This window comes from Bufo bufo, chromosome 2 (genome assembly GCF_905171765.1).
Source record: "Bufo bufo chromosome 2, aBufBuf1.1, whole genome shotgun sequence".
In the NCBI taxonomy this organism is placed as follows: domain Eukaryota; kingdom Metazoa; phylum Chordata; class Amphibia; order Anura; family Bufonidae; genus Bufo; species Bufo bufo.
The window spans coordinates 85687851-85759939 of NC_053390.1; positions in this window are offsets into that span (position 1 = coordinate 85687851).

Below are 72089 nucleotides of genomic sequence, written 5' to 3' on the forward strand. Positions count from 1 at the left end.
TCCTGGTGGAATAGTATACACAAGAATGACAGACAGACATACAGAGAAAGTAAAAGAGATAGATGAGAAGCCAGGAAAGTATATATGTGCCCTTGTAGAAAGTCAGGCTGACCATGTGACAAAGACTGCTCTCCACATCCTCCAAAATGGCCGACTATGGTTGCAACTTACTGTCCTTAGTTAGAGGAAGAACAGATCTAGATCACAATAGGGCAAATGATGTCCAGAATAATACAATAATTTTAGCTTGGTGCCAGTGGTTCACATATGTAGCAGACAAGCCAATCCACTGCTTTGTGGTTCAGGAGGTATTTTACCCAAAGGTTCAACTTTCTTGAAGCAAGCAAACACCATTCCCTGTTGGCAAAATCAGAGCCTCGTGGAGGTATATTTGGCCACATGTGCGGCCAAATCACCTAGCCTTTGAGGCTAGTCATGCATTATGCAGCACCCATGATTTAGAAGAGATTTTGGCAACTCGTGGTGGAAATGGCCAGCAGAAGTTACCTCAGGAGAAGCGGGAGGCGTTGTTGCTGACTGGAGGCCTAAACTAGGTGGGAACTCCATTTTGCTCTGGCCATGCTGAAAGTACTCAGCCAATTTAATTCCCCAAGTGCTTGTTCTTCACTTTGTTCTCTACTATGCTAAATAGCACGACTGTAGACAGTCTTTTTAAGAGAGGATGTGTGGTATACTTTATTCTCTCCTTGGCTTGGCATCAGTTATGTGTACATTTGCAGTTGTGGTGATCAGATGATATGACCCAATCTTCGGTTTTCCTGATCTTCCCTTGAAATGAGAAAAACATGTGTGAGACCACCAACGTGTTACTTAATATTCAGTTCTTACCAGGGGTCTCACATGATGGAATATAGATGAAACTTTTGAAAAAGGTTTGCAAAACAAACATAGTAATGAAGTAAACATCATCCAAATATACAATGGAACCTCTGAAAATAAACCCTGCGCCTGAATGAATGCATTTAGGTTATTTCTTTTTTGCATGTGGTATTTTCTACTTTACAGTTTGAATTGACTTGGCAGGAAAAGGCATCTCTTATGTGGACCTTCAATGACATTTACATTTCTCTTCACTTACCAGCCTAACTGTATATACCTTAAAGGGTTTTTACCCCATTACAACAACCTACCACCTATCCACAGGATAGGGGATAAGTGTCTGATCAGTGCAGGGGTCCAACCCCTGGGGTCTCCACTGTTTACCAGAACAGGAGCCGGTCTTTCCTGTAAGAATGGAGCCGCAGTCACACATGCATGTCTGCTGCTCCTTTAACTCTATGGGACTGCCAGAGACAGCCAAGTACAAGCGCTCAGTTATCTCCATAGCCACATAGAGTTGAATGGAGCAAAAGCACACATGCATGTCCACCATGCCATTCAAGTGGGGGAACTCTGATCTTTGATCAATGGGGGGGACCCCCAAGATTTTTCCTCTATTCTATGGATAGGGGATATATTGTTGAAATGGGGAAATCCCTTTAAGTGGTCCTTTGGATCTATGTTTTATAGAGACTCTAAATTAATAGACTAGTGGTGTGGGAACTTAGTTGTTATCACTGTTATCTTGGAGCAATGAGGTCCTGGGTTTGAATCCGGACCAAGAGTTTCATCCACACAGTTTGCATGTTCTCCTCTGTGTTTGCAGGGGTACTTCGCCTTCCTCTCACAGTCCAAAAACATACTGATAGCTTACTTGGCTTTCCTTCGAGTTGGTTCCAATGTTTGTCTAAATAGGGAAAGTAGATTGTGAGACCCACTGAGGGTGAAGACTGATTGATGACAATCTATGTACAACTATATAAGCAACGAGAAATAGTAAACAGGTTGAGGCTTATGCTATTTCAATGAATAAGAGCCGAAACTCCTTTAAAGTGTAAAATGCCCCCTTTAGTCGTTTCTTACAGTAGTACTGGCCCCTGAATGGTTAATGAAATTAAATAACACTCGTGCACCAGCATAATAGAGCACACATGCTCTGCCCAGCAGCAGGTGCGATTAAATGGCGCCATTGTGCATGCTACGCTGAGAACAAGAGCACAGGGATCGAGGAAGCATCGTCATTCCCCTGCCTCGGTGCTCTGATATTCAGTCCTGCAGGAGTGATGAGAGTGCCGGTAGTTGAATTGTGAAGCAGGGTGCGGATGGCTCACTCCTCCACCATTGCGCTCAACTCAAGGATAAAGAGACAGTCGAGAGCGGAGCATGCCACAACCTTCGCGGAACTGCGGGAAAGCAATCACACTCCGGGACTGTCCTGCTGGATTTGGGAACATTGGGAGGTATGATTGTTACCTGTAGTCCTATGTAACACCAGAAATAACACAGTGATAATTCTCTGAGTGCAGATAATGTAGTAGATGTTACCTGCAGTCCTATGTAACACCACAGATAACACAGTGGTAACTCTTACAGTACAGATAATGTAGTTAGAGATGAGCGAATTTCATATTTTGTCAATTCGTTCACACTTCGTTTGGTGGTAAAAGGTGAATTGCGTTATGGATTCCGTTACCACGGACCATAACGCAATTCTATGATGGAATGCATAACGGAATGCCTTTAGAGGCATTCCGTTGTAATAGAAGTCTATGGGCTGCAAAACTGATCCGTTCCATTTCCATTATGCAGGAGAGGACTCCCCTCTTAAAGCATTCCGTTATGCATTCAGTCATAGAATTGCGTTATGGTCCGTGGTAACGGAATCCATAACGCAATTCACTTTTTACCACCAAACGAAGTGTGAACGAATTTCATAAGCGGGAATTCGCTCATCTCTAAAAGTACTATATGTGCTCTGCAGTCCTATGTAACACCACTGATAAGACAGTGGTAAGTCTCTGAGTACAGATGATGTAGTAGATGTTACCTGCAGTCCTGTGTAATATCACAGATAACACAGTGATAACTCTGTGAGTACAGATAATGTAGTAGATGTCATCTGCAGTCCTATGTAACACCACTGATAACACAGTGATAACTTTGAATACATCTAATTTAGTAGATGTCACCTGCAGTCCTATGTAACACCACTGATAACACAGTGATAACTCTGAATACATCTAATTTAGTAGATGTCACCTGCAGTCCTATGTAACACCACTGATAACACAGTGATAACTCTGAATACATCTAATTTAGTAGATGTCACCTGCAGTCCTATGTAACACCACTGATAACACAGTGATAACTCTGAATACATCTAATTTAGTAGATGTCACCTGCAGTGCTGTGTAACACGACTGATAACACAGTGATAACTCTTTGAGTCCAGATAATGTAGATGTTATCTGCAGTCCTATGTAACACCAAAGATAACACAGTGATAGCTCTGTGAGTACAGATAATGTTGTAAATGTCACCTGCAGTCCTATGAAACACCACAGATAACACAGTGACAACTGCAGTCCTATGTGCAGGCCTCAAAGCTGGCATCTTCTCCTCTTTCTTGACGCACTGCTGCTGCAACCTTCTCCTTTTCCGGTAGCAGCAGTGCGGCAAGAAGGAGGAGGGGTCACCAGCTTTGAGCCCAGCACAGAACGTGCTGACATCAGAACGTTATAAGCATTATTCCAAGGCTGAGCCTACAGTGGTGAGCGGGCCTACAGAGGCCTGAGTGAGGACACTGTAGAAGCTGCACGCCCACAGATTGGAGGGTACACTGCAAATAAGCCTGCTTTATATTTTTGGATGCAACAAGATGTTTCTTGCGTCTAATGGTTTTACCATATACTGTGGAATTGTTCTATTCTGGAGATCTGGACTCCATTTACTTTTTGTACATTTTGATCTAGTTACTGTCTCAGGGACATAGAGGTTTTCTGTGCACCCAACGTATTAGCCTGTGCGGACATGAACCACAATAATCTGATCAATTTATTCTGCATATGCAACGCCCTTATACCATGCGTCTGGGGTATCCCTTGGCCCTTAAGAGGTTTTTACGATATAAGTTGTCGTGATGCCAGTTGCAGTTAAGCATTGAGGACATGGAGTGTAGATGGTAGTGTTGATACCCAGGTGTAGGACTGCCAGAGTGGTGTACAGTGGCCTACAATCTCTCTGAAGGTGTTGTATGAACATGTCACGGTGCCCCTACATAGATATCCTTGGATCCCAGACGTGGTCAGGCAAAACAGTGCAAAAAGGGTTGACTAACTTGGATGATAAAGGGATAATTGAGTCCAGACTTGTAGTAACATTGAACACAGCTTTACTTGGCATAAACTTTCATCAAGGAACAATCTTCCAACTTTATCTTGGTCATCAGCAGGTCTTGGCATGAGCTCCTGGCAGGCAAACACTTCTGCCACAATTTCAGCTCTGTATACTATAGCTTTCTCAGCTCGGCTATGTTGGCTGGCTTAAATAGGAAGCTTTTCCACTTCTGCTGGAACTTAGCTTAGCTGTAGTCTGTCTCTTACTTTTAATCCTAGGAACTTCTTCCTGGCTTTAAGATTACTTAGCTTGGCAATGCAAGCCCAGGAGGGGACATGCAATCATATAGAACTCACAGGCAGGGCCTGTGGGCTCAGCAGAGCAGACGGTGCTCTGCTGGCCGACACACAGCCTTTCCCTTCCAGGGGCTGCTCTCAACTCACCACTCACTAACTAACTCCTCCCTCTTTAGAGAGGGGAATAGAATGAAAGAAGGGTTCCATTATATCTAGCACAGCTCTGCCAGGTTGCTGCCATCTGCTGGTGAACCTGGCACATTACACTTGAACAATCATTTGGAAGGAATTATGAATACACACATTGCAGGAAATGGCAATATACACTGCGTGCAGAATTATTAGGCAAATGAGTATTTTGACCACATCATCCTCTTTATGCATGTTGTCTTACTCCAAGCTGTATAGGCTCGAAAGCCTACTACCAATTAAGCATATTAGGTGATGTGCATCTCTGTAATGAGAAGGGGTGTGGTCTAATGACATCAACACCCTATATTAGGGGTGCATAATTATTAGGCAACTTCCTTTCCTTTGGCAAAATGGGTCAAAAGAAGGACTTGACAGGCTCAGAAAAGTCAAAAATAGTGAGATATCTTGCAGAGGGATGCAGCACTCTTAAAATTGCAAAGCTTCTGAAGCGTGATCATCGAACAATCAAGCGTTTCATTCAAAATAGTCAACAGGGTCGCAAGAAGCGTGTGGAAAAACCAAGGCGCAAAATAACTGCCCATGAACTGAGAAAAGTCAAGCGTGCAGCTGCCAAGATGCCACTTGCCACCAGTTTGGCCATATTTCAGAGCTGCAACATCACTGGAGTGCCCAAAAGCACAAGGTGTGCAATACTCAGAGTCATGACCAAGGTAAGAAAGGCTGAAAGACGACCACCACTGAACAAGACACACAAGCTGAAACGTCAAGACTGAGCCAAGAAATATCTCAAGACTGATTTTTCTAAGGTTTTATGGACTGATGAAATGAGAGTGAGTCTTGATGGGCCAGATGGATGGGCCCGTGGCTGGATTGGTAAAGGGCAGAGAGCTCCAGTCCGACTCAGATGCCAGCAAGGTGGAGGTGGAGTACTGGTTTGGGCTGGTATCATCAAAGATGAGCTTGTGGGGCCTTTTCGGGTTGAGGATGGAGTCAAGCTCAACTCCCAGTCCTACTGCCAGTTTCTGGAAGACACCTTCTTCAAGCAGTGGTACAGGAAGAAGTCTGCATCCTTCAAGAAAAACATGATTTTCATGCAGGACAATGCTACATCACACGCGTCCAAGTACTCCACAGCGTGGCTGGCAAGAAAGGGTATAAAAGAAGAAAATCTAATGACATGGCCTCCTTGTTCACCTGATCTGAACCCCATTGAGAACCTGTGGTCCATCATCAAATGTGAGATTTACAAGGAGGGAAAACAGTACACCTCTCTGAACAGTGTCTGGGAGGCTGTGGTTGCTGCTGCACGCAATGTTGATGGTGAACAGATCAAAACACTGACAGAATCCATGGATGGCAGGCTTTTGAGTGTCCTTGCAAAGAAAGGTGGCTATATTGGTCACTGATTTGTTTTTGTTTTGTTTTTGAATGTCAGAAATGTATATTTGTGAATGTTGAGATGTTATATTGGTTTCACTGGTAAAAATAAATAATTGAAATGGGTATATATTTGTTTTTTGTTAAGTTGCCTAATAATTATGCACAGTAATAGTCACCTGCACACACAGATATCCCCCTAAAATAGCTAAAACTAAAAACAAACTAAAAACTACTTCCAAAAATATTCAGCTTTGATATTAATGAGTTTTTTTGAGTTCATTGAGAACATGGTTGTTGTTCAATAATAAAATTAATCCTCAAAAATACAACTTGCCTAATAATTCTGCACTCCCTGTATATATATATGCAGGATGACACATGATGCACCAATAAAGATAGTGGGGCCCAAAAAGAGGTGGTAATGCCACTCTGGGGTATTACACATACACATTTGTAAAGTGTAACTGTTGTTTCATTAATCTTGTAATGCCGCACAACATATGCTTTTCATTCCCTGCCATATCACTGTTTTACATGTAGTTTGTCCCTGATGCCTCCCTGTAGTCTGGGTCTGACCAATCCCTCCCCTTTGCTGTTGTAGCTCATTCCTTTTTATTTGGTCACAGTATTCAAACATATTATTCGGCTCTCACAAAGAATTACTTCTTCACCTGCTAGTTTTGTGCAAACTTAATAAGAATTTTTGCCTGAAAATAAACCCCTATTGGATTCTCCATTCATGCCCTCTTCAACTGAGCTGACACTGACAAGGCTTCTTAGTGTGAGTACTGGTCAACTACAGACATACCTATAGAGACTGTCCCAAAGCCCCACACATGCAGCCAAGTTGAAGCCATTGAAGTTTTGACCCACAATCACTCAAACGCCGTGCCCCTCCAGCTTTGATCGGCTTTGCTCTGCTCTCCTCAGAGAGTGTGCAGTGTATGGATCCATAAACAGCACAACCAGCTCTCTAATTAGAAACAAGCAAAGCCAATCCAGGACAAAGGAGCACAATGCTCAGCAAAGCGGGGAGAGCCAGGTGCTTATGAATGTCGGGACTCTTGAGTACCATGCCCTCAGATATGACAGCTGGAGAACACTTGATGAAAGGATAGGTAACCTGTAAGCCTAAATCTGCCCACATACATTAGATAGATGTTAGTCGAACCCACTGATTTTGGCAGGACCATCTAATGTGTATGGGGACCTCCTGACTCCCTCAATGGCAGATTTCAGGGTAGATAATAACTGAACAGTTGGGTCCTTCATTTCTCAGGACAAAAAGCTGCTCCAGAAATTTTTGGCAGCAACTTCCACTCCCACCCCCTGTTGAGGACACATGCACATTCAACTGATCCAAGTGGCATGTGTATATGATATGCCTTAGTGTTTTTTGTCGTGACGCCAGTTTCATTCAATTAACAAGGGACAGAGTCCCCTTAAGTAGATGGTGTTGGTGGTACCCAGGTGTAGGCAGGCCAGAGTGGTGTAAGGGTAGCCTACAATGTCCATTTAGATGTGGCTGTGCACGAGTTACGGTGCTCTTACCTGGATATCCCAGAACCCCAGGCGTTGTCATCCGAAGCAGAGCAAGCGATAGTTGATAAAGGGGATGATGAAATAAAGGGAGTCCAGACTTGTGTTGGAGTTGATAACAGCTTTACTTTAATAAACTTTCATCAGAAAACAATCTTCCAACTTTGTCTTGGTTACCAGCAGGCTTTGGCATAAATTCTGTCAGGCAAACACACTCGGCTCTGCTAAATCTGTTGCTCTCTGGCTCTGCTGTGCTAACAGGATTAAATATGAAACTATTCCTTTCTGGTGTCCTTTACTTTCTGTAGTCTGGCTCTGTCTTTATCTTTATCGAAGGAACTTTACTCCTGGCTTGTAAAGGCTTGCAGCTTTGGCCTCCATGTCCAGCAGAGCTTAGGGGTGCTCTGCTGGCTTGCACACAGCCTTCCCATTAAAGGGGGTAAGGTAGACCTTCCCCTAGCAGGGGGTACTCTAAAACTGACTCCTAACTAGCTGAACTCCTCCCTTGAGGGAGCAAGCTAGATTGGAAAGAAGGTTCAATTCTAGACAAGGTAGCTCTTGGAGAAAAAGAGACAAAAGGAGACAGGAGGCCGCGCCTCGTGTGTGTGTCTGTATTACAGTCTAAATGCACTTTATACAAGATGCACTTACCATGTGTTGTTGTGTGGAGCCACAACAACTTTATAGAGCTTTTGCCGGTATTCTCCCGTCCAGCATGCGGGTTCCTGTACTGCTGCCAAGGTTCCTTTTCTCTGCCCCAGTTGTGGCAAGAGAGGTAAAATATTAGAGATAAAAGGAAAATTTTCTGAACCTTTTTTCGGCGCTGAACACAGGAGGCGTAGATGCTTCTTTAAAAGAAAAGTTGTTTTTTTATTATTTATGTCAACGAGTTTCAAGGGCGTACAGCCCTCTTCATCAGGACAATAAAAAGTATACATATACTTTTTATTGTCCTGATGAAGAGGGCTGTACGCCCTTGAAACGCGTTGACATAAATAATAAAAAAACAACTTTTCTTTTAAAGAAGCATCTACGCCTCCTGTGTTCAGCGCCGAAAAAAGGTTCAGAAAATTTTCCTTTTATCTCTAAGACAAGGTAGCTCTGCCATTACTGCCGCCATCTGCTGGGGAATCAGGCATATCATACTTGAACATAACATTTACATGGAAAACATCATGTACATTATACAGGACCTTTAAATTAATACATTTGATGACATTATATTAACCATAGCAGACAGTGGGGAGGTGTGGAAGGTGGTAATGCACCTCTGGGGCGTTACAGATATGCCATAAATGTCCCATAGGAGCAGGTCCCACGTCTGCGACCCGATCCTTTCTCAAGGGAGCCCTGAAGTAAATAGAGAGCACACTCAGCATGTCTGACATCTCCATTCACTGCTATGGGACTTCCAAAAATAGCTGATCAAGCCAGTTACAGGGACATAAAGTAAGGCTGTTGAGCCTCACTGCAGTGCTGATCTGGGTCTGCTAACACCCAGCAGCTCCTGCAGTTTCCAGACCCCAGCAATCACATGGGACCAGAGCAGGACGCGGCATTGCCACTGCCTGATTATTGAGCACTGTGTATACAGCGATGGGGATGAATGGACAGTAAAGAACCATCTCTGCCTTGACAGCTGTCAGTGACAATGGTTTCCCCACTCTTACAGTTGCACATCCAATTGCAGCTGCTAACTCTGCAAAGATATTAAGAAACATCCTTGCAAAGTTAAATGTGGACCACCACTACGTTTATAGTCTATGGAAGGTCCGCAACTGGTTAAATGAAAGTATGGTTAAACAATATTTTTACCACCCATAAAGTCATATAGCATGCATAATGCAGTAACATGATATTATAAAATGTTTTATTGACAGAGCAGAGCCAGATACAATTAGGAGATGACTCCATGGAAGCCAGATGCAGTTAATCATACACAGCAAATCAAGACCGGCTCATGTCAAGTGAAAGACAAAGCAGAAATGTAAATACTTCGCAGCACTGTGTGAGTGTGAATTATACAATGGCCCAAGTCCATCCACATTATTCATCTTTTTCTCAGAACCTCTCCAGGTCCTGCTCAAAATGAAATATTTCAGTTGTTTCTCACTGCGACAACCAGTGGGTTGGATTTTTTTTCATGTAGTGAAAGGAAAATTGGAGAAATAAGGACTACTTCCAATCAGCAGCATTGTCTCTAACACAGCAAATTCTTTCTTTTTTCTTCACCAGTAGACTGTAAAAAATCTGAATACTGACTACAGAGCTATCAAGGGGGGGGTGGGGGGGGGGGGGGGGCATGGTGTATAATTAGTGAAAATTCACCATTAGCGTATAAGTTGTGAGAACGGCATAAAAACACCTGTGCAACAGAATATTATAAAAAATATTTGCTGTGGTCTTTTCAAATGTTGGGAGATATGACATACTGTATACAAAGCAGCCTCAGGGGCAGTCTGAGCCAGGGTGGGGGATGCCACCCTCTTGAATGAGTCTTATATCGGTCCTTTTAGCCAAATTGCAATAAAAATAATGTATTTTTTTAGTCCATGTTCCTCTTTGGTATCGCCCCTGCTGCCTATTCTTTCAGTCCAGCTAATCCTGCATTCAGAGGTGGACTAACATGCTCAGTAGGTTCCCTGCTCCCTACAGTTCCCCTCAGTGCTGGTGTAGTGATCTTATAATAAAGTAGGAGAAGTTGTCACCTTTCATGTATTCATCTTTACGAGTGGCGTGCCTGGCGGGGGGGGGGGTGTCGCGGTCCGCCCCGGGTGCCAGCCCTCAGAGGGGCACGAGAGCACATAGTTCCCTGCCCCGCCGCCGATCACTGCCATAGGCTTCAGGCCTAGTAGGCCTGAGGCCTATGCGGTAGTGAAATCCCAGCGCAGGCGTGCATGATGAAGTGATCGCGCGTGCATGTGCCTGGACTCCGCATCACAGTAAAGTGTGCGCGCCTTCCTCTGCGAGCAAGCGCCTGGACATAGTTTTTAACTTTTTCTTTATTTTTTTGTTTTTTTTATTTCATGTGCCAACTTTGAGGGACACAGGAGGACATGTGGGGGGAAAATATTATGGTGGAATACTGTGTGCGGGCAAATTACTATAGGGCGCAATGTGGGGGAAACTACTGTGTGGGGCAAATTACTATATGGGGGCAGTGTGGGGGAAACTACTGTGTGGGGGCAGTGTGGGGGAAACTACTGTGTGGGGGAAACTACTGTGGGGGGCAGTGTGGGGGACACTACTGTGTGGGGGAAACTACTGTGTAGGGGCAGTGTGGGGGAAATTACTGTGGGGGGCAGTGTGGGGAAAACTACTGTGTGGGGGAAATTACTGTGGGGGGCAGTGTGGGGGACACTACTGTATGGGGGCAGTGTGGGGGAAATTACTGTATGGGGGAAATTACTGTGTGGGGGAAATTACTGTATGGGGGCAGTGTGGGGGAAACTACTGTGTGGGGGAAATTACTGTGGGGGGCAGTGTGGGGGACACTACTGTATGGGGGCAGTGTGGGGGAAATGACTGTATGGGGGAAATTACTGTGTGGGGGAAATTACTGTATGGGGCAGTGTGGGGGAAATTACTGTATGGGGCAGTGTGGGAGAAATTACTGTGTGGGGGCAGTGTGGGGGGAATTATTGTGGGGAGGCAGTGTGGGGGGGGATTACTGTGGGGGGCAGTGTGTGGGAAATTAATGTGGGGGGCAGTGTGGAGGAAACTACTCTATGGGGGCAGTGTGGGGGAGATTACTGTGTGGGGGAAATTACTATATGGGGCAGTGCGGGATAAATTACTGTGTGGGGGCAGTGTGGGGGAAACTACTGTGTGGGGACAGTGTGGGGTAAACTACTGTGTGGGGGGCAGTGTGGGGGAAACTACTGTGTGGGGGCAGTGTGGGGGAAATTACTGTGGGGGGCAGTGTGGGGACACTACTGTGTGGTGGCAGTGTGTGGGAAATTACTGTATGGGGAAATTACTGTGTGGGGCAGTGTGGGGGACAGTGCTGTGTGTGGGAAATTACTGTATGGGGAATTACTGTATGGGGCAGTGTGGGGGAAATTACTGTATGGGGCAGTGTGAGGGAAATTACTGTCGGGGCAGTGTGTGGGAAACTACTGTATGGGGGCAGTGTGGGGGAAATTACTGTGTGGGGGAAGTGTGGGAGAAATTACTGTGTGGGGGCAGTGTGGGGGAAATTACTGTGTGGGGGAAGTGTGGGAGAAATTACTGTGTGGGGGCAGTGTGGGGGAAATTACTGTGGGGGCAGTGTTGGGGAATTTACTGTGGAGGCAGTGTGGGGAAAACTACTGTATAGGGTCAGTGTGGAGGAGATTACTGTGTTGGGGAATTTACTGTGTGGGGGCAGTGGGGGAGAAATTACTGTGTGGGGGCAGTGTGGGGGAAATTACTGTGTGGGGATAGTGTGGGGGAAATTACTGTGTGGGGACAGTGTGGGGGAAATTACTGTGTGGGGGCAGTGTGGGGGACCCTACTGTGTGGGGGCAATGTGGGAGAAATTACTGTATGGGGAAATTACTGTGTGTGTGGAAATTACTGTGTGGGGGCAGTGTGAGGGAAACTGCTGTGTGGGGGAAATTACTGTATGGGGCAGTGTGGGGAAAATTACTGTATGGGGCAGTGTGGAGGAAATTGCTGTTGGGGCAGTGTGGGGAAAATTACTGTGCGGGCAGTGTGGGGGAAACTACTGTATGGGGGCGGTGTGGGGGAAATTACTGTGTGGGGCAAATTACTATATGGGGCAGTGTGGGGGAAATAACTGTGCGGGGGCAAATTACTATGGGGATTACTATGTGGGTGCAGTGTGGGGAAAATTACTATGTGGGGGCAGAGTGGGGTGCGTTGTTATTGGGGAGGCACTGTAGGGGCAATTTATTTCTGGGGACACTATACAGGGATTATTACCTGGAGCACAATTTAGGGTGTTGTTATTACTGGGGGCACTCTAGGGGACATTATAGCTGCTGTGGACACTATAGGGACATTTGGGGTAATTTATTAAACTGGTGTAAAGTAGAACTGGCTTAGTTGCCCATAGCAGCCAATCAGATTCCACCTTTCATATTTTACAGCTCTTTTGGAAATCCAGTTCTACTTTTCACCAGTTTGATAAATGACCCCAATTATGTCTACTGGGGTCACTATTTTTTCAGCAGTATAGTACCTGGGGCATTGGGGAGCACAACGGGCACAGTATTGGGGGTGGCAGCAGGATGACACTGTGGGGACACCAGGATTGGGGAGGGGGGGTTGATGGAAAAACTGAGAAATCTAACATGTCTGTGTTACAAACTCTATAGAGACGAGATGCAGCTGAAAGAATATTTCATGGCGGTCTAACGAAGAAGAGGAAAGAGAAGGTCTACATGACAGGAGATGTCCCTGGATGTAAGAGGTATGTGATCAAGTATTGGGGGAAGGGGGATGCCAGAAAAAGGACCTGCCCCAGGTGCCAAACACCATAGGCACGCCACTGATCTCTGTTACTATATTTGTAGGCTTGTATTGCTATATCGCTGTCTAGACAGTGGAGAAGGGAATTGGGGGGCATTACATAACAAATGTAGATCTGGAGCTACTGTATATGTTAGAGACTATTTTCTATGTGTAAGACCCCAGAGTTGTGTTACTGCTCGCCTCTACTTTTTTCTAAGAAGCCTGTATATTGTCATCTGATGTAATTTATATTATGTCTTCACAAATATGCATTGTTCTTGTAATTTTCCAGGTTCACCAGCAGGTGGCAGCGACGCATTGGCCAGGTACAAGTGCTAGTTTAGTGAATCTAGGCTGGAATGGATTATTCCAGCTTAGCTCCCCCTCTATGAGCGAAGTGGGCTGTTTCTACATCATGCAGCATGGGTGGAGAAGGAAGTTAGAGTCAGTGTAGCCTCCCCCCTTCTAGGGGAAGGCTGTGTGATAGCGTTCAGGAGTTCCCCTGCATAGGGAAGACAGCAAGGATCTTGTCTCGGCTGAGACTTGATCATATTCCCAGTCTGAGCACTTTCAGCCTCAGCTGGATAAAAAGAAGCAAAAACTGCAGACAACCTCCAGAGTTCCAGGAAGAAAGGATCCCCTGAGAATCTATCTGTGAGTTAAATCCAGAGACAAGTGCCAGTTTAGTGAATCTAGGCTGGAATGGATTATTCCAGCTTAGCTCCCCCTCTGTGAGCGAAGTGGGCTGTTCCTACATCCTGCAGCATGGGTGGAGAAGAAAGTTAGAGTCAGTGTAGCCTCCCCCCTGCTAGGGGAAGACTGTGTGATAGCGTTAAGGAGTTCCCCTGCAGAAACTGTAGACAACCTCCAGAGTTCCAGGAAGAAAGCATCCTGTGAATCTATCTGTGAGTAAAGTCCAGAGACCTAGGAGAAGCCATTCCTCCTCAGCTAGTCTGTCCCCATACAGCAGAAGTTATAGAAAAGTGCAGAAGATTAATTCCTGCCACAATTTCAGAGCTACCAAGCATACAACTTATCCTGTAAGCTCCAGATTTAAAGCAGAAGCATTCATTTCCAATCATTGCTAAAACCTGCTGGGACCAGAGACCAAAGCTGTATACTGCTTGGATACAAGTTATCTTCAGTAAAGAAATGTTTGAACTTCATCTAAAGGTCTGGACATCATTTACTCTGCAAAATTCCTCTATTACTCCTACTAACACTACACTCAAATTTATTGCAAGTGAGCCAGGAGCCAGTAGTCCAGCCGTGGCCAGGTAGGAGACACCGTTGACACAATTACCACTACCCTATAGAGACATTATAGGCTATTACACCACTCTGGCATTCCTAATCTGGGACGTGCGTTATAACACCTTGGAAGGCCCCCGGGGTAGTATCCTGCGCACGCTGCAATTGGTGACACGACAAATACAGAACTTTAAATACCTGTATCCTGGCCCACTGCATATGCAGGGGAGGAAAGAGTTAACAAGGGCTTATTGCAACACATCCTGGGAGATGCAAGTGTTAGATGAGCTGCTGCCCACTCACAGAAAGGAAAGAAAGTCCTCTAGACATGTGGGTTAACAGAATAAGGTGAAAATTACCCTGCTGCGTTTTTTTTTTTTTTTCATTGATACAGTTAACATAATGGTGTGCATTGCTCAGGATAGTTTTATTTTTTAATATGGCCTTTAAGTTGGGACAGATGGAGCCTATTGACCAAACCAAAGGTGGTAACATTATTCCTCAATAAGTATGTTTTCTGCTATTTTATATGATTTACAAACCAAAAGGTCAAAGTGTTTTTTTTGTTTTTTTTTATAAATCTCCACATAGTACTTTACCTGACTGCAAAATGTGTATATAAAGCATTCTGTTTGCAAGAGCCAAGACATAAGGAACAGATGAGAAATTCAAAGTAATTATTAGGGGGGTTTTTTGGTACAGCTTCATGTGCTAGAATTCAAAGAATCTGTTTTTTAAAGCCATGGCAGGCTTAGCTGCTCATCAAGGCTGAGAATACAAAGGTATACAAAAATGTCTTTGAGTAAGCAGAAAATCATATCCATCACAAAGTAGGCACAAGAAGGTCTGGAGAGGGCCAAACAGGGTGTTTATGGGCTGATAAAGCAGAATGTTATCACTGCAAGCTCTCAGAATCTCTAACTCACTTGAACCTGAAGCATCGCTAACACAAGCGGAGGCGGACTGACAACTCATGGGGCCAGCCGGGCAATAGGAGATTATGGGGCCCCTGTTTCCCCACCCACCCTCAAGCCACACCCACACACAGCCCCACCCACATATCACGCCGCCCACATCACCTACACTTAGTACAGAATTTCTCTTCACTATGTTCAAAATAAATGTTTAAATTATTAATAATAAAAATAAATAAAAATCACGCCCTCCACCACAGCACAAGTGTATCAGCACATAGCTCCACAGCAATACAACTCAAAGTAATGTGCGATGTGCAAGTACATCACAGATCACCTCAGCAATAACATTTATAGAAAAGTGCAGTGTGTGAGTATCGCAAGCTCTAGTCTACAGCAATATAAGTCATAGGAATGTGCAGTGTGTGAGTATATCATAGCCAACCCACTGCTGTCCCATAGGGAAGCATTGAGAGGCTATTGCGCATGCGTGGCTTCATAGAGATGCTTTGAATTAATGCATTTCTATGAGGAGTGTTTAGCGTGAGTAGGAAGCACCTCTAGTGGCCGTCTGATGAGTTGCCGCTAGAGGTGTTCCTTGGCAGTAATATAAATACTACAAAGAAAAAATGTGGGGGATTCAATCAGCACAACCCTATATGTAGGTGCACATTGCTATGGCGAAATACATATACAAAGAAAAAGACAATGGCACTCTGCAACCAGCACTCTGCCCTGCCTCTATGCTGGATGAGGCATTGGTGTACATTTTGGCCAAAGCGTAATAAGCCACTCACCACGTCAAGGTCGCCTCTGGAGTGGTCCCTAACACTAGTTCCTACCTGTTTGTGGGCCATGACAGCCACACAAAGTCCAGGGAATTTCTAAATACTGGCTTTTTTTCTGAAAAGGCAGTGTTTACTTTAAAAAGCTTGCAGAGACATGCTATAGACACCAGAACTAATGCGTTTAGGTGTTGTGGTTGTGGTGACTATAGTGTCCCTTAATATATATTAAAAAAAAAGAATCAGCACACATATATCAAATAAAATGGCTGTATCATTATTCGAAAAATTAAAAAAGCACAACTTCTGACACAAACACAGTACAGATTATTAAATCACCTATTGTGACACAACAAAAAGGAGTGCATGACACACCAATGTGAAAAAATGCGAATCAATTTTATTAATATATCCATAAAAGACGTACATGATGCATAATATATATAGGTAAATGAGCAGGGACTACCACAATCCTACATCACCCTACTGTCTGCCCAAACTGATGGATAGCAATGCTTTAATCTCTATGCATAGTGCAAATAAGTGGCCAAATATCCGAATCGATGTAATGCCACATAAACAAGAGATCTATTTGGGTTATGTTCGTGCCTCAAATAACTAATGAGCAATACTACCTAGGTCACAGACTACAAGTCAAAAATGCCAGGTAGTGCATGAAAAGATGAGGCTACATACCAGCAGGACTGGGACAGACACCAGGGCAATGGCGCTCCTCGACGCGCGTTTCGCGTGTTGTTCGCTTACTCAGGAGCAGTTTGACCTTCTCATTCAAAGAGTTTTCTTTATTTTCATGACTATGAAGGCATCAAAACTATGAATTAACACATGTGGAATTATATACATAACAAACAAGTGTGAAACAACTGAAAATATGTCATATTCTAGGTTCTTCAAAGTAGCCACCTTTTGCTTTGATTACTGCTTTGCACACTCTTGGCATTCTCTTGATGAGCTTCAAGAGGTAGTCCCCTGAAATGGTCTTCCAACAGTCTTGAAGGAGTTCCCAGAGATGCTTAGCACTTGTTGGCCCTTTTGCCTTCACTCTGCGGTCCAGCTCACCCCAAACCATCTTGATTGGGTTCAGGTCCGGTGACTGTGGAGGCCAGGTCATCTGGCGCAGCACCCCATCACTCTCCTTCATGGTCAAATAGCCCTTACTTTCAAAGTTTTCCCAATTTTTCAGCTGAGTGACTGACCTTCATTTCTTAAAGTAATGATTAGGGATGAGCGAACCCGAACTGTATAGTTCGGGTTCGTACCGAATTTTGGGGTGTCCGTGACACGGACCCGAACCCGAACATTTTCGTAAAAGTCCGGGTTCGGGTTCGGTGTTCGGCGCTTTCTTGGCGCTTTTTGAAAGGCTGCAAAGCAGCCAATAAACAAGCGTTATACTACTTGCCCCAAGAGGCCATCACAGCCTTGCCTACTATTGGCATGGCTGTGATTGGCCAGTGCAGCATGTGACCCAGCTTCTATATAAGCTTGGGTCACGTAGCGCTGCACGTCACTCTGCTGATTCAAGCATAGGGAGAGGTTGCAGCTGCGACGTTAGGGCGAGATTAGGCAGATTAACTCCTCCAAAAGACTTCATTCTGTGATAGATCTGCAGCTGTGGATCATTGAAGTGCTAATATCGACTTGCTCACTTTTTTTAGGCTGCCCAGAGCGTTTTTAGATCACTTTTTTCTGGGGTGATCGGCGGCCATTTTGTGACTTGTGGTGCGCCAGCACAAGCTATCACCAAGTGTATTTAACCATCAATAGGGTGGTTATTTTGTGCTATATCCTACATCAGCTGCAGGCTGAGCCTGTGTCACCGAAGTGCATTTAACCATCAACAGTCTGGTTATTTTTTGGCCATATACTACATCTGGTGCAGGCTGAGCCTGTGTCACCCAAGTGCATTTAACCATCAATAGTGTGGTTATTTTTTGGCCATATAATACATCAGGGGCAAGTTGAGCCTGTCACCCAGCGCCTAAAAAATAGACCTGACATTTCTATTCAACCAAATTTGTACTGTTTTAGCTGGTCAAGTTATTTGTAGTGACCGTAAAAGCACAGTTTTTGTTCTGGGTTGAAAAACCATTCCCAAATTTGCCATTCTCAAAATAACTAGTTTCTGCTATATGAGGCCTACTTGAAATCTATACCAAAAAGGATATCTTACATTGAAGGTGCTGATAGTGTCATTCAGAAAAACCTAAGACACACGCTACCGTGCAGATAGAAGTCTAATTCTGTGATTAAACCTATACCTGTCACACAGCGCAAAAAAAAAACAGGCCTCACATTTGTATTCAACCAAATCTGTACTGTTTTAGCTGGTCAAGTTATTTGTAGTGACCGTAAAAGCACATTTTTTGTTCTGGGTTGAAAAACTATTCCCAAATTTGCCATTCTCAAAATTGTGGTGAACGGGAACAATGAGGAAAACATCTAATAAGAGACGCGGACGCGGACGTGGACGTGGACATGGTCGTGGTGGTGTTAGTGGACCCTCTGGTGCTGGGAGAGGACGTGGCCGTTCTGCCACAGCCACACGTCCTAGTGTACCAACTACCTCAGGTCCCAGTATCCGCCAGAATTTACAGCCATATTTGGTGGGGCACAATGCCGTTCTAAGGATGGTAAGGCCTGAGCAGGTACAGGCATTAGTCAATTGGGTGGCCGACAGTGCATCCAGCACGTTCACATTATCTCCCACCCAGTCTTCTGCAGAAAGCGCACAGATGGCGCATGAAAACCAAGCCCATCAGTCTGTCACATCACCCCCATCACCCCCATGCATATCAGGGAAACTGTCTGAGCCTCAAGTTATGCAGCAGTCTCTTATGCTGTTTGAAGACTCTGCTGCCAGGGTTTCCCAAGGGCATCCACCTAGCTCTTCCCCAGGGGTGGAAGAGATAGAATGCACTAACGCACAACCACTTATGTTTCCTGATGATGAGGACATGGGAATACCACCTCAGCACGTCTCTGATGATGACGAAACACAGGTGCCAACTGCTGCGTCTTTCTGCAGTGTGCAGACTGAACAGGAGGTCAGGGATCAAGACTGGGTGGAAGACGATGCAGGGTACGATGAGGTCCTAGACCCCACATGGAATGAAGGTCGTGCCACTGACTTTCACAATTCGGAGGAAGAGGCAGTGGTGAGACCGAGCCAACAGCGTAGCAAAAGAGGGAGCAGTGGGCAAAATCAGAACACCCGCCGCCAAGAGACTCCGCCTGCTACTGACCGCCGCCATCTGGGACCAAGCACCCCAAAGGGAACTTCAAGGAGTTCCCTGGCATGGCACTTCTTCAAACAATGTGCTGACGACAAGACCCGAGTGGTTTGCACGCTGTGCCATCAGAGCCTGAAGCGAGGCATTAACGTTCTGAACCTTAGCACAACCTGCATGACCAGGCACTTGCATGCAAAGCATGAACTGCAGTGGAGTAAACACCTTAAAAACAAGGAAGTCACTCAGGCTCCCCCTGCTACCTCTTCTGCTGCTGCCGCCTCGGCCTCTTCTGCTGCTGCTGCCGCCGCCTCGGCCTCTTCCTCTGCCTCTGGAGGAACGTTGGCACCTGCCGCCCAGCAAACATGGGATGTACCACCAACACCACCATCTGCGTCACCAAGCATCTCAACCATGTCACACGGCAGCGTTCAGCTCTCCATCTCACAAACATTTGAGAGAAAGCGTAAATTCCCACCTAGCCACCCTCGATCCCTGGCCCTGAATGCCAGCATTTCTAAACTACTGGCCTATGAAATGCTGTCATTTAGGCTGGTGGACACACACAGCTTCAAACAGCTCATGTCACTTGCTGTCCCACAGTATGTTGTTCCCAGCCGCCACTACTTCTCCAAGAGAGCCGTGCCTTCCCTGCACAAACAAGTGTCCGATAAAATCAAGTGTGCACTGCGCAACGCCATCTGTGGCAAGGTCCACCTAACCACAGATATGTGGACCAGTAAGCACGGCCAGGGACGCTATATCTCCCTAACTGCACACTGGGTAAATGTAGTGGCGGCTGGGCCCCAGGCGGAGAGCTGTTTGGCGCACATCCTTCCGCCGCCAAGGATCGCAGGGCAACATTCTTTGCCTCCTGTCTCCTCCTCCTCCTACTCAGCTTCCTCCTCCTCTTCTTCCACCTGCTCATCCAGTCAGCCACACACCTTCAGCACAGCCCGGGGTAAACGTCAGCAGGCCATTCTGAAACTCATATGTTTGGGGGACAGGCCCCACACCGCACAGGAGTTGTGGCGGGGTATAGAACAACAGACCGACGAGTGGTTGCTGCCGATGAGCCTCAAGCCCGGCCTGGTGGTGTGCGATAATGGGCGAAATCTCGTTGCAGCTCTGGGACTAGCCGGTTTGACGCACATCCCTTGCCTGGCGCATGTGCTGAATTTGGTGGTGCAGAAGTTCATTCGCAACTACCCCGACATGTCAGAGCTGCTGCATAAAGTGCGGGCCGTCTGTTCGTGCTTCCGGCGTTCAGACCCTGCCGCTGCTCGCCTGTCTCCGCTACAGCGTAACTTCGGCCTTCCCGCTCACCGCCTCATATGCGACGTACCCACCAGGTGGAACTCCACCTTGCATATGCTGGACAGACTGTGCGAGCAGCAGCAGGCCATAGTGGAGTTTCAGCTGCAGCACGCACGGGTCAGTCGCACTGCGGATCAGACACACTTCACCACCAATGACTGGGCCTCCATGCGAGACCTGTGTGCCCTGTTGCGTTGTTTCGAGTACTCCACCAACATGGCCAGTGGCGATGACGCCGTTATCAGCGTTACAATACCACTTCTATGTCTCCTTGAGAAAAAACTTAGGGCGATGATGGAAGAGGAGGTGGCCCAGGAGGAAGAGGAGGAAGAGGGGTCATTTTTAGCACTTTCAGGCCAGTCTCTTCGAAGTGACTCAGAGGGAGGTTTTTTGCAACAGCAGAGGCCAGGTACAAATGTGGCCAGACAGGGCCCACTACTGGAGGACGAGGAGGACGAGGATGAGGAGGAGGTGGAGGAGGATGAGGATGAAGCATGTTCACAGCGGGGTGGCACCCAACGCAGCTCGGGCCCATCACTGGTGCGTGGCTGGGGGGAAACACAGGACGATGACGATACGCCTCCCACAGAGGACAGCTTGTCCTTACCTCTGGGCAGCCTGGCACACATGAGCGACTACATGCTGCAGTGCCTGCGCAACGACAGCAGAGTTGCCCACATTTTAACGTGTGCGGACTACTGGGTTGCCACCCTGCTGGATCCCCGGTACAAAGACAATGTGCCCACCTTACTTCCTACACTGGAGCGTGATAGGAAGATGCGCGAGTACAAGCGCACGTTGGTAGACGCGCTACTGAGAGCATTCCCAAATGTCACAGGGGAACCAGTGGAAGCCCAAGGCGAAGGCAGAGGAGGAGCAAGAGGTCGCCAACGCAGCTGTGTCACGGCCAGCTCCTCTGAGGGCAGGGTTAGCATGGCAGAGATGTGGAAAAGTTTTGTCACCACGCCACAGCTAACTGCACCACCACCTGATACGGAACGTGTTAGCAGGAGGCAACATTTCACTAACATGGTGGAACAGTACCTGTGCACACCCCTCCACGTACTGACTGATGGTTCGGCCCCATTCAACTTCTGGGTCTCCAAATTGTCCACGTGGCCAGAGCTAGCCTTTTATGCCTTGGAGGTGCTGGCCTGCCCGGCGGCCAGCGTTTTGTCTGAACGTGTATTCAGCGCGGCAGGGGGCGTCATTACAGACAAACGCAGCCGCCTGTCTACAGCCAATGTGGACAAGCTGACGTTCATAAAAATGAACCAGGCATGGATCCCACAGGACCTGTCCATCCCTTGTGCAGATTAGATATTAACTACCTCCCCTTAACAATATATTATTCTACTCCAGGGCACTTCCTCATTCAATACTATTTTTATTTTCATTTTACCATTATATTGCGGGGCAACCAAAGTTGAATGAACCTCTCCTCTGTCTGGGTGCCGGGGCCTAAATGTGTGACAGTGGCCTGTTCCAGTGGTGGGTGACGTGAAGCCTGATTCTCTGCTATGACATGAAGACAGATTCTGTGCTGACATAAGGCCAGATTCTCTGTTACGGGACCTCTCTCCTCTGCCTGGGTGCCTGGGCCTAAATATGTGACAGTGGCCTGTTCCAGTGGTGGGTGACGTGAAGCCTGATTCTCTGCTATGACATGAAGACTGATTCTGCACTGACATAAGGCCAGATTCTCTGTTACGGGACCTCTCTCCTCTGCCTGGGTGCCTGGGCCTAAATGTGTGACAGTGGCCTGTTCCAGTGGTGGGTGACGTGAAGCCTGATTCTCTGCTATGACATGAAGACTGATTCTGCGCTGACATGAAGCCAGATTCTCTGCTATGGCATGAAGAGACTGATTCTCTGCTGACATGAAGCCAGATTCTTTGCTATGGCATGAAGAGACTGATTCTCTGCTGACGTGAAGCCAGATTCTCTGCTATGGGACCTCTGTCCAATTGATATTGGTTAATTTTATTTATTTTTTATTTTTATTTTAATTCATTTCCCTATCCACATTTGTTTGCAGGGGATTTACCTACATGTTGCTGCCTTTTGCAGCCCTCTAGCTCTTTCCTGGGCTGTTTTACAGCCTTTTTAGTGCCCAAAAGTTCGGGTCCCCATTGACTTCAATGGGGTTCGGGTTCGGGACGAAGTTCGGGTCGGGTTCGGATCCCGAACCCGAACATTTCCGGGAAGTTCGGCCGAACTTCTCGAACCCGAACATCCAGGTGTTCGCTCAACTCTAGTAATGATGGCCACTCGTTTTTCTTTACTTAGCTGCTTTTTTCTTGCCATAATACAAATTCTAACAGTCTATTCAGTAGGACTATCAGCTGTGTATCCACCTGACTTCTTCTCAACGCAACTGATGGTCCCAACCCCATTTATAAGGCAAGAAATCCCACTTATTAAACCTGACAGGGCACACCTGTGAAGTGAAAACCATTTCAGGGGACTACCTCTTGAAGCTCATCATGAAATGCCAATAGTGTGCAAAGCAGTAATCAAAGCAAAAGGTGGCTACTTTGAAGAACCTAGAATATGCCATATTTTCAGTTGTTTCACACTTGTTTGTTATGTATATAATTCCACATGTGTTAATTCATAGTTTTGATGCCTTCAGTGTGAATCTACAATTTTCATAGTCATGAAAATAAAGAAAACTCTTTAAATGAGAAGGTGTGTCCAAACTTTTGGTCTGTACTGTATATAGTATTTTACAGATTACTTTTTTTTTTTACAATGTGCAGAAAGTACTGTATCCCTACACCCACTCCTCCCTCCCCCTTCTCCAACCACACAGCATCCTTACTCACATAAAACAAGTAATATATAATATAGCTTACAGTGAATTACTGTAAATACTTACAGTTCTGAAGACTCCAGCAGGCTCAGGATCAGTGCTCTGGGCAGTGGGCAGCAGGGCTCAGGGCCTGGAAGACGCACTTAAGTTTTAGAGGGGGACAATAAGAAAAAAAAAAAATTTCATTACACCTCAGGTCACACCACCAATCAGACCCCCAATGTTAATCAGACCTCAGCTGACAGCCCCCATCAGACCCCCAATGTTAATAAGACCCCAACAAGATCTCAAATCAGACCCCCCAATCAGACCTCAGCTCAGGCCCCAATGTAAATGACCCCCAATCAGACCTCAGTTGAGAGACCCATGCCTCTCATCACCCCATATCAGCCCCCATGCCTCTCATTAGCCCCCATAATCAGCCCTTATGCCTCTCAGCCCCCATAATCATCCCTTATGCCTCTCATCAGCCCCCATTATCAGCCCTTATGACTCTCAGCCCCCATTATCATCCCTTATGCCTCTCATCAGCCCCCATTATCAGCCCTTATGACTCTCAGCCCCCATTATCATCCCTTATGCCTCTCATCAGCCCCCATTATGCCTCTCAGGCCCCCCATTATGCCTCTCAGGCCCCCCGTTATGCCTCTCAGTCAGCCCCCATTATGCCTCTTAGCCAGTCCCCATTATGCCTCTCAGCCAGCCCCCATTATGCGCCTCTCAGGCCCCCCATTATGCCTCTCAGGCCCCCCATTATGCCTCAACCCCCGGCAGCCTGGCCATTATGCCCCCAGCAAAAAATAAATAAAACACTTACCTTTCCTGCTCCTGGACTCTGCCGCTCCTCACCGGCACCGCAATCTTCTTCCTCCTGCTGTCAGCTGGCGCGCACAGTGTGACGTCACAGAGCGACTCACGCTGTGCGTAGCCCTGCACAGCAGACAGCTGAGGACCAGGAAGCGGTGAGTACCGACCCTACACTGCTTCCCGGTCCTCCGGTACTAATCAGCTCTTCCAAAATGGAAGCGCAGATTAGTATTCACGGTGAGTCCTTCACTATGCGAGCCATGCTGCTCGCATAGTGAAGGATAGGATCTGGACACACACGGAGCCGGCGGAGTAGAGGCAGCGGCCAGCGGGGCCTGACGGGGCCCCCTAGTGGCCGCGGGCTCTCGGTCCATTCCCGAGGGCCCGAATGGTCAGTGCGCCCCTGGACACAAGGAAATGAGGCAGTGACATCTGCTTAGTAGCAAAGGGTTCATTAATGTCCTTAGGAAACTAGACTGAGGGTGAAGATCTTATCTGCAGGACACTGTACTGGTTAAACGCCATCTAATAATTAGGTAGCAGCATTTGCATGTGGAGATTCTCCACTTAGGTATATCGAGAAAGATATTGGCAGGATCTAGGGGATTCCTATTCACCAGAAAAAGGGAAAATCCCAAAAATGTAATTTATGGCATATCCAATAAATGGTGAGATCACACATAGCAGACACAGAGAAGCCAAAAATGCATGGGCAAGCAGTTTTAGTGCAAAATGGTTGACCTATCAAATTGATTGTTAATGCTTGTGCAGTTTTTTCAGATGAATCACGTAAAACGGCGCTTGTCATTTCATACATCAAATTCAGTACACTAGTGAGGAAAACAGGATGGGGAACAAGAATATAGTGGATCACATCACCCTAATATTATTTTTTATGTGCACTTATATAACACTACTATATTCCACAATGCTTTACAGGCATTAGCATCAGGCGGTCCCCAATAGGGTTCACAGTCTAATTTTCCTATTAGTATGTTCTTGGAGTGTGGGAAGAAACTGGAGTACGCAGAGGAAATCCACACAAACACAGAGAGAACATACAAACTCCATGCAGAGGTTGTCCTTGGTTGGGTTTGAATCCAGGACCCCAGCGCTGCATGGCACCGGTGCTAACCACTGAGCCACTGTGCTGCTAGCTTGCAGTCAGCCTCAAAACCAGTCAGGAGGGAGGATATTGACTGGTCTATTAGGCACTATGTAAGGTCCCAAGCAGAGACGCCATTCAGAGCTCAGCCACTGATGTTATGGGATGTGTCTGTCACAGACACAGCAATTAGACACACAAGACAGCGGGTTTAATGTCTTACAAGGACTATGTTAGGGATAGAGAAGATTTAACTAGGTAGATTGAATTACCTGATAGAAAAAGTTGTTTAGCACTAAGGACAGGATAGGTTGAGTTAGTGTTATTATGGAGGGAGCTGTAAATATATATACTGTATATAGTCAGTTCTCTTTATCACGTCCAGTTTTTTCTTTGCAAAAAACTGTTGCAAAGCTTCTACAGCTAATCATTTTACAATAGGTGTGTTTTCCAGTGCCACCAGCAGAGTATATGTTTACCATAAAGATTGTGCAATTTTAACCAAAAAAAATGGTTGCAAAGCTTCTATAGTTAATATGTAATTGTATTTTCCAGTGTTACTAGCTGTATATATTTTGCTCAGCTGCTGCGCAGTCAAGCCTTTTTTTCCAAAAACCTGTTGAAAATTTTCTACAGATAATAATTTTACAAATAAGCGTCACCAGCAGGGTATGTTTTGGCCTTAGAGGTTGTCTAATTGCACCTTTTCATTTTTTTTTTTTTTTTAAACTGTTGCAAATTTTCTGTTCAGAACAAGCCACAGTTTTTTTTCTGATACTACTGTGTACGTGTGTGCGTGTGTGTGTGTGTGTGTGTATAAACGGAACTGTGCCATTCCAAGCTATCTCTACTGAATAGATGTTACTTTATTCACCAATGTAATGCTTGTTTCGTTTATTTTTGTTCAATTTTGATGGGGTCTGGAAGCTAGAGCCTTTCACTGTGTGCACCACCGCAAAATGAACTGTAGATGAATATCACCAACTGAGGAAGATCTAGAGTGATCATGTTCATTTATGTTTTAACTATAAACACAGGCAGGCCTCTGCCCCCTTTAAGGCATAATTTTTGGACTGCTTGTTCAGAACAAGACACTGCTTATTCCGATATTACAGTGTGTGTAAAAACACTGCCAGGCATCTATCCTCTACAAGAGATCATTTTTGAAATTTTTCTTTTATTTTAAAAAGTATTAAAAAATTCTACTGCGCAGTGTTTTATTAAACAGACTGTTTGTTAACACAGTTTACCCATAACTATATATTTATCACTGTCACTTTGACATTACTAATGCTGGCTTTGTGTTAAAAAGCTTGAAAAGGGATAGAGAGAGAAAGAGAGAAAAAAAAATTAAAAAAACCTGCTTTAATGAACAGAAATAGCTAGGGGCAGACTGTGAACTTAAAAGTGGCCCTGGAAAAAAACCTTTAAAGTGGCCCCATGCTGTAGGCAGATCCAGATTAACAGAAGGTGGGACAAGACAAGTAGGCAGGGACAACAGAATTAACCAGGGGCCAGCAGTACCTTAGTGCAGCACAAAACTCGTTTCCAGCCAACCCAAATACCACCGTGCAGCATACAATACTGCGGCTTGTGTCACAGTATTCAACTGTATCACTGCCCTGAGGATGGTGATACAGTTGAATTCAGAAGGGAAAGTATGGATGCTGGCCAGTGGCATAAGTACCTGATGCTCCTAGTATAAATTAATGCTGAGAGCGTCAGATCGTTATGTACCCAACCAGCGACCATGAGAAGGGCTCGGGCCACATTGCTGCCAGATAAGGATGGCCTTGCAGTTTGCCCAGCTGTCATTTCACTGCGAACTTTGCTCGTTCACCGAACATGCGAACATATGGCGATGTCCGCTGGCGCCATATTCTTTTGCATTGTGCCGAATTTTGACCCATAGAAAACCTCAGGGGATTGGGAGCACTACTTATCCCACATACTTGGGTACGGACCAGTAGACAGGCTTCAAGCCGGGTGGTGCACGCAGATAGGGATCCTGGCTGGGGGTCCCAACTCATCCAGAAGCTTCAATAATCCGCAGCACTCGCCAGTAGTTGATGTAAAATGGTGATTTATTCACTCAGACAGCTAGATTATAGCGACGTTTCGACCATGGTTGGTCTTTATCAAGCTTGATAAAGACCAACCATGGTCGAAACGTCGCTATAATCTAGCTGTCTGAGTGAATAAATCACCATTTTACATCAACTACTGGCGAGTGCTGCGGATTATTGAAGCTTCTGAATTTTGACCCATGACACATCCATCAGGTGGTACAGGACAGCCAATTGAGACGTTTCAGCACATGGACATACCCCCTACCCTATAAATAAACCCGATCTGACCGCCATTTTACATTCTGTCTTTTGCCAGTGTAGGGAGAGGTTGCTGTGTAGAGCAGGGACAGACTGTTAGGGACACCAAATGCTAGCTAATAGGGCCATAAAAGTTCTTTTAAGGACTGGTATAGGTGTGCTATCGATAGGTGTGACATACTGAGGGGTGCGATATACTTATAATATACTTTCTAACATAGAAAGTATATTATAGTGCATTTGTATTGTGCAGCAGTTGTGTGCGGTTCTGCAGCTGTACAGAGGGACAAATGCTATTGGAACAAACAAATTGCAACTGGTGTGATATACCAGTTGCCCCCCCAAAAAACAGATTGAGGCAGGGGTGTAATATACCTATAATATACTTCCTATATAGTGCATTTGTATTGTGCAGCATTTGTGTGCGGTTCTGCTGAGATACCGCAGCTATACAGAGGGACAAACTCTATTGGAACAACTGATTGTAACTGGTGTGATATACCAGTTCCCCCCCCCCCCAAAAAAAACTGATTGAGGCAGGGGTGTGATATACCTATAATATAATTTCTATATAGTGCATTTGTATTGTGCAGCATTTGCGTGCTGTTCTGCTGAGATACCGAAGCTATACAGAGGGACAAACGCTATTGGAAAAACTAATTGCAACTAGTGTGATATACCAGTTGCCCCACAAAAAAAACTGATTGAGGCAGAGGTATGATATACCTATAAAATGCTTTCTATATAGTGCATTTGTATTGTGCAGCATTTGTGTGCGGTTCTGCTAAGATACCGCAGCTATACAGAGGGACAAACGCTATTGGAAAAACTAATTGCAACTAGTGTGATATACCAGTTGCCCCACAAAAAATCTGATTGAGGCAGGGGTGTGATATACCTATAATATAATTTCTATATAGTGCATTTGTATTGTGCAGCATTTGTGTGTGGTTCTGCTGAGATACTGCAGCTATACAGAGGGACAAACGCAATTGAAATAACTAATTGCAACTGGTGTGATATACTGTACCTGTTGCCCAAAAATAATTGATTAACCCCTTACGGCATGGTTCCCGAGTCCTTAAGGACCCATGACGTACCGGTACGTCATGTGTTTAAACCGCGATTGCGGCCCGGCGGGGGTTAATCGGGACAGGATGCCCGCTGAAATCATTCAGCGGGCATCCTGTCACAACGCCGGGGGGGGGGTCATGTGACTCCCCCGTATAGGCGATCGCCGCAAACCGCAGGTCAATTCAGCGGTTTGCAACTTTACCTGCGGTTGCGGCGGCGATCGGGCTGTGCCATCGGGTCCCCATGGATCTCACAGGCCGGAAGCTGTATGAGTAATACACACAGTATTACTCATACAGCAAATGCATTCCAATACAGAAGCATTGGAATGCATTGTAAAGGAATATACCCCCCAAAGTTCAAGTCTCAAAGTGGGACAAAAAATAAAGTGAAAAAAAAAGTTGAAAAAGTTCTCCCCCAAAAAAATTAAAGTTTCAAGTAAAAATAAACAAAAACGTAATTTTCCCCAAATAAAGTTAAAAAAAATGCTAAAAAATAGGGCGGAAAAAAAGTATACATATTAGGTATCGCCCCGTCCGTATCGACCGGATTTATAAACATATCACATGACCTAACCCCTCAGATGAACACCGTAAAAAATAAATAGTAAAAACTGTGCTAAATAAACCATTTTTTTGTCACCTTACATCACAAAAAGCACAACAGCAAGCGATCAAAAAGGCGCATGCCCACCAAAATATTACCAATCTAACCGTCACCTCATCCTGCAAAAAATAAGCCCCTACCTGAGACAATCGCCCAAAAAATAAAAAAAACTTTGGCTCAGAATATGGAGACACTAAAACATCATTTTTTTTGTTTGAAAAAAGCTGTTATTGTGTAAAACTTACATAAATAAAAAAAAGTATACATTTTTGGTATCGCCGCGTTCGTATCGAACGGCTCTATGAAAATATTACATGACCTAACCCCTCAGACTAACACCGTAAAAAATTAAAAATAAAAACTGCTAAATAAACAATTTTTTGTCACCTTACATCACAAAAAGTGTAATAGCAAGCGATCAAAAAGTCATATGCATCCCAAAATAATGCCAATTAAACCATCATCTCATGCCGCAAAAAATGAGACCCTACCTAAGATAATCGCCGAAAAACTGAAAAAACTATGGTTCTCAGAATATGGAGACACTAAAACATGATTTTTTTTGCTTCAAAAATGAAATCATTGTGTAAAACTTACATAAATAAAAAAAAGAATACATATTAGGTATCGCCGTGTCCGTATCGACCGGCTCTATAAAAATTTCACATGACCTAACCCCTCAGATGAACACCGTAAAAAATTTAAAATAAAAACTGTGCTAAATAAACCATTTTTTGTCACCTTACATCACAAAAAGTGTAATAGCAAGCAATCAAAAAGTCACACGCACCCCAAAATAGTGCCCAAAAAAACGTCATCTCATCCCGAAAAAATCATACCCTACCCAAGGTAATCGCCCAAAAACTGAAAAAATTATGGCTCTCAGACTATGGAAACACTAAAACATGATTTTTTTTGCTTAAAAAATGAAATCATTGTGTAAAACTTACATAAATAAAAAAAAGTATACATTTTTGGTATCGCCGCGTTCGTATCGAACGGCTCTATGAAAATATTACATGACCTAACCCCTCAGACTAACACCGTAAAAAATTAAAAATAAAAACTGCTAAATAAACAATTTTTTGTCACCTTACATCACAAAAAGTGTAATAGCAAGCGATCAAAAAGTCATATGCATCCCAAAATAATGCCAATTAAACCATCATCTCATGCCGCAAAAAATTAGACCCTACCTAAGATAATCGCCGAAAAACTGAAAAAACTATGGTTCTCAGAATATGGAGACACTAAAACATGATTTTTTTTGCTTCAAAAATGAAATCATTGTGTAAAACTTACATAAATTAAAAAAAGAATACATATTAGGTATCGCCGTGTCCGTATCGACCGGCTCTATAAAAATTTCACATGACCTAACCCCTCAGATGAACACCGTAAAAAATTTAAAATAAAAACTGTGCTAAATAAACCATTTTTTGTCACCTTACATCACAAAAAGTGTAATAGCAAGCAATCAAAAAGTCACACGCACCCCAAAATAGTGCCCAAAAAAACGTCATCTCATCCCGAAAAAATCATACCCTACCCAAGGTAATCGCCCAAAAACTGAAAAAATTATGGCTCTCAGACTATGGAAACACTAAAACATGATTTTTTTTGCTTAAAAAATGAAATCATTGTGTAAAACTTACATAAATAAAAAAAGTATACATTATTAGGTATAGCCGCATCCGTGACAACCTGGTCTATAAAAATATCACATGATCTAACCTGTCAGATGAATGTTGTAAATAACAAAAAATAAAAACGGTGCCAAAACAGCTATTTCTTGTAATCTTGCCTCACAAAAAGTGTAATATAGAGCAACCAAAAATCATATGTACCCTAAACTAGAACCAACAATACTGCCACCCTATCCCGTAGTTTCTAAAATGGGGCCACTTTTTTGGAGTTTCTACTCTAGGGGTGCATCAGGGGGGCTTCAAATGGGACATGGTGTCAAAAAAAACAGTCCAGCAAAATCTGCCTTACAAAAACCATATGGCATTCCTTTCCTTCTGCGCCCTGCCGTGTGCCCGTACAGCGGTTTACGACCACATATGGGGTGTTTCTGTAAACTACAGAATCAGGGCCATAAATATTGAGTTTGGTTTGGCTGTTAACCCTTGCTTTGTAACCGGAAAAAAATTATTAAAATGGTAAATTTGCCAAAAAAGTGCAATTTTGAAATTGTATCTCTATTTTCCATTAATTCTTGTGGAACACCTAAAGGGTTAACAAAGTTTGTAAAATCAGTTTTGAATACCTTGAGGGGTGTAGTTTATAGAATGGGGTCATTTTTGGGTGTTTTCTATTATGTAAGCCTCGCAAAGTGACTTCAGACCTGAACTGGTCCCTAAAAATTGGAAAAAGATTTGCTTCTAAACTTCTAAGCCTTGTAACATCCCCAAAAAATAAAATATCATTCCCAAAATGATCCAAACATGAAGTAGACATATTGGGAATGTAAAGTAATCGCTATTTTTGGAGGTATTACTATGTATTATAGAAGTAGAGAAATTGAAACTTGGAAATTTGCATTTTTTTTCAAATTTTGGGTAAATTTGGTATTTTTTTTATAAATAAAAATGAATTTTTGTGACTTCATTTTACCAGTGTCATGAAGTAGCATATGTAACGAAAAAACAATCTCAGAATGGCCTGGATGAGTCAAAGCGTTTTAAAGTTATCAGCACGTAAAGTAACACTGGTCAGATTTGCAAAAATTGGCCAAGTCCTTAAGGTGAAATAGGGCTGAGTCCATAAGGGGTTAAAGGGTTTGATATACCTGCTTCCAGCAAATTCTCATTAAGGGGTTCTATATACCTGCTTCCACAAATACTGCTCTTCTATAGGGACTTCGTCACATGGTCATTTTGAAAATCACAGGCAGAGGAAGAGGCAGGCCATTCCGAAGGGGTGGTAAGGGTCGGGCAGGTCTACCAAGCTGGAGCCAAAGTGGGAAGTTGGAGAAGGTGCGTGCGATTACGTCAAAGGATGCACCAGACTTGGTTGAGTAGCTCACTCAGATTCCGCTTCTGCACCCTCCTCATCCTCTGTATCAGCACCCTCCTCACTCTCTGCTGTGTGCACCCCCAAAGACACCACCACCATCATAGCCCCTCCACTCGAGTATAAGGAATTATTTTCCCATCCATTCCCAGACCTTACTGATGCACAGCAATTCTTGGCATCGGATCAGGAAAAGGAGGTAGCAACGGCCGCCACCCAGACGACAGTTCCCAGATCAGCCCAAGGAGGGTGGTCCCTGCTGTTGCTGTCTACTCCGAGATCTTTAATGTCAGTGGTGGTGAAGGTGACGATGATGACATGTCGATGGACGTCACGTGGGTGCCCACAAGAGAGGAAGAGCAGGAGAGTTCAGAGGGAGAGACTGGGCAGCAGATAGGGAGGAGAAGGAGGAGAAGCAGGCAGAACTCGCAGTGAACAGGAAGCAAAAAGCAGACTGAAAATGTATCTAGAGCGAGCCATCCACCATGCACGGTAACATCTGGCGCTCCCAGGACGGCGGCACATGGTTCCACAGTGTAGGCTTTTTTTAACGTGTCAGTTGCTGACAATAGTGTTGCCATCTGCAGCCTGTGCTGTCAATGCATAAGTCGCGGTAAGCCCAATACTCACCTAGGGACGACCGCCTTAATAAGGCACCTGGCCTCCCATCACCGAGCCCAGTGGGAGCAACACCGTCAGAACCCACAAAGCCACACGCCCTGCCTCTTCTCCTTCTCCTCCCATTTGTCCTCCACTCCACCTTCCACCGTGCCGTCGTCGTGTTCATCTGGCAAAAGGCAGGCTTCCGTGGCCCAAATGTTCGAACGTAACAAATAATAGTCCCTGTCTCATGTAAATACAGCGGCATAAAAGGCCTTTTCTGTCTGGTGAATGCCTAATGTTTGGGACCTGGGAGGAATTCAACACCTGTGACGACCATGTGTTATCGAATTTCAACTATTGTCATTTGGGGTTTTTTGAAGAGGGGGAATTTCGTTAGCCATGTTTTTAATCCAATTTTATATTTTTTGCTCTTTTAAACATACGGTATGTATTTGACATGTATTTGTACTGGCCTGCAGTACAATTGATATCCAATGACCGTCTAATATACTTCCAGCCACATAATCACTTAATCTTTTCTGTCCGGTGAATGAATAATTTTTGGGGCCTGCAGTCCACTGGCCTGTAGTAAAATTGATATCCATTGACTGTCTAATATATCTCCAGCCACATAATCACTTGATCTTTTATGTGCGGTGAATCCATAATTTTTGAGGCCTGTAATCTAACTGGCTAACAGTAAAATTGATATCCACTGACCGCCTAATGTACCTCCAGCCACATTATCAATTGTTCTTTTCTGTATGGTAAATGAATAATTTTTGGGGCCTGTAGTCCACTGGCCTGCAGTAAATTTGATATCCATTAACCGTCTAATATACCTCCAACCACATAATCACTTGATCTTTTATGTACGGTGAATGCATAATTATTGGGGCCTCGGAGGAATTCAACACCTGTGACGACCACGTGTTATCGAATTTCACCTATTATCATTTGGGGTTTATTCAAGAGGGGGGATTTCGTTAGCCATGTTTTTAATCAAATTTTATATTTTTAGTTCATTTAAACATATGTATTTGACATTTATTTGTACTGGCCTGCAGTAAAATTGATATCCAATGACCGTCTAATATACCTCCAGCACATAATCACTTGTTCTTTTCTGTACATTGAATGAATGATTTTTTGGCCCTGTACTTCACTGGCCTGAATTTAAATTGTTATCCAATGACTGTCTAATATACCTCCAGCTACATAATCACTTGATGTTTTCTGTCCGGGGAATGCCTAATGTTTGGGGCCTGTAAAATAAAAATTTTCTAGGCTCCAGCAGGCCACATTTTTGACAGTTTCCCTTTAAGACACATAAAAATGGCCCCTGATTAAAATACATATTTTTTGTGGGAATTTTTGCCATTGACCCCCCCTCTGGTATGTCACTGTCCATGTTTTGGGACGATTGGTGCACTTCTTGTAAGTATTTGGTGGCTGCAATAATGACCTGAAGGTTTTTCAGGTTTGCCTGCCATTAAAGTGAATGGGGCCCGCCGCGAACTTGTGGTTCGCGAACATTTTATCGCGTTTGCTACTGCCAGATCCTGGGCCCAACAGAGGATTCTACTGTACTTGGCTGGCCCTGTCTAACCCTGATTCTCTATGTCATCCCAATTCAGAAAAATAGCACTAGGTCCTAACACCTGAGATTAGCCACAATGTTGTAATTACTTAGGCTCTTGGCATTCAGAATTTGTATGTGTAAGGTACAGGTGGATGGGAACAGTTCAATTTACTCAACTTTTACTAAAAATGATTCTAGCAAATGAATTTCAGCTGTAATAAATGGCAGAAGGTGTCAACTTTGTGGAACCCCTGCAGAGAAAGCAGTGGGTCTAGTGGATGATGCTGCTGCAAATTACAAGCAGGGACTCACAGCAACAGGCATTAGTGCTGATTCTTCTGAGGTGAAGTGGGCTACAAATCCCATGAGCACCTGCTCCTCTCTGCAGCAAATAGCAGGGGACCAGGGGACAAGGCTAAGGAAGGAAGAGGAACAGAAGCCATCTTAGAGACAGCAGCATGGCCAGGCGATAGAGAGACTGAGAGATATCCACAACCAGTGTGCCCTGCCTCTGTGAAGACATTACAGAACAGTCCTGACAGCTCCTACATGAGAAGACAAAGCTCAGCTGCTGCATTAACTATACAGCACAGTCCCGACAGCTCCTGTGATTCCTGCATGAGAAGACAAAGCTCAGCTGCTGCATTAACCATACAGCACAGTCCTGACAGCTCCTGTGATTCCTGCATGAGAAGACAAAGCTCAGCTGCTGCATTAATCCTTCAGCACAGCCCAGATAGCTCCTGTGTTTCCAGTGTAAGAAGGGAAAGCTCAGCTCCTACATTACCACTACAGCCAAGCCTGCATCCCATGAGGTTCTTGCCCTGACTCCACAACCATCCAAGCTTCTGAATATTGCAGCCCCCAGCTTATTCCCAGGCAGGACAATCGTAAGTGCACCAACATTAGCGTACCAACGTTTTCTGCAACCGCGCCCAACGTTCGGACTGGGTTAATTGCTATACAGTAGGGTATTGTAAGCTGAGTACTAGGAGTAGATAGCTGGGAAGTGCATACTGTCTTTATTTTCCATAGGAGTGTGTGTGTGTGTGTGTGTGATCACCATCACTGCTTACTGTTACAGATAGACCACCCCCGTGACCTAGGGTTTTTCTTAGACAGAACTGCAACATGTGCTTTGTTCCTTTTATTGCATTATCTTTATGTTCTTCACAATTGTTAACCCTTTCCCAAATAAATCTGTTGATCAGTTAAGGCTACTTTCACACTGGCATTTTGGCTTTCCGTTTGTGAGATCCGTTCAGGGCTCTCACAAGCGGTCCAAAACGGATCAGTTTTGCCCTAATGCATTCTGAATGGAAAAGGATCCGCTCAGAATGCATCAGTTTGCCTCCATTCTGTCTCCAAACAGATCTGTTCTGACACACAAGTGTAAGTCAATGGGGACGGATCAGTTTTCTATGACACAATTTGGCACAATAGAAAATGGATCCGTCCTCCATTGACTTTCAATGGTGTTAAAGACGGATCCGACTTGGCTATGTTAAAGATTATACAAAAAAGGATCCGTTCTGAACGGATGCATGACGGATCCACCCCAAACACGAGTGTGAAAGTAGCCTAACTCTGTCCTGGGGCAAGTGTGTACAGATATTTTCCAATTCGGCCTCTGGCAGAAGAGGAAAACCCTTTTGCTATCCTATAGAGCTCCAAGCAAGAGTTGGGTGGAGGCACTGCGTCATAGTGAGGTTGGAACCACCATACACCCTGCCTACCGAGGGCTGCCCAAAGGGGTGTTACATTTGAATATTGTCTTTCAAAATATCATTAGCCTTTCTGTGTGGCAGGTGCCCTTTTCTTGTGCTGGGCAGGGTCTCGTTGTCACAGTATTATGAGGCCACAGTTCTTCTGATGACCAAGATATCGCACTTGGATTGCCCCAAGGGCAATCCGTTTTTTTATCTGCTCAGAATACTCTAAACACTTCATATTTTTGCCTCATATATCCATTTTTCATGTCAGCACTTTCCTGCTACTGTTAACACGTCCTGACAGGATGTTTACCTGCAGAACGTCCTGTTTTCTCCTGGGCTTTCTAACCAAACCAAGAATGCTTTGCTCTGTTAACCCCTTCAGGACAATGCCATTTTTCACCTTAAGGGCCAGGCCATTCTTAGCAAATCTGACATGTGTCACTTTATGTGGTTATAACTTTAAAATACTTTTACTTATCCAGGCCATTCTGAGATTGTTTTCTCGTCACATATTGTACTTCATGACAGTGGTAAATTTGAGTCAAATTGACAAAAAAAATATAGAAAAATTTGCTAATTTGCTAATTTCTATTTCTCTACTTTCAAAATAGATAGTAACACCTCCAAAAATAGTTATTACTTTACATTTCCCATATATCTACTTCATGCTTGGATCATTTTAAAAAGGACATTTACAATTATTAACAATTATTTTTTGGGGACGTTAGAAGGCTTAGAAGTTTTAAAGCAAATATTCAAATTTTTAAGAAAATTTTCCAAACCCAATTTTTTGAAGGACCAGTTCAGTTATAAAGTCACATTGTGGGGCTTACATATTAGAAACCACCCATAAATCACTTCATTTTACAAACTACCCCCCTCAAGCTATTCAAAACAGATTTTACAAACTTTATTAACCCTTAGGTGTCCCACGAGAATTAAAGGAAAATGGGAATGAAATTTTAAAATGTACTTTTTTAGCAGATTTTCAATTTTAATCTATTTTTTCTGTAACACATCAAGGGTTAACAGCCAAACAAAACTCAAAATCTATTACCCTGAATCTAGAGTTTACAGAAAGACCCTATGTGTGCTCAAAAACTGATGTATGGGAGCACAGCAAGCTTCAGAGTGGAAGGAGCACCATATGGCTTTTGGAGAGCGGATTTAGCTGAAATGGTAATTGGGAGCTATGTTGCATATGAAGACACCCTGAGGTGGCCCTACAGTGGAAACCCCCAAAAAGTTAGCCCATTTTGGTAATTACACCCCTCAAGGAATCTTTCAAGGTGTGTAGTGAGCACTTTGACCTAGAATTACGGTGTTTCCTAGAATTACGGTAGGAAACACTTGGCAGTGAAAATGAAAAATTGCATTATTATTTTTTCACTAAAAAGTTGGTTTACACCCACATTTTTCACTTTCCCAAAGGTAACAGGACAAAACTCAACCCACATTTTGTTCCCCATTTCCCCCCAAATACGGCAACACCTCATATGTGCTCAAAAAATGATGTATGCACACACAGAAGGGCTCTAGAGTCAAACAGCAAAATATGGATTTTGCTGACCTGAATTGTCAGACATTGATTTTATGTGCCATGTCGCATTAAAAAAAATCCTGAGGTCCCCATCAAATTTATTTTCAGCAAACAGGTGTCTCACAGATGGCAGAAACACTTGTTAAAGGATTTCAAAGCACACATTTGTGAAAATGAAAAATTACTAGCAGACCCCAATTTTTTACTTTCACAAGGGGTTAAAGGAGAAAATGCACCCCAGAATGTGTTCCCCATTTTCTTCCCATTCAGTAAACACCCCATATGTGCTTGTAGACTGCTTTATGGGTGCACAGCAGGCAAACAGCTAAATGTGAATTTGGCTGGCAGGACCAAATTGGCAGACATGGATTTATGTGCCATGTCGTATTTAAAAGATTCCTGAGGTCCCCAGAAATTAAAACCCCCAAGAAGTGGGGCTGTATCAATATAAGGTCTTTCCCTTTGGTCTGCATACACCCCCAACACTTTTCAGTGACTAATGGACATTGTGCTTCGTCCATATCGTCGGTATGCTTTGGCTTACCTGGACAATATTGTCATCCACAGTACCGACTGGGAAAGTCAACTACCCAAAGTGCAGCCTGTAGTGGACTCCCTTTGGAAATCTGGCCTAACCGCTAACCCAAAAAAATGTGCGATATGGTTAGAAGAGACTAAGTACCTGGGGTATGTCATTGGGCGCAGAGTCATCAAACCCCAAGTGAACAAAATAGAGGTGATACTGAATTGGCCCCTACCTGTCACCACTAGGCAAAAAGAGTAATTCCTCGTAATGGTGGGCTATCACATGAGGTTTGTTCCCCACTTTTCTATTTTAGCTACGCCCTTGACAGGACTCTTGAAGGGACACAAGTCAATGATGCTTTCCTGGGATAATCGGGCGTAAAAGGCTTTCTCCACTTTGAAGTCGGTCCTGTGCAGGTCCCCGGTTTTGGTGACGCCCGATGTACTGTCTCAGGAAGTCAACGGGGAGGAGCATCCCATTGGCTTCCTCAGCCGTAAGCTTACCCCAGCCGAGACCCAGTATAGTATAGTGGACAGAGAGTGCCTGGCTATAAAGTGGGCACTAGAATCTCTCTGCTATTATTTTTTGGGGAGAAAATTCTGCCAGGTGACTGGACAGGCCAAGGACAGAAATGCTCGGGTCACCCGATGGTTTCTCTCCCTACAAAAGTTTTCGGTGCAACACAGGGCAGGCCGGTTGCAGGGAAACGTGGATGCCCTGTCCCGGGTACACTGTCTGGCGTGTGTTCACCCCCTCAGGGTTGAACAAAGGGGCGGTATGTGACACAGTGAGAGGTTTTGTCTGGCAAAACAGATATTTTCCTCCCAGCATGTGCTGCTCGGCTGATTTACAGCCAGGTGAGGTCAAATACTGGACCATATTTTAAGTGCCTCTCCGGGTTTTGGCAGCACCTGGCTGTTCTTAAATAGGCAGCTGGGCTCAGAAGCCATGTCTCTGTGTTGAGATCTGGACACCTTGTGTCTGGATGAAGGCTTGCTACCGGTTTGGCGTGAAAACAGGTTGGTGTTGCTTTGGTCAAGGACTCTTTGAGGCAGAATTACTACATGGTGTGAATTACAACCAACACCGCAAGGTGAGTTTTTGTTTAATTATGACTGCTTGTTTTGTGACTTGCCTAAAGTCTAAATAAAACACTGAACTGTTTGATCCAAAGAACTTGTTGTTGCCTTTATACTGCGTCCGCTAATCCTGTCTACCAGAGCGAAACCCCACATACTCCATGGATGAGTGGTAGATTTTAAAACACTCCTGCATTCACAGGCCAGGTTTTTCAGGGCAGGTTTCGCAGTGGTAAATGGTGTCTTTCCTAATCCCCCTTTTGGAACACACCCTGCATCTTTTTTGGGTCCTTCCCTTCCTTGCTGTCTGGGGGAGTTGACCTGGAAAATGTTGCCCTGGTACAACACGGGCACCATGACTTCCTGAAGTACTAGGACCCTCCCTTGCTTGGCTTTGAAAAATTAGGGCCTTGATAGCTACCTCTTGGAACTGAAGGAAAGTTCCTGTTTGGCCTGCAGATTGAAATAGCGTGTATGCATTGCACATTGCCATCTGTACAATGTAAAACAACAAAAACAACCATGGGTGTCAATTGCTGGATAAATGTACACTGAAATAGTACGGCTATATAAACAGACTATCCAAAATTATGTGTGACTGGAAGAGCTTTTTGATACAAGAAAAAAACTAGAGAACTGAAGCTCATAGACGTCCAATTATGAAAAATAGTATACTTTATTAGTTACAAAATCAATGAATAATAAATACCATTAAAAAGGGGGGATAAGGAGCATGAACACCATCCCAGCAATACAGATTCTGAATATATAAGTGTCGAAATTACATGCACAATGATTTCATAAAAAGCGAGTCCTAGTACAAAAACATCACAGCAAAGTGCCAAACAGTACAGCTGCTCAATAGCAGGTAATATCCTCAGAAAGTACTATATAGTATGACGCAGCAATGGGGCTGCTGTGTACACCCACTGAACCGTATCCTGACTATATGTAACAAGCCATGAGTATAAATGGAGATAGCAAAGACTCACCAAGAGTAACGGAGACCTGAATGCCTGGAATGGCGTTACACCATCTGTACAATGTGTACGGCCATCTTTGTGGACCACACTTTTATTTTTCGTGTGGCACTGTAGGGCTTCAAAGGTTGATCTGAAAGATCCACCCCTCCCATGTGCCTGTTGTAGTCCAGGATACAAACTGGTTTGGGGGTAGTGGTTGTGGTACCTCGTACAGGAGCAGAGGAGCTGGTGTTAGTGTGAATGGTGGTCAGTACAAGGACGTCCCTCTTGTCCTTGTACTTAACCACCAGCATGTTCTCATGGAGGAGAGCCCTACTTTCACCCTTTCTCAGTGGTTGCCCTACCAGGGATCTAGGGAGGCCTCTCTGATTTTTGCGCACTGTGCCACAAGCCACAGTACCTCTGGTAGTTAGGGACATGAATAGGGGTATGTGTCACGACCATGGTCATGGTCGCGACTCCTGGACCCGCATGCAGTTGCCTGCGGTTTGGTCTGTTGTCAACCACATGGTGAGGGCTGCTGGTATGTTGCCTCACATGTGGTTGCCGCTGGCAACATGTTTGTACTTGGCAGTGTAGCAGCCTGAGCTGTTGCTAGGCAGCTTGCTGTCAAGTGCATGCGGTTACACCTGGCTACCTGTCTTTTTAGGTGTGCCTTTTGTTTGTATGGTGTGCACTTTCTTTGTCTGGTGTGCACGGGGTTTATGTTTGTATGCACTGTGACACCTCCCTTCACTTGCAGTTGTCCGCGGCAACGTGTGGTGTTGTGTGCATGTGGTGGTAGTGTCTCGGCCTGCTGGCTGTTCCCCAGGACATGGTTGCCACGCATGCCGTTGCCGGCGGTAACAGGTGAGTGTGTTGTTTATGTGCTTTTCCCTTTAAGTGGCTTCACTACCCTGCCTGGTGTAGGAAGGGTTAACTCCATTCTTTGTGTGTGAACACTGGGTGTGTCTGTGTGTGGGTGTGGCTACTTAGGCTATTTAGCTTCCGCTGGATGCCTGTATCTGAGGGGTACTTCAGCCATGGTTTGCTGGAGTCATCCTCCTGGTATTATACCATCTTCCAGTGAGGGCCACCCTTGTGGTCATAAATCCTATGTATGATGTCAAGTTGATGTGTTTTCCTTTCCGTGTTTATTACAGCTATGGATGTCCTGGTTACCTGTGTGTTTTGTGGTGTGCTGTCTCCTTGGTGTTTGTGTGGACAGCAATACTGGTGCATGGGTTCCAGTCAGCAAGGCTGTGGCAGGTAGGTTTGGAACTAGTGTTGTTCACCTGCCATATCCATATGTCTGTACGTGTTTCCCCTTCCTTGCAGCTTGGCCAGTGAGAGTCCTATTCCTCCGTGTCCAGGAGGAACAGGTCGTCTTACCCTGCTCCTAGTTCAGGGCCACCCTGAGGGCTAGTAGGGACCCCAAGGTTTCCGGTGTATGAGCCCTCCCACCATCAGGGTTGGCTCATACGGCTAGGAGTCAGGGTCAGTATTAGGGATGCGATAGGAGGTGACCTGCTCCCTGATCCTGTGGTCCTGGCCGAGCAGCGACCTAACATCTTCTGGCATCGCACGGCTGAGGGTTTCCCCCATCCTCAGCCATGACAGTATGCTGGTATAATAGCTATCCACATAGAGGTGGTAACCCTTATCCATCAGTGGGTGCAGTAAGTCCCACACGATCTTCCCACTAACTCCTAGGGTGGGGGGGGATTCTGGGGGTTCTATCCGGGAATCTTTCCCTTGGTAAATGCAGAACTTGTGGGTGTACCCGGAGCTGCTCTTAAAAGGTTTTTAAAACTTTATGCCATACCTTGCCCTTTTGCTAGGCAGGTACTGTGTGCGTGCGTCCTGCACCTGCTGAGCGCTGATCAGAAACATCCATTTTTCTGATCGGTATGCTCAGTTTACTGTGCAGATTTTTTAATTACAGTACAGACCAAAAGTTTGGACACACCTTCTCATTCAAAGAGTTTTCTTTATTTTCATGACTATGAAGGCATCAAAACTATGAATTAACACATGTGGAATTATATACATAACAAACAAGTGTGAAACAACTGAAAATATGTCATATTCTAGGTTCTTCAAAGTAGCCACCTTTTGCTTTGATTACTGCTTTGCACACTCTTGGCATTCTCTTGATGAGCTTCAAGAGGTAGTCACCTGAAATGGTCTTCCAACAGTCTTGAAGGAGTTCCCAGAGATGCTTAGCACTTGTTGGCCCTTTTGCCTTCACTCTGCGGTCCAGCTCACCCCAAACCATCTCGATTGGGTTCAGGTCCGGTGACTGTGGAGGCCAGGTCATCTGGCGCAGCACCCCATCACTCTCCTTCATGGTCAAATAGCCCTTACTTTCAAAGTTTTCCCAATTTTTCGGCTGACTGACTGACCTTAATTTCTTAAAGTAATGATGGCCACTCGTTTTTCTTTACTTAGCTGCTTTTTTCTTGCCATAATACAAATTCTAACAGTCTATTCAGTAGGACTATCAGCTGTGTGTCCACCTGACTTCTCCTCAACGCAACTGATGGTCCCAAACCCATTTATAAGGGAAGAAATCCCACTTATTAAACCTGACAGGGCACACCTATGAAGTGAAAACCATTTCAGGGGACTACATCTTGAAGCTCATCAAGAGAATGCCAAGAGTGTGCAAAGCAGTAATCAAAGCAAAAGGTGGCTACTTTGAAGAACCTAGAATAGGACATATTTTCAGTTGTTTCACACTTGTTTGTTATGTATATAATTCCACATGTGTTAATTCATAGTTTTGATGCCTTCAGTGTGAATCTACAATTTTCATAGTCATGAAAATAAAGAAAACTCTTTGAATGAGAAGGTGTGTCCAAACTTTTGGTCTGTACTGTATATCTACACTAAACAAAAATATAAACGCAACACTTTCGGTTTTGCTCCCATTTTGCATGAGCTGAACTCAAAGATCTGAAACATTTTCCACATACACAAAAGACCCATTACTCTCAAATATTGTTCACAAATCTGTCTAAATTTGTGTTAGTGAGCACTTGTCCTTTGCCCAGATAATCCATCCCACTTCACAGGTGTGGCATATCAAGGTGCTGATTAGACAGCATGAATATTGCACAGGTGTGCCTTAGACTGACCACAATAAAAGTCCACTCTGAAATGTGCAGTTTGATCACACAGCACAATGCCAGAGATGTCGCAACGTTTGAGGGAGCGCGCAATTGACACGCTGACTGCAGGAATGTCTACCAGAGCTGTTGCCCGTACAATGAATGTTCATTTCTCTACCATACGCCGTCTCCAAAGGCGTAACCACACCAGCCCAGGACCTCCACATCCAGCATGTTCACCTCCATGATCGTCTGAGATCAGCCACCCGGACAGCTGCAGCAACAATCGGTTTGTATAACCAAAGAATTTCTGCCTCTTTCCAGGGGCGTAGCTATAGGGGGTGCAGAGGTAGCAGTTGCTACCGGGCCCAGGAGCCTGAGGGGGCCTAAAGACCCTTGTGCTGCATAAGAAGACACTGGTATTATAGAAATGCTGATCAAGTTACACCTAGGGCTGGAGGGAAGGGGTTAGTTCAATAATTTGGCATGGGGGGTAGTTTAAATTTTTACCTCAGGCAGCACAAAGGCTATATGCTTCCCTGCCCCTGGCCACAGAGCACTGAGGGAAGGGGTGCCCAAGCTGAACTCTTGCACCAGGGCCCATGAGCCTTTAGCTACACCCTGCCTCATTCTATAGGTGATACTCATTAAAACTGAATTCATTAAGCATGACGTTTTGTAGCAATAACTGGAAAACTATATCCCTTACACATTTCATTCAGATGAACTCAGAGAGAGCAGGAAGTGCATTTTTGTCTTGTTCTACATGGTTACCGGGAATGTTCTGACATGACTTCCTGTGTATTGGAAGCCTAAAGATATTCCTGCATGCTTAATTTTACTACTTTTGGGAAAGAGGTTACTAATTTAACTAGATTTCCGCTATATGGAAACACTTACAATGCTGCCATGGTAAAGGTCATGTTTAGTCTACAATTCCTAATGCCAGCATTTAATACTACATCCTTACTTTTGACATACATCTATCATAAAGAAGTGTGTCAGAAGGTTCAATGCCAGAAAGCTGGAAAACAGTTATATTTTTAAGACTGAGTGTATATAGAAATGGCTTGTTATTGAAAATAATATCAAGCTTGTGTATGCTGCACGTGCGGTGACACAGTGGATCACTGCTAAAGGTTAATTGCTTACAAAAAGTTATGTGACTTCATGTTAAAAGTACCTATATTTATTTGCCCTATGTATTCCAAATAGTTGTGTATAGTAATAAAACAGTAAACACTGACAGTCTTGGTTAGGTAGCCGTGGAGACTGGCTGATCCAGTCACATATGTGAGTTCCTGCAAGGTAGGTCCAAAGAGAAGCCTCCACCAGGAAACACCATTCCTGAGACTCGAAAGCCGCTAGAGAACAACTTAACTGAATAGACTAACCTTGAGGGAAAGAGAACAGTCGTCCACAGAGGGTTCAAGGCCATGAATTGAATTCAGACAGTAAAGAGCCCTTTACTAGTAATGATGGTTAGCGATGGTCTGGAGGTGTAAATGCACCGCCTATTACCTGATTAACAAGGAAAACGTTAATTCATCGGGTAATTGTATCTTTTGTGCAGCACGAAAGATAATTGTTTCCCAGTGGCAGATCGTGCTCTGTAAACACGATCTGCTGACAGAAAACAACGAGACAGTATGGAGAAGAGCGATGGCATTAGCTGGAGGGGATCGTTGCATGTAAATGCACTGGTCTCCTCCGTTCCCGATCGGCAGATTGTCAGGAAGGAACGCTTCCTTCCCAACAATCTGCTATTTTGTCGTCTTGCGTAAAGGGACCATAAGGTACCACTTGTTTATGGCATTAAGACTTTACTGCTGCGGAAAGGGATGAGTGCTTCTGGCATCCACCACACTTTGAGATGGACTGGCCATCATCTAAGATCTGCAGTGATTATTTTGGAAGATTACAGAGTGACTTAGGGAGGACTACTACTACCATCAGCAAAATAGAAGTTGCAGTACATCCAATAATCTGTAAACAGTGCAAATCCATTTCCCAGATGGTGAGGCATGGAGGCTGGCATAGGAGCAAATAATGGGACTATTGGTATGATAACTTGCTAAAGTCTCTCTCTCTCTAGAATCTCTGGCTGGTAACTGTTATCTGGCAATTATGGTTGTAGTGTCCACTGCGAGATACAAGTCTTTCGAGGCACATCTGACCAAGATGTGGTTAAGTGTGATGGGTGTCTTAACTGTAATCCCTCACAGGCAGAAAAATCTGAATAGCTTTAGTAGCAGGTTACCTTGCTGACTCCTGCACTTTAGCCATGCAGATTCTGAGTTCTTCTTTCTTTCTCTCTTTTCCTGCTCTATGTCACGACTGCAGTTTTTACAATAGTGGATCGCAACTGCGGATTTATATGATCAATCAGATATGAATCTTAGGCGTCACTTCCAGTCTTAAAGGTGAGTTAGAGATTCTACCATCACGTGATCAAGGAACACAACCACAATTCAACACAGAACTATTGCTTCATAGACGGTGGTTAGTAGATGAAACACTATTTATGCAGTGGCTGCAGCAGGGATAATGTTAGGGTACGCCACAGTACTATTGCTTCATAGACGGTGGTTAGTAGATGAAACACTATTTATGCAGTGGCTGCAGCAGGGATAATGTTAGGGTACGCCACAGTACTATTGCTTCATAGACGGTGGTTAGTAGATGGAATACATTTATGCAGTGGATATAGCCTGCAAGCAGGCAGAGGAGAAGCGCTCTCTCTCCTAAAGGGTACTTGCGATTGGCAGTAGCTGTGTGATGGGTGAGACTTCCGGATGGCTGTAGTCTGAGGACTGAGCGGGTCCGTCTTCCAGATGGTAGGTGTGGAAAGAGCAGGGTCCGGTTTGGTGGAATGTCCAATACAGGTTCGTGAGGCAGCAGGCGTTCTGACAATAATCACAGCACGCCATGCCGCCTCACGAGTGCCGTTAAGTAAGACCAGGAAGTGCGAAGAGCTCGCCGATTGGTCGGGATGACTTCCGCGTTCCACCCTGGAACGCATCCGCCACGCCACTCCCTGGAGTTCGCACGACTTCCGCGTTCCACAGTGGAACGCAGGAGATCGCGGCAGACGAACAAGAGGCCCCCCCTTCGGTGATATTACACTCTAGCAGTAGATTGGTTAGTCTATGGATCCTGAGGCCTAAGGAGAAAGAGCACATGGACTTGCTTCTTCCCTCCTCACATACTAGAGACCCCCCCTAGTCAGGAAGTAGGAACAACCCACTCCTGCCAAGAGAGGAGGAACAGGGTGGTTAACCCAGTCCCTGTCAACCATACTAGGTCATGCTGAGGTCAGACCATTACTACGGTAGGTCACGCTAAGGTCAGAAAATTATGTAAGAGTACTGAGGTACTGCATATACTGCCCATTTTAAGAACATACAAAGACTATTTTTTATAGTGTTTCAATTTTCAATTTAGGGACAAATGGCATCATAGAAAAGCATTTACGAAAGTGGAGAACAGCTGCACAGAACAACTCCTCAATCTGGAGAACCCAGTGTATACTTACAGGATCTGTCACAGCCACTATCTCTGGCTGTGACCTTCCGTCATTGCTTGTTCGGCACTCCTCGCTGAAGTTCCGTTCCTGTGTCATTTGTGGTTCTTTATGGGTTAACTCCCCTGTGTGCCTATTAGGAGTTAATCCTCTGTCTGCTCCATGGGTGTGGTCTCTCTGCTGCACCCATGGAACCTGTATTTAAGGCTGAGGTTTCCTCAGTTCTGTGTCAGCTCTCCTGGTGTGTGTTGTCTTGTCCTGCTCCTGGTTTGTACTCTCTCCCCCATGCTGCTGACCCATGGGATCCGTGTCTGTCTGCCTGTGCTCTGTGGGTTTCCCTACTTGTTCATTTACGTTCTCTCCCGTCCTCTTTGATGTCCTCTTTCCTGTCTTTCTGATATCTGTTCTGCCAGTTATGTTTTAGTTACTTTGTGTTTATTCTGATGTCTGTGTTCAGCAAGCCTTTGCAGCAGAGTGGCATGACAAGGCCATGCAGTTTACTACTGGTGGAGCAAGTCCTTCTCTGCCCATTGCCACTCCTGCTCCCTTGCGTGAACTCCTGCTTGTATCATTAGTTGCTCTGTTTTGTATTTGCCTGTATGTTATGTATGCCTATGTGCCGTCGGTACCTTCTGGTACCTGTTGTCCATTTGTTTCTGCTGTCACTGTCTAGTTCACGCTCCAGAGTGGACCCTGGCAACTTCCTGCGGCAAAGTCTAACCCTGCCATCTAGGGCTCTAGTGAACACCAGGAGTTGCTTAGTCACGCCCCTCTGGAGTATTACTAGACAGTGGCGCAGTGGGGGTTTTCAGTGACGGTACATAGAGCTCTTGTTTTGTCTGTGCTGCCTTCCCATATTTTTGTTTGTGCAATAAACTCTTATGTGTCTGTACCTGATTTCCGTTTATTGCTTGAAGACGCGGTGGTCTCTCCTGGGACCTCCAACTCGTGACAGGATCATTAGGCACTGTGTAATACTACAAGCCTCTTGCTGTGGCCGCTGCAGGAGAAATATGTAGCCACCCATAATTACTGGCTGGAACAAGTGTCATTTGTAATCCAGAAAAATTATGAACAGTAGAAGCTTGAATATTTTGTATTCACTGTTAGATCATTAGTTATGTGTATGTACAGTATATACTGATTTTACTTTTACAACATTTTTCACAAAACAAAAATATGTATGCTTCCAATAATAATTACCAAACTATACGGCTGTCATGTCCCTTACAGAAGATCAAGTGGAATCTAAGGGATTGGGAGTTCTCTACCTTTAAAGGGGCTATCTCTTGATCAATGTAAAAAATGAAAGTCAAACATCATATACTACATGACAATCTCTAACAAAGTGATCTTCTCAATAATTGCTTCAATTGCTCTGCTAGGTTTATTTCAGGCGGACAACTCAGGGGGCATGGGGGTGTCCTTTCTGCTTCAGCCCACTCCTTGTACCTGTCAAACTTCTAACACTAAATCCGACTAGTGGCAGTTGAAGGATTGAACCGAGCATGTGCGTCCACCTCAGAGGAAAAGGAAAAATAAGGAAAAAAACAAACAGCAGTTGGCGCTATACATATACATTTCATTGAATAACTCTGTCTATACTAAATTTTTAATTACATGCAATTACAAAAATATTCAGATACAGGTGCTGACTTTAAAAAATGTATAACGTTTTTTGTGGGACAACCGCTTTAAGCTCCACAAGAAAGTATTGACTTTCCCACAGAAAATCCTAAGGTCGTAATACTCATAGTTGTCTCTATGAGCAAGTGAGGGACTGACATCCCATACCGCCACGATCAGCTGTTACCTTGTAGTACCTACGCTCCGACTACACAGTTCCGTCCATTCTGTAGTGGAGAAAGGTGGTAATTGCAGCGCTGCTCACATTGCAGTGAATAGAAGCAATGCCGTAGTTACCAGTTTCATTCACTACATAATGGACAGAGCTGTTTAGTTCCAGCGCCTGAGCTACAAGGTGATAGCTGATCAGCAGGATGTCAGACCCCCACTTATTAGATATTAAATGGGTTCTCCAAGCTTTTAATATCAGAATTAATATCAGATTAGCGGGGGTCTGACACCCGACACTCCACCCGATCAGCATGTATGAACGGAAGGTGCACACAGTGCGTACATGCCGTCTCCTTTCTCTGTTCCTGCTAGCCATAGACAGCAGCAGCGAGCAGGAAGAGAGAAGTGTGTGCTTTCCCTTCATACAGCTGATCAGCGGGGGTACTGGGTGTCAGACTCCCCCCCCCCCCCCCGATCTGATACTGATGACCTATCCTGAGGATAGGTCATCAATATTAAAAGCCCAGAGAACCCTTTTAATGGCCTGTGCTGAGGACAGGCCATCAATATCAAAATCTTGGACAACCCACTTGAGCAACATGACCAGAGAATTCATGAATGTTAAAGAAGCCAATACTGGCAGGAGCCTGCGCTCACTCGGAGATGGGAGCATCTCTTCCACTTGGCGCCTTTCCCAGGCATATCTTTAGCTAATACCAGCTTACCATGGGGAAAATTGGCAGAGATAGAGGCAAGGAAACCCCTGGAACCCCTAAACAACAAGCGGAGATGGAAAAATATGTAAAGAGGAAAGCTCTCCCCATGTGTGCTACGGCATCCAAGATGGCGCCGGCTACTGAAGCGCTGACTCTGAAGCATCAGAGGACTCTGACACAGACAGCATGGCTGTAAGGGTCAAATCTGCAGAGCCAATTACCCATGTATTTTTGAAGCAAACAATCGCACAGGCCATGCTGCCTATTATAAGGGAACTCAAAGATATCAGAGCGGATTTCCGCCATCTTGGAGGCCGCGAGGAATCATTGGAGGAACAGCAGTCGGCCACACTCACCTTTGGAGGCTTGGTGAGGTCCAAATTCATGGAACAACAATATCAGCTTAATGCTGCCTTCAACCAGGGGCATGCTCCGGAAGCGCTTACCCATGTAGCTTCCACCATTTTCTCTACAATATTAGGCCAAGAGCGGGCCTCGACTATAACAATCAAATGCATCCACAGGGCCCTCCGCCCCAAACTGGGACCTATGGATCCCCCAAGAGTCGTAATCTGTAAATTGCTTAATTTCGTAGACACTTTGGCAATTCTGTGTCAAGCTCGGGAGAGAGAGGGGAGGTTTTGCTGGAATCGGTCCCTGTGCATATTTACCAGGATTTATCACCAACTACTTTGGCCAAAAGAAGAACCATAAGGCCACTCCTGGAACATCTGAGAGTGCATAGCCTGATATACCGGTGGCTTTACCCTTTTCAGGATTGCGATTCTCAAAAATAATAAGCAGATAATCATCCGCACTCCAGAAGATCTTCAGGCCGCATGGCCTAAGCTGGAAATTCCTGCGGTGCACGTTCCTTCCTGGATGCAAGTTCCGATGGATGATGATTTGCCGAACCTACCTTCTCCACCGGATCCGTGGTCCATCGCTGGTGAAATGAAACCGATGCAGAAGGCGACGAGATCCCTGCTAAAGGACTCCGCTACCTGATCACACAAGACTCTAGGAAGTATTTTTTGTGCACTGGGGTTGTTGCCCCTATAGGAACGTGGCGGTTCCTTATGATGGTATACTAACTGACCCACATATGATTTCGGTCTTACTGGTGTGGAGTTTCCTGCTATTGTTGTTGAGATGGTTATTACATCACACCATTTAACGGCCACACACATCTCTCAAGCCTATCAGGACCGCTGGGTTCTTTCTGGCATTTCATTTTCTTTCTCTACCCTCGCTATCCTTTGCCTTTTTCATCTTCATCCTTTTCTCACTTTTTTTTTCTTTTTTCTCTGTCCTTGCCTTTTCCCCGCTTGCTGCAATGGTTGGGTTTGGCAGCCTATGTGGGGCAGGCTTAAGTTATGGTGATTGGAACACACAATCTCTCCCCCCCCCCCCGTTTACACTAATGCATTGGTCGAGCTCTATCCGATCAGGTGGGTGTGTGATATGGTGCTTCTTGCTGGGGTCTCAGCCATGGTTCAGTCTGAGCTCATCATATTAGCATCCTTCTTTTCCTTTTATTTGCATTTCCTTTGTTCTGTAAAGTTTCGTATTAGTTATTTGCGGGGATCCTCAAGCGCCGTGTGGGGACACATTATCCTTATGTGTTTCATTTATTCTCAATTTGTGACATGACAAAACATGTAATTTACTTCTTTAATGTTAAAGGTTTTAATGTACCGCAAAAAAGGTCTCAGGTATTTACTCTGCTGCGCAAGAGCTCACCCTCAATACTTTTCTTACAGGCATTGCTCCTGGTTAGCCAGAATCCTACTCCACACTGATGAGGGGCAACACCCCAAAACAGCTGTCTGTGGAAGGATAACTGGCTTAGGTCTTCCCCGTCACATCCTTAAAGCTTGTAAAAGAGTGGGATCTTGACATAGGGGCCACTTAATATGGTGGATCTGGTGATCTATGTAATAGAGACACCCCTTTGCTTGGTTTTTCTTCCTTTGAAGGATATCTGGCTTTCTCTGTGTTGAAGACCCATAACTGGGGCTCCACAGTTATTTTGCATATTACTATTTCCCAGGGAGCTTTGCACTTTGGATTGCTGTGTTGAGACTCTTAAATGAGGCTCCACTGTGTTTTCTTTAGCTGGTCTCCTTAAGATCAGCTATTGTTTTGTTTCTTACAGGAGACGCATTTTAAGGCCCATAAAATCCCCAAACTTCAGTACTCTCCTTTTGACCGCTGGTTCCACAGCTGTAATGGGGCCCAGGCATCCAGGGGCACTAGAATTGCCCTTAAAAAAGGAGTAACATTTACCTGCCTACAATCTAAATCTGACCCCGGAGGCAGATTTATCTTTGTAAAGGGGAAGTTAGATGATATACCTATTACTTTGGCAAATATGTATGTCCCCAATACAGGTCAGGTAAAATGGTTAATTGATACTATTCAGCAATTGCGCCTGTTTGTGGAGGGCATGGTATTGCTTGGTGGGGACTTTAATGTGACCCTTAATCCTTTTTTTCGATTCCTCTTCCTCACGTTCTGCTATTTCCTTCGCAAATCTGAGTAAGCTGAAGACCTCACTGTAAAGTCTCCACTTAGTAGACACTTGGAGAACACTACATCCTGATGCTAAAGATTTCTCCTTCTTTTCAAATGTACACCATTCCTATCAACATATTGATTATTTTTTTTATTTCTCAGGCTTCGCTATCTGGGAGATCCGCAGGCATAGAGTCAATCTTGGTTTCAGACCATGCGCCGATCAATATTGTTTTACAACTGCCGACGCCCTGTCGTAAAGCTTGGACATGGAGGCTCAATAAAACCCTGTTGAGGGATGATTCCACAATCTCAGCATTGGGTGAGAAATTATCTGATTGCTTTAACTTCAATATTACTCCGGATATCCCATTTCCTACGGTATGGGAGGCTCACTAAGCCTACATTAGAGGAGAATTGATAGCTTTAGGCACAGCAGTAAAAAAGAAAGCGGTTGCAGGAGATTGACTCTCTGCTACTTAAGATCTCGACCATAGAGAAAACACACAAACGCTCAATTGCAGTCTCACAGCTTGCTGAATTGACCACCTTAAGAGGTCAACATAAGGACCTCTTGGGCACCAGATTTGCGAAAAGCTTATTGTACTCCAAGCAATGTATATATGCTCATGGTGATAGAGGAGGGAAGATGATGTCTGCCATTTTTAAATTTCCCCTTGCCTGCATTCATATCTCTTCAAACCCCCATATAAGAGGATTGCAAGCCCCATCGGGAACTCATACTGCCGCATATGCAGATTATTTACTTATAGTCATCACAAACCCAACTGAAGCCTTTCCTCATGTTTCTTCCCTACTCCAGGATTTTGGACGGTTACCTAACTTCAAAATAAATCTTGGAAGGTCTGAGGATCTCAACATAACTTTAGACAGGGAGGACGTAGCATTACTGAAGGCTACTACCCCTTTCGTATGGCAGTATTCCTCCCTGACTTACTTGGGTATGAAAGTGCCTGATGATCTTTCTAAGATTTATGAACTGAATTATTGCCCTCTACTCAACCAAGTAAGTACGCAATTATCTAGGGATCAACTCCCATTTCTCTCGTGGATAGGGAGGAAGCATTATCTTACTACATACTGTATATACGGTACTTTCCAAGTTTTTATACTTGATGCAAATTGCTCCTATATACTTACCAGCCTCCTTCTTTCAAAAGGTCAGAAGACTATTCTCTAGATTTTTATGGAAGAATGCCCATCCTAGATTGAGCTATGGACTCCTGTCTCTCCTGAAGCACCGGGGAGGTATTGGCCTTCCGGACCTAAAACAGCTATACAATTACTATGTTGGCTGTATATTAACAAATATATGGGCAATTCTCTATCTGCTTTGTTGGAGAGAGATGGACTAGATCGCTCATTCATGCCCCTCATGTGGTCTAAACTGCAACCGCAAACCCTAACAGGCATCACTAATACCCTTACCAAAGGCCTTTTACTGACCTGGCATGGGATACGCAACCTTTCAGCTATTGCGCCATTCCCCTCTCCTCAAACACCAGTATACTACTTGCCATACCTGTCTGGGGACTCCCTGCCTCCACAACATGCTAGGGACTTATGGGACCAACTACGCTCATGTCCAATCTCAGTTTTACTTCATAATGGGAAGATCCCACCATATACTTTACTATCACAGAAACTAACAGGAGTTAATTTACATATTCTACAATATTCCCATTTCCGTCAAGTTTGTCAGCAGTTTCTCGCATCTAGTACAGTCAACCGACAAGTCACAGACTTTGAGAAGGCTCTGTTTTTTACTCAACCATTACCGAAGGCAATGTCGAAATTATATAAGCTAATATTAATTCCGGATTCCCCAGTGGTTCCTGCGTTCTTGACGGAATGGGAAGAGGAATTGCACATCAACTTCTCTGACATAGAAGCTCAACAGATTATATCTAGGTCCCACGGTTTCTCCAGGTGCGTTCGTCTGCAAGAAAATTTGTATGAGATGATATCTAGATGGTATAGAACACCTGCATACAGTGGCGGAAATAATTATTTGACCCCTCACTGATTTTGTAAGTTTGTCCAATGACAAAGAAATGAAAAGTCTCAGAACAGTATCATTTCAATGGTAGGTTTATTGTAACAGTGGCAGATAGCACATCAAAAGGAAAATCGAAAAAATAACTTTAAATAAAAGATAGCAACTGATTTGCATTTCATTGAGTGAAATAAGTATTTGAACCCCTACCAACCATTAAGAGTTCTGGCTCCCACAGAGTGGTTAGACACTTCTACTCAATTAGTCACCCTCATTAAGGACACCTGTCTTAACTAGTCACCTGTATAAAAGACACCTGTCCACAGAATCAATCAATCAAGCAGACTCCAAACTCTCCAACATGGGAAAGACCAAAGAGCTGTCCAAGGATGTCAGAGACAAAATTGTAGACCTGCACAAGGCTGGAATGGGCTACAAAACCATTAGCAAGAAGCTGGGAGAGAAGGTGACAACTGTTGGTGCGATTGTTCGAAAATGGAAGGAGCACAAAATGACCATCAATCGACCTCGCTCTGGGGCTCCACGCAAGATCTCACCTCGTGGGGTGTCAATGGTTCTGAGAAAGGTGAAAAAGCATCCTAGAACTACACGGGAGGAGTTAGTTAATAATGACCTCAAATTAGCAGGGACCACAGTCACCAAGAAAACCATTGGAAACACATTACACCGCAATGGATTAAAATCCTGCAGGGCTCGCAAGGTCCCCCTGCTCAGGAAGGCACATGTGCAGGCCCGTCTGAAGTTTGCCAATGAACACCTGAATGATTCAGAGAGTGACTGGGAGAAGGTGCTGTGGTCTGATGAGACCAAAATAGAGCTCTTTGGCATTAACTGAACTCGCTGTGTTTGGAGGAAGAAAAATGCTGCCTATGACCCCCAAAACACCGTCCCCACCGTCAAGCATGGGGGTGGAAACATTTTGCTTTGGGGGTGTTTTTCTGCTAAGGGCACAGGACAACTTATTCGCATAAACGGGAAAATGGACGGAGCCATGTATCGTGAAATCCTGAGCGACAACCTCCTTCCCTCTGCCAGGAAACTGAAAATGGGTCGTGGATGGGTGTTCCAGCACGACAATGACCCAAAACATACAGCAAAGGCAACAAAGGAGTGGCTCAAGAAGAAGCACATTAAGGTCATGGAGTGGCCTAGTCAGTCTCCGGACCTTAATCCAATCGAAAACCTATGGAGGGAGCTCAAGCTCAGGGTTGCGCAAAGACAGCCTCGAAAACCTTAGGGATTTAGAGATGATCTGCAAAGAGGAGTGGACCAAGATTCCACCTAAAATGTGCGCAAACTTGGTCATCAATTACAAGAAACGTTTGACCTCTGTGCTTGCAAACAAGGGTTTTTCCACCAAGTATTAAGTCTTTTTTTGTTAAAGGGTTCAAATACTTATTTCACTCAATGAAATGCAAATCAGTTGCTATCTTTTATTTAAAGTTATTTTTTCAATTTTCCTTTTGATGTGCTATCTGCCACTGTTACAATAAACCTACCATTGAAATGATACTGTTCTGAGACTTTTCATTTCTTTGTCATTGGACAAACTTACAAAATCAGTGAGGGGTCAAATAATTATTTCCGCCACTGTACTTGTATATGAGGGGGGTGGTGGATAGAGATATATGCTGGAAATGTAACTCTGCTTCAGGGACAATATCACGCATATGGTAGTCCTGTGACGGGATCCGGCCTTGTTGGGATAAAGTAGAAGAGACAATCAATTTGGTTTGTCCTGATCCCTTGTCACTAACTCCAAATCTAGTTCTCTTCTGGCAGGACACTACTTCCTTCAGCCCTTGTAAAACAGCACTAGCCACATTTCTCATTTTGGCAGCAAAACTGTTAATACCTTTACATTGGCTGAGCTCCTCCCCTCCCTCTCATCAGGCTAAAGTAGCTAAATATGGTTGTCCAAATATGTAGGCTTGAGGAACTTACCTCCTGGATTGAACGCAGACATGAATGCTTCTTGAGGGTCTGGTTGCCCTGAAAGGTTTATCGCAAGCTGTGATGAGGTTCTTTTGTAACTCTCCAATTCAGTATACCTGATGACACTGCTCTTTCAGTTTATATTATTTGTATACTTACGTTTGTTTTATATATATGTCACAATTCCTTTTTTGCTTAAGTGTGTCCAACTCCTTCCCTCGCCGCCTGAGGATCCCTGCAATGGCATTCTTTTGTGGTGCCATTGTTTTTATTTATAAGTAGTGAGCATGTCACTCTGATTTGTTGTGATTCCCCTAATTCCTGCAATGGAGACAGATATTCACTCTGAATGTCCTAATTAGAGATGACCGAATCGAAGCTGACGATGTAGAATTCAATACGAATTTCAGGATAAATTCGAAAGGCTGCTGCACGTGTAAGGACATGGAGCAAGGAACTCTAGGAAGGCGGGATCACCCATAATGCCATGCATGCAGCCAATCAGCAGCCAGCCAGCCCTGTGATGTCACAGCTCTATAAATAGCCTCAGCCATCTTGGATTCTTCCATTTTCCAGTGTACTTAGTGCAGGGAGAGACGTCAGCAGGCGTTAGGTGACAGTTCTAGAAAAAACTTGTGCTAAAAAAACGATTTACAAGTGCAGGGAAATATTATTCAAGGTGTAGGGAATGTATAGGGAGGAATCATTCCACAGCATTTATGCTGAACAGGGTTCAGTAGGGGAGGTTACAGACTGGGTAATAGGAACAATCCTATTACACCTTGCTGCACTGACTGGGGATCCAAATTGCCATTATACAGCTCTGTAATTCCAACAAACCGTTCTTATTAGGGTGCAAGTTCTGTTTGATACAGCCATTAACAGGGTTTATTACAAGGAAATATTTATATGTCTTATTTTCCCTTGTGTGGTGCAGTTATATGTTCTAAAGCATTTTTTGTCTTGTATTAGTGGGAAAAAAGGGCTTATTACTTTATTAGCTAAAATTACAGCACTTTTTGTTGTGTATTAGTGCCAATAGAAAAATATTTTTGCCATTCAGCAATGCAGTTACATGTTCTAAAGTTATATGTTCTAAATCCAGAGGAAAAAAAGCAGACTGGTTTGAGAGCTGCACTTATTCAAGCAGAAAAACAACGCGAGTTTGTGAGCGTTCGCGTGTTTTATTTCAAGTGTGTGTTTGTATTAAGTGGTTAAAAAATAATGGATTAATTAAATAAACGGCAGTACAGTCCAAACCAGTAAGCATATACAGGTAACTAACCCGAATAATAACCTGTGCAGGGAAACACCAAGGGGACAGCGAGTGACCAGACCAAAGTTCATATGCGCAGTATTAGTCCGTGTAACGTGATACCTAGGGATGAGACGTCAGGATTTCCAGGGTCCGATCCAAGGTCATACACAAGACAAACTGTTTAGCAAAGATAAGGTATCCAAAGGCAGTCTCTAGAGATAAATCGAGGAAGGCAGAGGTCATGCACAGGTAAGTCTGGGAGAATATGAACCACAACATACACCCAGGTTGTCAAAACAACAGTGGGCACTGACCAGCCAGGGAGATCACCTTTTAAGTACCTACTTGCCAATCACAAAGTGCCATGTGTCTATTCCTCATAGGTCATATAATGATCCTAATCCCTGACACTCGTGCAGCCTAGGCTGATCCTTAGTCACTTAACCCATGCCTGCCCTCTTATCTACTAGAATTTATGTACAGGCATTTTCCCCATGAGCGGCCGGTGTAGCTAATAAGATGCGCGTACGTTCGGCCGCATATCTTTTTGAGAATCTCCTCTCGAGCGTGCACGTGGATGCTCGAGCGGCCCAGAATTAATACACAATCGCGTTGGCACACACGCTGGAACGGAACCCGCAGGTGATACCGGAGACAGGACCGGCAGCTGCGTTCTGCCACCAGTCCGGTCAATCTGCCTCCAAGCCCCCGGCAGGCTTCCCATGCGGACGCACTACCGCATCTGCAAGCAAATGAGTTGGAACCAAAGATTCCACAGGCACCGCTATTCCAACGAGGTCCCCCGCAGGCCGAGCCCAACGAGGACACCTGGGGGCCCCAGTGGATCGCAGAACAGGAGAGTGTCTTACAGGACTACAGTAAGTTAGATTCTTATCACTGCACTATATTGTATTTTTTCTCTTTTCTTGCGTAATCCCCATTTAGTATGTGTTCCATTATTGACAACGCAGTCCACTGCACATCTTGTCTAATATATGCAGTACTACAACAGCCTTTGAGAATGCATATGTTTGGTCAAAATTTTAGAAAATTGCCCGTTTGGAAACACACATCAAGTATCTATCCGGGCGAGTTTTAACACTGAGAAGCATTGACAATTTGGAAAAGAGTTTTCTGCTCACTGAACAAGCACTTTATGGGGCAGATGTGGGGAGGGTGGTAGCGAGGAGGCTCAGGAAAGTGAGGTAGCTAGCTGGGTAACATTTAGAAAGCGGGGTAGAGGGAAGAGTGCCAGGGAGGCTAGCCCTGATCTGACACACCCCAACAAGTTTGCAAGGTTGGCAGATGAGGGGGATGTCAGTTCAGGGAGAGCACTACCAGTCAGGGGAATGTAAGCTCCAGTAAGTAGGGTACCAGGAGAGCAGGGCAGGCTATACAGGTGCTGGTAGTGGGAGACTGAATTATTAGGGGTACAGATAGGGCGATGTGTCACAAAGACCGGGCTCATCGAACGGTGTGTTGTCTTCCTGGCGCTCAGGTTCGACACATCGCGGATTGGGTTGACAGATTACTGGGAGGGGCTGGAGAAGATCCAGCAGTCATGGTCCATATCGGAACCAATGACAAAGTTAGAGGTAGGTGGAGCGTCCTTAAAATTGATTTTAGGGATTTAGGTCAAAAGCTTAGCGCAAGGACCTCAAATGTAGTGTTTTCCAAAATACTACCTGTACCATGAGCCACACAAGAAAGGCAGCGGGAGATTAGGAAGGTTAACAAGTGGCTCAAGAACTGGTGTAGGAAGGAGGGGTTTGGGTTCCTGGAGAGCTGGGCCGACTTCTCTGTCGGCTACAGGCTCTATCGTAGGGATGGACTACACCTCAATGGGGAAGCGGCAGCTGTGTTGGGGGAGAAGATGGCTAGAAGGTTGGAGGAGTGTTTAAACTAGGGACTAGGGGGAGGGTAATTATGTTATAGGATGGGAAGATAGTGGAGATAGAGACCGGGGGCAAAGTAATGGAACTGGGGGAGGAATGGAAGGACAGGCTAGAACAGTTCATAAGGAAATGTGTAGGACAAAAAATATACATAAACCTCTTAATTGTATGTATACTAATGCCAGAAGCCTGACTAATAAAACTGAAATTAGTGATGTGTGAGGAGGACTATGACATAGTGGGAATAACTGAGACATGGCTGGATGATAGTTATGACTGGGCGGTTAACATACAGGGTTACAGTCTGTTTAGAAAGGATTGGCAAAACCGGAGAGGGGGAGGGGTCTGTCTTCATGTAAAGTCCTGTCTAAAGCCCACAGTCCAAGAAGATATAAGTGAGGGACATGAACATGTGGAGTCACTGTGGGTAGAAATACATGGAGGCAAAAACAATAATAAAATACTAATAGGAGTTTATTAGAAACCACCTAATATACCAGAGTCCACAGAAAATCTACTTCTAAACAAGATAGATAAGGTGGCAGATGATAATGAGGTCGTTATTATGGGGGACTTCAACTACCCACATATAGACTGAGAAACTGAAACATGTATATCTCATAAAAGAAACAGGTTCTTGGTAGGGATGAGCGAACCCGAACTGTATAGTTCGGGTTCGTACCGAATTTTGGGGTGTCCGTGAAACGGACCCGAACCCGAACATTTTCGTAAAAGTCCGGGTTCGGGTTCTGTGTTCGGCGCTTTCTTGGTGCTTTTTGAAAGGCTGCAAAGCAGCCAATCAACAAGCGTCATACTACTTGCCCCAAGAGGCCATCACAGCCTTGCCTACTATTGGCATGGCTGTGATTGGCCAGTGCAGCATGTGACCCAGCCTCTATATAAGCTTGGGTCACGTAGCGCTGCACGTCACTCTGCTGATTCAAGCATAGGGAGAGGTTGCTGCTGTGACGTTAGGGCGAGATTAGGCAGATTAACTCCTCCAAAAGACTTAATTCAGTGATCGATCTCCAGCTGTGGATCATTGAAGTGCTGATATTGAATTGCTCACTTTTTTTAGGCTGCCCAGAGTGTTTTTATATCACTTTTTTCTGGGGTGATCGGCGGCCATTTTGTGGCTTGTGGTGCGCCAGCACAAGCTACCACCAAGTGCATTTAACCATCAATAGTGTGGTTATTTTTTTTGCTATATCCTACATCAGGTGCAGGCTGAGCCTGTGTCACCCAAGTGCATTTAACCATCAACAGTGTGGTTATTTTTTGGCCATATACTACATCAGGTGCAGGCTGAGCCTGTGTCACCCAAGTGCATTTAACCATCAATAGTGTGGTTATTTTTTGCTATATCCTACATCAGGTGCAGGCTGAGCCTGTGTCACCCAAGTGCATTTAACCATCAACAGTCTGGTTATTTTTTGGCCATATACTACATCAGGGGCAAGTTGAGCCTGTCAACCAGCGCGTTAAAAATAGGCCTGACATTTCTATTCCTCCAAATCAGTACAGTTTTAGCTGGTCAAGTTATATTTAGTGACCGTAAAAGCACAGTTTTTGTTCTGGGTTGAAAAACTATTCCCAAATTTGCCATTCTCAAAATTAGTAGTTTCTGCTATATCAGGCCTACTTTAAATCTATCCCATAAAGGATATCCTAGATTCAAGGTGCTGATAGTGTCATTCTGAAAAACTTAACACACACGCTACCGTGCAGATACAAGTCTAATTCTGTGATTAAAGGTATATCTGTCACACAGCGAGTAAAAAATAGGCCTCACATTTCTATTCCTCCAAATCAGTACAGTTTTAGCTGGTCAAGTTATATTTAGTGACCGTAAAAGCACAGTTTTTGTTCTGGGTTGAAAAACTATTCCCAAATTTGCCATTCTCAAAATTAGTAGTTTCTGCTATATCAGGCCTACTTTAAATCTATCCCAAAAAGGATATCTTAGATTGAAGGTGCTGATAGTGTCATTCTGAAAAACTTAACACACACGCTACAGTGCAGATACAAGTCTAATTCTGTGATTAAAGGTATATCTGTCACACAGCGCGTAAAAAATAGGCCTCACATTTATATTCAACCAAATCTGTCATTACTTGTGTGCCTGTATTAGTGTAATACGGTACCTAAATAGATAGCCAGACAGTGTTAGGTGTCTGTAAAAAAAGGCCTGAATTTTAATTCAATACATTGGCCCGAATAATATTTTTTTTATTGTGGTGAACGGTAACAATGAGGAAAACAACTAGTAAGGGACGCGGACGTGGACATGGTCGTGGTGGTGTTAGTAGACCCTCTGGTGCTGGGAGAGGACGTGGCCGTTCTGCCACAGCCACACGTCCTAGTGTACCAACTACCTCAGGTCCCAGTAGCTGCCAGAATTTACAGGGATATTTGGTGGGGCCCAATGCCGTTCTAAGGATGGTAAGGCCTGAGCAGGTACAGGCATTAGTCAATTGGGTGGCCGACAGTGCATCCAGCACGTTCACATTATCTCCCACCCAGTCTTCTGCAGAAAGCGCACAGATGGCGCATGAAAACCAAGCCCATCAGTCTGTCACATCACCCCCATGCATATCAGGGAAACTGTCTGAGCCTCAAGTTATGCAGCAGTCTCTTATGCTGTTTGAAGACTCTGCTGCCAGGGTTTCCCAAGGGCATCCACCTAGCCCTTCCCCAGGGGTGGAAGAGATAGAATGCACTAACACACAACCACTTATGTTTCCTGATGATGAGGACATGGGAATACCACCTCAGCACGTCTCTGATGATGACGAAACACAGGTGCCAACTGCTGCGTCTTTCTGCAGTGTGCAGACTGAACAGGAGGTCAGGGATCAAGACTGGGTGGAAGACGATGCAGGGGACGATGAGGTCCTAGACCCCACATGGAATGAAGGGTCAGAGTTCGGAGGAAGAGGCAGTGGTGAGACCGAGCCAACAGCGTAGTAAAAGACAAAGAGGGAGCAGTGGGCAAAATCAGAACACCCGCCGCCAAGAGACTCCGCCTGCTACTGACCGCCGCCATCTGGGACCGAGCACCCCAAAGGCAGATTCAAGGAGTTCCCTGGCATGGCACTTCTTTAAACAATGTGCTGACGACAAGACCCGAGTGGTTTGCACGCTGTTCCATCAGAGCCTGAAGCGAGGCATTAACGTTCTAAACCTTAGCACAACCTGCATGACCAGGCACCTGCATGCAAAGCATGAACTGCAGTGGAGTAACACCTTAAAAACAAAGAAGTCACTCAGGCTCCCCCTGCTACCTCTTCTGCTGCTGCCTCCTCGGCCTCCTCTGCTGCTGCCGCCGCCTCGGCCTCTTCCTCCGCCTCTGGAGGAACGTTGGCACCTGCCGCCCAGCAAACATGGGATGTACCACCAACACCACCACCTGCGTCACCAAGCATCTCAACCATGTCACACGGCAGCGTTCAGCTCTCCATCTCACAAACATTTGAGAGAAAGCGTAAATTCCCACCTAGCCACCCTCGATCCCTGGCCCTGAATGCCAGCATTTCTAAACTACTGGCCTATGAAATGCTGTCATTTAGGCTGGTGGACACAGACAGCTTCAAACAGCTCATGTCGCTTGCTGTCCCACAGTATGTTGTTCCCAGCCGCCACTACTTCTCCAAGAGAGCCGTGCCTTCCCTGCACAACCAAGTGTCCGATAATATCAAGTGTGCACTGCGCAACGCCATCTGTGGCAAGGTCCACCTAACCACAGATACGTGAACCAGTAAGCACGGCCAGGGACGCTATATCTGCCTAACTGCACACTGGGTAAATGTAGTGGCGGCTGGGCCCCAGGCGGAGAGCTATTTGGCGCACGTCCTTCCGCCGCCAAGGATCGCAGGGCAACATTCTTTGCCTCCTGTCTCCTACTCCTCCTACTCAGCTTCCTCCTCCTCTTCTTCCACCTGCTCATCCAGTCAGCCACACACCTTCACCACCAACTTCAGCACAGCCCGGGGTAAACGTCAGCAGGCCGTTCTGAAACTCATATGTTTGGGGGACAGGCCCCACACCGCACAGGAGTTGTGGCGGGGTATAGAACAACAGACCGACGAGTGGTTGCTGCCGGTGAGCCTCAAGCCCGGCCTGGTGGTGTGCGATAATGGGCGAAATCTTGTTGCAGCTCTGGGACTAGCCGGTTTGACGCACATCCCTTGCCTGGCGCATGTGCTGAATTTGGTGGTGCAGAAGTTCATTCTCAACTACCCCAACATGTCAGAGCTGCTGCATAAAGTGCGGGCCGTCTGTTTGCGCTTCTGGCGTTCACACCCTGCTGCTGCACGCCTGTCTGCGCTACAGCGTAACTTCGGCCTTCCCGCTCACCGCCTCATATGCGATGTGCCCACCAGGTGGAACTCCACCTTGCACATGCTGGACAGACTGTGCGAGCAGCAGCAGGCCATAGTGGAGTTTCAGCTGCAGCACGCACGGGTCAGTCGCACTGCGGAACAGCACCACTTCACCACCAATGACTGGGCCTCCATGCGAGACCTGTGTGCCCTGTTGCGCTGTTTCGAGTACTCCACCAACATGGCCAGTGGCGATGACGCCGTTATCAGCGTTACAATACCACTTCTATGTCTCCTTGAGAAAACACTTAGGGCGATGATGGAAGAGGAGGTGGCCCAGGAGGAAGAGGGGTCATTTTTAGCACTTTCAGGCCAGTCTCTTCGAAGTGACTCAGAGGGAGGTTTTTTGCAACAGCAGAGGCCAGGTACAAATGTGGCCAGACAGGGCCCACTACTGGAGAACGAGGAGGACGAGGATGAGGAGGAGGTGGAGGAGGATGAGGATGAAGCATGTTCACAGCGGGGTGGCACCCAAAGCAGCTCGGGTCCATCACTGGTGCGTGGCTGGGGGGAAACACAGGACGATGACGATACGCCTCCCACAGAGGACAGCTTGTCCCTACCTCTGGGCAGCCTGGCACACATGAGCGACTACATGCTGCAGTGCCTGCGCAACGACAGCAGAGTTGCCCACATTTTAACGTGTGCGGACTACTGGGTTGCCACCCTGCTGGATCCCCAGTACAAAGACAATGTGCCCACCTTACTTCCTACACTGGAGCGTGATAGGAAGATGCGCGAGTACAAGCGCACGTTGGTAGACGCGCTACTGAGAGCATTCCCAAATGTCACAGGGGAACCAGTGGAAGCCCAAGGCGAAGGCAGAGGAGGAGCAAGAGGTCGCCAATGCAGCTGTGTCACGGCCAGCTCCTCTGAGGGCAGGGTTAGCATGGCAGAGATGTGGAAAAGTTTTGTCACCACGCCACAGCTAACTGCACCACCACCTGATATGGAACGTGTTAGCAGGAGACAACATTTCACTAACATGGTGGAACAGTACCTGTGCACACCCCTCCACGTACTGACTGATGGTTCGGCCCCATTCAACTTCTGGGTCTCCAAATTGTCCACGTGGCCAGAGCTAGCCTTTTATGCCTTGGAGGTGCTGGCCTGCCCGGCGGCCAGCGTTTTGTCTGAACGTGTATTCAGCACGGCAGGGGGCGTTATTACAGACAAACGCAGCCGCCTGTCTACAGCCAATGTGGACAAGCTGACGTTCATAAAAATGAACCAGGCATGGATCCCACAGGACCTGTCCATCCCTTGTGCAGATTAGACATTAACTACCTCCCCTTAACAATATATTATTGTACTCCAGGGCACTCCCTCATTCAATCCTATTTTTATTTTCATTTTACCATTATATTGCTGGGCAACCCAAAGTTGAATGAACCTCTCCTCTGTCTGGGTGCCGGGGCCTAAATGTGTGACAGTGGACTGTTCCAGTGGTGGGTGACGTGAAGCCTGATTCTCTGCTATGACATGAAGACTGATTCTGTGCTGACATGAAGCCAGATTCTCTGTTACGGGACCTCTCTCCTCTGTCTGGGTGCCGGGGCCTAAATATGTGACAGTGGCCTGTTCCAGTGGTGGGTGACGTGAAGCCTGATTCTCTGCTATGACATGAAGACTGATTCTCTGCTGACATGAAGCCTGAATCTCTGTTACGGGACCTCTCTCCTCTGTCTGGGTGCCGGGGCCTAAATATGTGACAGTGGCATGTTCCAGTGGTGGGTGACGTAAAGCCTGATTCTCTGCTATGACATGAAGACTGATTCTCTGCTGACATGAAGCCTGAATCTCTGTTACGGGACCTCTCTCCTCTGTCTGGGTGCCAGGGCCTAAATGTGTGACAGTGGCCTGTTCCAGTGGTGGGTGACGTGAAGCCTGATTCTCTGCTATGACATGAAGACTGATTCTCTGCTGACATGAAGCCTGAATCTCTGTTACGGGACCTCTCTCCTCTGTCTGGGTGCCGGGGCCTAAATATGTGACAGTGGCCTGTTCCAGTGGTGGGTGACGTGAAGCCTGATTCTCTGCTATGACATGAAGACTGATTCTCTGCTGACATGAAGCCTGAATCTCTGTTATGGGACCTCTCTCCTCTGCCTGGGTGCCGGGGTCTAAATATGTGACAGTGGCCTGTTCCAGTGGTGGGTGACGTGAAGCCTGATTCTCTGCTATGACATGAAGACTGATTCTCTGCTGACATGAAGCCTGAATCTCTGTTACGGGACCTCTCTCCTCTGTCTGGGTGCCGGGGCCTAAATATGTGACAGTGGCCTGTTCCAGTGGTGGGTGACGTGAAGCCTGATTCTCTGCTATGACATGAAGACTGATTCTCTGCTGACATGAAGCCTGAATCTCTGTTATGGGACCTCTCTCCTCTGCCTGGGTGCCGGGGCCTAAATATGTGACAGTGGCCTGTTCCAGTGGTGGGTGACGTAAAGCCTGATTCTCTGCTATGACATGAAGACTGATTCTCTGCTGACATGAAGCCTGAATCTCTGTTACGGGACCTCTCTCCTCTGTCTGGGTGCCAGGGCCTAAATGTGTGACAGTGGCCTGTTCCAGTGGTGGGTGACGTGAAGCCTGATTCTCTGCTATGACATGAAGACTGATTCTCTGCTGACATGAAGCCTGAATCTCTGTTATGGGACCTCTCTCCTCTGTCTGGGTGCCGGGGCCTAAATGTGTGACAGTGGCCTGTTCCAGTGGTGGGTGACGTGAAGCCTGATTCTCTGCTATGACATTAAGACTGATTCTGTGCTGACATGAAGCCAGATTCTCTGTTACGGGACCTCTCTCCTCTGTCTGGGTGCCAGGGCCTAAATGTGTGACAGTGGTCTGTTCCAGTGGTGGGTGACGTGAAGCCTGATTCTCTGCTATGACATGAAGACTGATTCTCTGCTGACATGAAGCCTGAATCTCTGTTACGGGACCTCTCTCCTCTGTCTGGGTGCCAGGGCCTAAATGTGCAACAGTGGCCTGTTCCAGTGGTGGGTGACGTGAAGCTTGATTCTCTGCTATGACATGAAGACTGATTCTCTGCTGACATGAAGCCTGAATCTCTGTTACGGGACCTCTCTCCTCTGTCTGGGTGCCGGGGCCTAAATGTGTGACAGTGGCCTGTTCCAGTGGTGGGTGACGTGAAGCCTGATTCTCTGCTATGACATGAAGACTGATTCTGTGCTGACATGAAGCCAGATTCTCTGTTACGGGACCTCTCTCCTCTGTCTGGGTGCCAGGGCCTAAATGTGTGACAGTGGCCTGTTCCAGTGGTGGGTGACGTGAAGCCTGATTCTCTGCTATGACATTAAGACTGATTCTGTGCTGACATGAAGCCAGATTCTCTGTTACGGAACCTCTCTCCTCTGTCTGGGTGCCAGGGCCTAAATGTGTGACAGTGGTCTGTTCCAGTGGTGGGTGACGTGAAGCCTGATTCTCTGCTATGACATGAAGACTGATTCTCTGCTGACATGAAGCCTGAATCTCTGTTACAGGACCTCTCTCCTCTGTCTGGGTGCCAGGGCCTAAATGTGCGACAGTGGCCTGTTCCAGTGGTGGGTGACGTGAAGCCTGATTCTCTGCTATGACATGAAGACTGATTCTCTGCTGACATGAAGCCTGAATCTCTGCTGACATGAAGCCTGAATCTCTGTTACGGGACCTCTCTCCTCTGTCTGGGTGCCGGGGCCTAAATGTGTGACAGTGGCCTGTTCCAGTGGTGGGTGACGTGAAGCCTGATTCTCTGCTATGACATGAAGACTGATTCTGTGCTGACATGAAGCCAGATTCTCTGTTACGGGACCTCTCTCCTCTGTCTGGGTGCCAGGGCCTAAATGTGTGACACTGGCCTGTTCCAGTGGTGGGTGACGTGAAGCCTGATTCTCTGCTATGACATGAAGACTGATTCTCTGCTGACATGAAGCCTGAATCTCTGTTACAGGACCTCTCTCCTCTGTCTGGGTGCCAGGGCCTAAATGTGTGACAGTGGCCTGTTCCAGTGGTGGGTGACGTGAAGCCTGATTTTCTGCTATGACATGAAGACTGATTCTCTGCTGACATGAAGCCTGAATCTCTGTTATGGGACCTCTCTCCTCTGCCTGGGTGCCTGGGCCTAAATATGTGACAGTGGCCTGTTCCAGTGGTGGGTGACGTGAAGCCTGATTCTCTGCTATGACATGAAGACTGATTCTCTGCTGACATGAAGCCAGATTCTCTGTTACGGGACCTCTCTCCTCTGCCTGGGTGCCGGGGCCTAAATATATGACAATGGACTGTTACAGTGGTGGGTGACATGAAGCCAGATTCTCTGCTATGGCATGAAGACTGATTCTCTGCTGACGTGAAGCCAGATTCTCTGCTATGGGACCTCTCTCCAATTGATATTGGTTTATTTTTATATACTTTATTTTTATTTTTATTCATTTCCCTATCCACATTTGTTTGCAGGGGATTTACCTTCATTTTGCTGCCTTTTGCAGCCCTCTAGCTCTTTCCTGGGCTGTTTTACAGCCTTTTTAGTGCCGAAAAGTTCGGGTCCCCATTGACTTCAATGAGGTTCGGGTTCGGGATGAAGTTCGGGTCGGGTTCGGCCGAACTTCTCGAACCCGAACATCCAGGTGTTCGCTCAACTCTAGTTCTTGGCAATAACTAAAGACAATTACCTTTCCCAACTGGGAAAAAAACAAATGTGGATAAATAGAAATGTAAAGAAAGCAATAAATTACAAAAATAAAGCATTTAAATCACTAAAACAGGAGGGTAGCGAGGAAGCACTATAAGGCAAAAAATGAAATATGTAAAAAACAAATAAAAGCAGCCAAACTAGAGACCGAGAGATTAATTGCCAAAGGGAGCAAAACTAACCCTACAACGTTCTTCAATTATATAAATGGTAAAAAGTATAAGTCTGAAGGTGTCGGCAGGTGTCGGCCCTTTCCAGAGTAATGAGGGGGGAGTTGCAGAGAGCGATGAGGAGAAAGAAAAGCTATTAAATATTTTTTTTCTCCACTGTATTCACTAAGGAAAATAAACTGTTAGATGTAAATGTAAATTCCCCATTAAAAGTGCCTTGTCTGACCCAGGAAGAAGTACAGCGGCGTCGTAAAAACATTAAAATAGACAAATCGCCAGGATCGGATGACATACACTCCCATAATCCTAAGAGAATTAAGTAATGTCATAGCCAGACCCTTATTTCTGATATTTAAGGACTCTATACTGACAGGGAGTGTTCCCCAGGATTGGTGCATAGAAAATGTAGTGTACAAACTAAGAAGACAGGTTGGCATTAGCAGGAGGTGCTCAAACCCACATTCAGTTGTGCATATATATAGGGGAGCAAATCCTGCACTTGTGGCCCGTTGCTAATGGCAATCCCCAGCAAAATGCATACAATGGAGGATGCCCGCGGCGAACCACAAGTACCACAATAGACATCCTACACAAGATAACAAGTGCGGATGTCATAATTAATATAACAATATAACAAAACAATAACAAGGACAGGTGCACTCTGCAGTCTCACTAGACCCTCAAACTGATTTTAAAATTGAGAGATTAGTCAACATGTCCTACGGTGTAGAACATGTCTAAGCCCGGACACCACGCCAAGGTTTCTCAAGTAGCCCGGGACCTAACACTCTCCTACCTGAGCCGTATGGGCGATACCAGGAGCCAGTGGGCAAATTACAGGAGCATAAGGCCAACTCACAAACAGCTCACCATTTACCTCCAGCATGTAGCCATGCTTCCAATGGGAGGAGGGAGGAGTCTGCGAGTCCCACTCAAGACTGGCTGATATGTCCCAGGCCTCACAGGTGCACCTAAATGTGGCCTGTAGATGGAAAACAGGCACATTTAAATTGGAGTTTATACACCTCCATAAATCTATATACAAACTAAGAAGACAGGTTGGCATTAGCAGGAGGTGCTCAAACCCACATGCAGTTGTGCATATATATAGGGGAGCAAATCCTGCACTTGTGGCCCGTTGCTAATGGCAATCCCCAGCAAAATGCATACAATGGAGCATGCCCGCGGCGAACCACAAGTACCACAATAGACATCCTACACAAGATAACAAGTGCGGATGTCATAATTAATATAACAATATAACAAAACAATAACAAGGACAGGTGCACTCTGCAGTCTCACTAGACCCTCAAACTGATTTTAAAATTGAGAGATTAGTCAACATGTCCTACGGTGTAGAACATGTCTAAGCCCGGACACCACGCCAAGGTTTCTCAAGTAGCCCGGGACCTAACACTCTCCTACCTGAGCCGTTTGGGCGATACCAGGAGCCAGTGGGCAAATTACAGGAGCATAAGGCCGACTCAAAAACAGCTCACCAGTTACCTCCAGCATGTAGCCATGCTTCCAATGGGAGGAGGGAGGAGTCTGCGAGTCCCACTCAAGACTGGCTGATATGTCCCAGGCCTCACAGGTGCACCTAAATGTGGCCTGTAGATGGAAAACAGGCACATTTAAATTGGAGTTTATACACCTCCAGAAATCTATATATACAAACTAAGAAGACAGATTGGCATTAGCAGGAGGTGCTCAAACCCACATGCAGTTGTGCATATATATAGGGGAGCAAATCCTGCACTTGTGGCCCGTTGCTAATGGCAATCCCCAGCAAAATGCATACAATGTAGTGGCAATATTCAAAAAGGGTCCAAAAACAGAGCTCGGAAACTATAGGCCGGTAAGTTTCTGTCGTGGGTAAACTGTTTAAAGGTTTTCTAAGAGGTGCTATCTTGGAGTACCTCAATAAAAATAAGCAAATAACGCCATATCAGCATGGCTTCATGAGGGATCGGTCATGTCAAAATAATTTAATCAGTTTCTATGAGGAGGTAAGTTCTAGACTTGACAGCGGCGAATCAATGGATGTCGTATATCTGGACTTCTCCAAAGCATTTGACACTACCACATAAAATGTTAGTATAGAAAATGAGAATGCTTGACTGGGAAAAAATGTCTGTATGTGAGTAAGTAACTGGCTCAGTGATAGAAAACAGAGGGTACACACTCAGATTGGGTCACTGTCACTAGTGGAGTACCTCAGGGGTCAGTATTGAGCAATATTCATTTCAATATATTAATTAAACACGGGCAGGGAAGGTACATAACTTTTACTGCCCACTGGGTGAACCTTCTGACGGCTGTCAAGCATGCAACCCGTGGCGCCCGTGTGGATTTGATGTTACCGCCACGAATTGCATGCAGGCCTGCCAATTCTTCTCATCCTCCTACTCCATCCTCCATTTCCTCCTCAGCTAACTCCTCCTTTTCCACTTCTACCGCCTCTTCCGCTGCACCCCCCAAGATCCCTAGAACCTATTCGACTTGCCAGGTGAGACGTTGCCATGCTGTGCTGCGGCTGTTGTGCCTGGAAGCCAAGAGCACACTGGTCCTGCACTCCTTCAGCTTTGCGGTCACAGGCGGATCAGTGGCTAACCCTGCTCAATTTGACACCTGGTAAAGTGGTGTGCGACAACGGTGCCAATCTGGTGAGCGCGCTGAAACAGGGCAAAATGACAAACGTGCCGTGCATGGCACACGTCCTGAACTTAGTCGTGCAGCGATTCGTTGACAAATACCCCAGAGTCCAGGATGTCTTGCGGCAGGCCACGAAAATCTCTGGCCATTTTAGAAGATCTTACACGGCCATGGCTCGCCTTGACGACACCACTTGCCCGTCAGACGTCTGATTTGTGACTGCCCGACGTGATGGAACTCCACCTTGTATATGCTTTATAGGCTGCTCCAGCCAAAACATTCAATTAACGACTACCTGTACGAACTCTGCGGCAGGACAGGTTCTGGGGAGATTGTTTTTTTTTCACCGCGCCAGTGGCTGCTCATGCGCGACGCAGGCAGATTATGCGCCCATTTGATGAGATCACCAAACTGGTCAGTCGCAGCCAGGGGCGCCATCAGTGACATCGTACCTTACGCCTTCTTTCTGGAGCGTGCATTGCATTGTGTCATTGATCAAGCCGTCGAGGAGCAGGAAGATGAGGCAGTTGCAATGCTGGATGAGATCCCAGGGGGGGCTACTCCATCTGAGAAAAGTCAACAGGAGTCTGAAGAGGAATCAGAGGAGGATGGTACCAGGATGGAGGAGGAGCATGAAGTGCATGCTTTAAACGTTTCTGGGATCCCTGGTGTTGTCCGTGGCTGGGGGGAGGAGACCGAGGACGACATTATCCTGGACGATGAGCAGGAGCCAGGCCACTCCACCACTTCCAGTTTAGTGCAAATGGGGGCTTTCATGCTCCAGTGTTTGAAGAGGGACTTCCGTATAAAAAGCATAAAGGGCAAGGACCAGTACTGGGTGGCAATGTACTTAGACCCCCGGTACAAACACAAAATGGAGGACATGTTACCAGCATCACAGAGGGCTGTTAGAATACAGCACTTCCAGGCCTTGCTTTGAGAAATGCTGCATTCTGCTTTTGCGGGTGCTGGCAGAGGAATTTCAACTCAAAGAGAAACAGTTGTGGATACCAATCCAACAGTGCATGCAAGAAGAGGGCGGTTTGAAGATGTGTTGGTCAATTCAGATATGAGATCATTCTTGCAACCAACCCATAGACCAACAGGTGTCCGACTACATCGGGTTTA